Source organism: Balaenoptera acutorostrata, chromosome 17, assembly GCF_949987535.1.
Source record: "Balaenoptera acutorostrata chromosome 17, mBalAcu1.1, whole genome shotgun sequence".
Lineage (NCBI taxonomy): Eukaryota > Metazoa > Chordata > Mammalia > Artiodactyla > Balaenopteridae > Balaenoptera > Balaenoptera acutorostrata.
This window is the reverse complement of record NC_080080.1, coordinates 29,155,920-29,228,008: the sequence shown is the minus strand read 5'-3', so window position 1 is coordinate 29,228,008 and position 72,089 is coordinate 29,155,920. Positions and strand designations below refer to the sequence as shown.

The following is a 72,089-nucleotide window of genomic DNA, read 5'->3' as shown; positions in this document are numbered from 1 at the left end:
AACATTCATATTTATTATCTGTTTTGGGGACAAGCATTGATAAAATATGACCTTGCTTAAGTTTATTAACAAACAATCATCAATGATATAGTATGGCAGTTACCCAGTGAATTATCAAGGGGCATGTCTGAGTCAATGTCTTTGGCATTTTCTAGGACTTCATGGAGATCCTGAGTTGCAGAATTTTAGAAGTGCTGCCCATTTTGAGAGTTATACTGTTATTCTTGGAAAGATGTTTAAAAATTCTAAGTTACTTGGATATATTTGGAATCTGGGTGAAAAGAGAAAGAAATATGAAGTTCTAGGTAATTTATCAATGGTAGCAGCATTAGTTCCCAACCTGAGAAAAGAATGAATAATTCCCAATTTGTGTCTCATAAAAAACAAGCAAAATTTCAAGCCTCTGTGGGCTGGATATATTTTACCATGTCTTCTCTTCAACACAAGTCAACCATTGCTGAGCCATTAATCATATACTAGGAAAAGACATTCTGTGGAGTTGAAATATAATTTCCATATGAAATATAGCTATGTTTAATAGCTTCTGAGCTATGTATGTCAAATAGCTTCTGAGTCTAGCTATTCCTTCAGGAGAACACACAGCCCTACCTCTCATCAAAAATGGAAGCTCACACCCAGAATGAAAGAATAATAATAATGGCTACTGTGGCAGTTATGGTGGTGCAATTAGAATCTCTCTTCAAGAAAGAACTTGCTACTCAGCTGCAAGGGGGGCAGGGAGCTGACAGCCTCTAGCTGCTAAAGGCTTCAGGATTTATCTCCTGCTAGCTTCTGAGCTGAGGCAATGCACTTCAAGGCAGACCTCGTCAATGACTGAACATGTGGGAGTCCTAAAGCCTGGCTACTCCTGCCTACCGTAGTAAGACTGTTCTAATTGGTAATCTTTGCTCAGGAGCTTTTCTTATTGAGTTGGCTGACACTTGGTCAGATCTAAATCATGGTTTGAGACTTGTTCTGTTCAATCCTGCTTCTTACTCTCCTTTCACATGTATCAGATATGCATCATGGTCTGAAAGCATTCCCTACCCAATCTCGCTTTCTTCCCCTTATATATTTCACATGGAGTGTCCCCTAGCAAAACTCTTGCATTCCCATCTCAACATCTGCTTCTCAGAGGCCCAAAATGACACAGCTACTATTTACTAAGAACCTACTGTGTGAAGGAGTATATCAGTGTGTGTTTGGGGAAGTTATTTAACCTCTCCTAACTGTTCTCTCATCTATAAAGTGGGGTTGTTGTAAAAATTAAATGAAATAATCTACAAAGAGTAATTTGTACAGTGCCTGGGATACAGCAAGTACTCAATAACTGGTATGTAACACTAAGAGTATTACTATGCCATATGCTAGAGTCTGTGTGAGAAATTTTTTGTTTATTACTTGTAATCCTTGTTAAATATCAAATATTATTGTGCTCATTTAACATATGAGGTAACTAGTGTTCACTGAAGTTAAAATAACTTGTTCAAATTACTTTATATATTTCAACCTGGGATTCAAACTCAGCAAGTTCTGTAGAAGACAGCAATGCACACATATGCTAGCAAAGAATCCACTGCTGTTACCTAGAATGTAAAGGAGCTCCACACCCTCTATGGCATGGTATGTACAATCCGTAATTAATAAAAACTACTTTGGGGATTCATTCATAACTTTAAGTCTACTCTTAATTCCACCATGTACATGACATTAGAATCTATCAATGTGTGCTTAAGATCAAGAATTTGTCAAAAAGTTCAGAAGAGCAATATATAATGCCACTGCCATTGCCTGATGAATATTGGCCAGTTATTTTATTTTATTTTTTGCACTTAATTTTATTTTTTATTTACTCTCTCCCATTCTGAGGGTTGTGTTTTCATCTTGTTTATAGTTTCCTTTGCTGTGCAAAAGCTATTAAATTTCATTAGGTCCCATTTGTTTGTATTTCCATTACTCTATGAGGTGGATCAAAAAAGATCTTGCTGTGATTTATGTCAGTGTTCTTCCTATGTTTTCCTCTAAGAGTTTTATAGTGTCTGGCCTTACATTTAGGTCTATAATCCATTTTGAATTTATTTTTGATCATGGTGTTAGGGAGTGTTCTAATTTCATTTTTTTGCATGTGGCTGTCCAGTTTTCCCAGAACCACTTATTGAAGAGACTGTCATTTCTCCATTGTATATCCTTGCCTCCTTTGTTATAGATTAGTTGACCATAGGTGCGTGGGTTTACCTCTGGGCTTTCTATCCTGTTCCATTGATCTATATTTCTGTTTTCGTGTCAGTACCATATTGTCTTGAAGACTGTAGCTTTGAAATATACTCTGAAGTCAGGGAGTCTGATACCTCCAGCTCCATTTTATTCTCTCAAGATTGCTTTGGCTATTCAGGGTCTTTTGTGTCTCCCACAAATTTTTAGATTTTTTTGTTCTAGTTCTGTAAAAAATGCCATTGCGGAGTCAGCTTGACCACCACCAGTCCCTCCCATCAGGAAACTTGCACAAGCCTCATAGATAGCCTCATCTACAAGAGGGCAGACAGCAAAAACAAGAAAAACTACAATCCTGCAGCCTGTGGAACAAGAACCACATTCACAGAAAGATACACAAGATGAAAAGGCAGAGGGCTATGTACCAGATGAAGGAACAAGATAAAACCCCAGAAAAACAACTAAATGAAGTGGAGATAGGCAATCTTCCAGAAAAAGAATTCAGATTAATGGTAGTGAAGATGATCCAGGACCTCAGAAAAAGAATGGAGGCAAAGATCGAGAAAATGCAAGAAATGTTTAACAAAGACCTAGAAGAATTAAAGAACAAACAAACAGAGATGACAATATAATAACTGAAATGAAAAATACACTAGAAGGAATCAATAGAAGAATAACTGAGGCAGAAGAACGGATAAGTGACCTGGAAGACAGAATGGTGGAATTCACTGCTGCGGAACAGAATAAAGAAAAAAGAATGAAAAGAAATGAAGGCAGCCTAAGAGACTTCTGGGACAACATAAAACGCAACAACATTCGCATTATAGGGGCCCCAGAAGGAGAAGAGAGAGAGAAAGGACCAGAGAAAATATTTGAAGAGATTATAGTCGAAAACTTCCCTAACATGGGAAAGGAAATAGCCACCCAAGTCCAGGAAGCGCAGAGAGTCCCATACAGGATAAACCCAAGGAGAAACATGCCGAGACACATAGTAGTCAAATTGGCAAAAATTAAAGACAAAGAAAAATTATTGAAAGCAGCAAGGGAAAAACGACAAATAACATACAAGGGAACTCCCATAAGGTTAACAGCTGATTTCTCAGCAGAAACTCTACAAGCCAGAAGGGAGTGGCATGATATACTTAAAGTGATGAAAAGAAAGAATGTACAACCAAGATTGCTCTACCTGGCAAGGATCTCATTCAGATTTGATGGACAAGTCAAAAGATTTACAGACGAACAAAAGCTAAGAGAATTCAGCACCACCAAACCAGCTCTACAACAAATGTTAAAGGATCTTCTCTAAGTGGGAAACACAAGAGCAGAAAAGGACTTACAAAAACAAACCCAAAACCATTAAGAAAATGGTCATAGGAACATACATATCGATAATTACCTTAAATGTGAATGGATTAAATGCTCCAACCAAAAGACACAGGCCTGCTGCATGGATACAAAAACAAGAGCCATATATATGCTGTCTAAAAGAGACCCACTTCAGACCTAGGGACACATACAGACTGAAAGTGAGGGGATGGAAAAAGATATTCCATGCAAATGGAAATCAAAAGAAAGCTGGAGTAGCAATATTCATATCAGATAAAATAGACTTTAAAATAAAGAATGTTACAAGAGACAAGGAAGGACACTACATAATGATCAAGGGATCAATCCAAGAAGATGATATAACAATTATAAATATATATGCACCCAACATAGGAGCACCTCAATACATAAGGCAACAGCTAACAGCTTTAAAAGAGGAAATCGACAGTAACACAGTAATAGTGGGGGATTTTAACCCCTCACTTACACCAATGGACAGATCATCCAAAATGAAAATAAATGAGGAACAGAAGCTTTAAATGACACGATAGACCAGAGAGATTTAATTGATATTTATAGGACATTCCATCCAAAAACAGCAGATTACACTTTCTTCTCAAGTGTGCATGGAACATTCTCCAGGATAGATCACATCTTGAGTCACAAATCAAGCCTCAGGAAATTTAAGAAAATCGAAATCATATCAAGCATCTTTTCTGACCACAACGCTATGAGATTAGAAATGAATTACAGGGAAAAAAACGTAAAAAACACAAGCACATGGAGGCTAAACAATACGTTACTAAATAACCAAGAGATCACTGAAAAAATCAAAGAGGAAATCCAAAAATACCGAGACAAATGACAATGAAAACACGATGATCCAAAACCTATGGGATGCAGCAAAAGCACTTCTAAGCGGGAAGTTCATGGCTGTACCAGCCTACCTCAAGAAACAAGAAAAATCTCAAATAAACAATCTAACCTTACACATAAAGGAACTAGAGAAAGAAGAACAAACAAAACCCAAACTTAGCAGAAGGAAAGAAATCATAAAGATTAGAGCAGAAATAAATGAAATAGAAACAAAGAAAACAATAGCAAAGATTAATAAAACTAAAAGCTGGTTCTTTGAGAAGATAAACAAAACTGATAAAATTTGATGATAGCCAGACTCATCAAGAAAAAGAGGGAGAGGACTCAAATCAAAAAAATTAGAAATGAAAAAGGAGAAGTTACAACAGGCACTCCAGAAATACAAAGCATCCTAAGAGATCCAAGACTGAACCAGGAAGAAATAGAAAATATGAACAGACCAATCGCAAGTAATGAAATTGAAACTGTGATTAAAAATCTTCCAACAAACAAAAGTCCAGGACCAGATGGCTTCACAGGTGAATTCTATCAAACATTTAGAGAACAGCTAACACCCATCCTTCTCAAACTCTTCCAAAAAATTGCAGAGGAAGGAACACTCCCAAACTCATTCTATGAGGCCACCATCACCTTGATACTAAAACCAGACAAAGACACTACAAACAAAGAAAATTACAGACCAATATCACTGATGAATATAGATGCAAAAATCCTCAACAAAATACTAGCAAACAGAGTCCAACAACACATTAAAAGGATCATACACCATGATCAAGTGGGATTTATCCCAGGGATGCAAGGATTCTTCAATATATGCAAATCAAACAGTGTGACACACCATATTAACAAATTGAAGAATAAAAACCATATGATCATCTCAATAGATGCAGAAAAAGCTTTTGACAAAATTCAACACCCATTTATGATAAAAACTCTCCAGAAAGTGGGCATAGAGGGAACCTACCTCAACATAATAAAGGCCATATATGACAAACCCACAGCAAACATCATTCTCAATGGTGAAAAACTGAAAGCATTTCCTCTAAGATCAGGAACAAGACAAAGATGTCCACTCTCACCACTATTATTCAACATAGTTTTGGAAGTCCTAGCCACGGCAATCAGAGAAGAAAAAGAAATAAAAGGAATCCAAACTGGAAAAGAAGAAGTAAAACTGTCACTGTTTGCAGATGACATGATATTATACATCGAGAATCCTAAAGATGCGACCAGAAAACTGCTAGAGCTAATCAATGAATTTGGTAAAGTTGCAGGATACAAAATTAATGCACAGAAATCTCTTGCATTCCTATACACTAATAATGAAAAATCTGAAAGAGAAATTAAGGAAACACTCTCATTTACCATTGCAAGAAAAAGAATAAAATACCTAGGAATAAACCTACCTAGGGAGACAAAAGATCTGTATGCAGAAAACTATAAGACACTGATGAAAGAAATTAAAGATGGTACCAACAGATGGAGAGATACACCACGTTCTTGGATTGGAAGAATCAATACTGTGGAAATGACTATACTACCCCAAGCAATCTACAGATTCAATGAAATCCTTATCAAATTACCAATGGCATTTTTTACGGAATTAGAACAAAAAATCTTAAAATTTGTGTGGAGACACAAAAGATCCCGAATAGCCAAAGCAATCTTGAGGGAAAAAAACGGAGTGGGAGGACTCAGATTCCCTGACTTCAGAGTATACTACAAAACTACAGGAATCAAGACAATATGGTACTGGCACAAAAACAGAAACATAGATCAATGGAACAAGATAGAAAGCCCAGAGATAAACCCACGCACCTATGGTCAACTAATCTATGACAAAGGAGGCAAGGATATACAATGGAGAAAAGATAGTCTCTTCAATAAGTGGTGCTGGGAAAACTGGACATCCACACGTAGAAGAATGAAATTAGAACACTCCGTAACACCATACACAAAAATGAACTCAAAATGGATTCGAGACCTAAATGTAAGACCAGACACTATAAAACTCTTAGAAAACATAGGAAGAACACTCTTTGACATAAATCACAGCAAGATCTTTTTTGATCCACCTCCTTGAGCAATGGAAATAAAAACAAAAATAAACAAATGGGACCTAATGAAACTTCAAAGCTTTTGCACAGCAAAGGAAACCATAAACAACACGAAAAGAGAACCCTCGGAATGGGAGAAAGTATTGGCAAACGAATCAACGATCAACGGACAAAGGATTAATCTCCAAAATATATAAACAGCTCATGCAGCTCAATATTAAAAAAACAAACAGCCCAATCCAAGAATGGGCAGAAGACCTAAATAGAGATTTCTCCAAAGAAGACATACAGACAGCCACAAAGCACATGAAAAGTTGCTCAACGTCACTAATTATTAGAGAAATGCAAATCAAAACTACAATGAGGTATCACCTCACACCAGTTAGAATGGGCATCATCAGAAAATCTACAAACAACAAATACTGGAGAGGGTGTGGAGAAAAGGGAACCCTCTTGCACTGTTGGTGGGAATGTAAATTGATACAGCCACTATGGAGAACAGTATGGAGGTTCCTTAAAAAACTAAAAATAGAATTACCATATGATCCAGCAATTGCACTACTGGGCATATACCCAGAGAAAACCATAATTCAAAAAGACGCATGCACCCCAATGTTCATTGCAGCACTATTTACAATAGCCAGGTCATGGAAGCAACCTAAATGCACGATGACAGACGAATGGATAAAGAAGAGGTGGTACATATATACAACGGAATATTACTCAGCCATAAAAAGGAACGAAATTGCGTCATTTGTTGAGACGTGGATGGATCTAGAGACTGTCATACAGAGTGAAGTAATTCAGAAAGAGAAAAACAAATATCGTATATTAACGCATGTATGTGGAACCTAGAAAAATGGTACAGATGAACCAGTTTGCAGGGCAGAAGTTGGAAGTTGAGACACAGATGTAGAGAACAAACGTATGGACACCAAGAGGGGAAAGCCGCAGTGGGGTGGGGATAGTGGTGTGATGAATTGGGCGATTGGGATTGACATGTATACAATGATGTGTATAAAATGGATGACTAATAAGAACCTGCTGTTTAAAAAAAAAATTAAATTAAATTAAAGAAATTTTTTAAAATGCCATTGGTAATTTGATAGGGATTGCATTGAATATGTAGATTGCTTTGGGTAGTATAGTCATTTTCACAAAATTGATTCTTCTAATCCAAGAACATGGTGCATCTCTCCATCTGTTTGTGTCATCTTTGATTTCTTTCATCAGTGTCTTACAGTTTTCTGAGTACAGGTCTTTTACATCCTTAGGTAGGTTTATTCCTAGGCATTTTATTCTTTTTGTTGCAGTGGTGAATGGGATTGTTTCCTTAATTTCTCTTTCTGATCTTTCATTGTTAGTGTATAGGAATGCAAGAAATTTCTGTGCATTCATTTTGTATCCTGCTACTTTACCAAATTCATTGATAAGCTCTAGCAGTTTTCTGGTGGCATCTTTAGGATTATCTATGTATAGTATCTTGTATCTGCAAACAGTGACAGTTTTACTTCTTCTTTTCCAATTTGTATTCCTTTTATTTCTTTTTCTTCTCTGATTGCCATAGCTAGGACTTCAAAAACTATGTTGAAAAACAGTGGTGAGAATGGACATCCTTGTCTTGTTCCTGATCTTAGAGGAAATGCTTTCAGTTTTTCACCATTGAGAATGATGTTTGCTGTGGGTTTGTCATATATGGCCTTTATTATGTTGAAGTAGTTTCCCTCTATGCCCACTTTTTGGAGAGTTTTTATCATTAATGGGTGTTGAATTTTGTCAAAAGCTTTTTCTGCATCTATCGAGATGATTATATGGTTTTTATTCTTCACTTTTTTAATATGGTGTATCACATTGATTGATTTGCATATATTGAAGAATCCTTGCATCCCTGGGATAAATCCCACTTGATCATGGTGTATGATCCTTTTAATGTGCTGTTGGATTCTGTTTGCTAGTATTTTGTTGAGGATTTTTGCATCTATATTCATCAGATATATTGGTCCGTAATTTTCTACTTTTGTAGTATCTTTGTTTGGTTTTGGTATCAGGGTGATGGTGGCCTCGTAAAATGAGTTTGGGAGTTTTCCTTCCTCTGCAATTTTTTGGAAGAATTTGAGAAGGGTGGTGTTAGCTCTTCTCTAAATATTTGATAGAATTCACCTGTGAAGCCATCTGGCCTTGGACTTTTGTTGGTTGGAAGATTTTTAATTACAGTTTCAATGTCATTACTTGTGATCAGTCTGTTCATATTTTCTATTTTTTCCTGGTTCAGTCTTGGAAGGTTATACCTTTCTATGAATTTGTCCATTTCTTCCAGGTTGTCCATTTTATTGGCATAGAGTTGCTTGTAGTAGTCCTTTAGGATGTTTTCTATTTCTGCGGTGTCTGTTGTAACTTCTCCTTTTTCATTTCTAATTTTATTGATTTGAGTCCTCTCCCTATTTTTCTTGATGAGTCTGGCTAAAGGTTTATCAATTTTGTTTATGTTCTCAAAGAACCAGCTTTTAGTTTATTGTTCTTTGCTATTTTATTTCTATTTCATTTATTTCTGCTCTTATCTTTATGATTTATTTTCTTCTACTAACTTTGGGTTTTGTTTGTTCTTCTTTCTCTAGTTCCTTTAGGTGTAAGGTTAGATTGTTTATTTGAGATTTTTCTTGTTTCTTGAGGTAGGATTATATTGGTATAAACTTCCCTCTTAAAGTAGCTTTGCCTGCATCCCATAGGATTTGGATGGTTGTGTTTTCATTGTCATTTGTCTGTAGGTATTTTCTGATTTTCTCAGTGATCTCTTAGTTATTTAGTAATGTATTGTTTAGCCTCCATGTGTTTTCGTTGTTTACATTTTTCCCCTTGTAATTTATTTCTAATCTCATAGTGTTGTGGTTTGAAAAGATGCTTGATATGATTTCAATTTCTTAAATTTACCAAGGCTTGATTTATGACCCAAGATGTGATCTATCCTGGAGAATGTTCTGTGTGCAGTTAAGAAGAAAGTGAAATCTGCTGTTTTTGGATGGAATGTTCTATAAATATCAATTAAATCTATCTGGTCTATTGTGTCACTTAAAGCTTGTGTTTCCTTATTAATTTTCTCTCTGGATGATCTGTCCGTTGGTGTAAGCGAGGTGTAAAGTCCCCCACTATTATTGTGTTACTGTCAGTTTCCTCTTTTATAGCTGTTAGCATTTGCCTTATGTATTGAGGTGCTCCTGTGTTGGGTGCATATATATTTATAATTGTTGTATCTTCTTCTTGGATTGATCCCTTGATCATTATGTAGTGTCCTTCGTTGTCTCTTGTAACATTCTTTATTTTAAAGTCTATTTTATCTGAAATGAGTATTGCTACTCCAGCTTTCTTTTGATTTCCATTTGCATGGAATATCTTTTTCCATCCCCTCACTTTCAGTCTGTATGTGTCCCTAGGTCTGAAGTGGGTCTCTTGTAGACAGAATATATATGGATCTTGTTTTTGTATCCATTCAGCAAGCCTGTGTCTTTTGTTTGGGGCATTTAATCCATTCACGTTTAAGGTAATTATCGATATGTATGTTCCTATGACCATTTTCTTAATGGTTTTGGGTTTGTTTCTGTAGGTCCTTTTCTTCTCTTGTGTTTCCCACTTAGAGAAGTTCCTTTAGTATTTGTTGTAGAGCTAGTTTGGTGGTGCTGAATTCTCTTAGCTTTTGCTTGTCTGTAAAGCTTTTGATTTCTCTGTCGAATCTGAGTGAGATCCTTGCCGGGTAGAGTAATCTTGGTTGTAGGTTCTTCCTTTTCATCAGTTTAAATATATTGTGCCACTCCTTTCTGGCTTGTAGAGTTTCTGCTGAGAAATCAGCTGTTAACCTTATGGGAGTTCCCTTGTATGTTATTTGTCATTTTTCCCTTGTTGCTTTTAATAATTTTTCTTTGTCTTTAATTTTTGTCAGTTTGATTACTATGAGTCTTGGCGTGTTTCTCCTTGGTTTTATCCTGTCTGGGACTCTCTGTGCTTCCTGGACTTGGGTGGTTATATTCTTCCCCATATTAGTGAAGTTTCTGACTGTAATCTCTTCAAATATTTTCTTGGGTCCTTTCTCTCTCTCGTCTCCTTCTGGGACCCCTATAATGTGATTATTGGTGCATTTGATGTTGTCCCAGAGGTCTCTTAGGCTGTCTTCATTTCTTTTTTCTTTATTCTGTTCCACTGCAGTGAATTCCACCATTCTGTCTTCCAGGTCACTTATCCATTTCTCTGCCTCAGCTACTCTGCTATTGATTCCTTCTAGTGTATTTTTCATTTCAGTTATTGTATTGTTCATCTCTGTTTGTTCTTCAATTCTTCCAGGTGTTTGTTCTTTAATTTTTGTAGGTCTTTATTAAACATTTGTTACATCTTCTTGATCTTTGCCTCCATTCTTTTTCCGAGGTCCTGGATCATCTTCACTATCATTATTCTGAATTCTTTTTCTGGAAGGTTGCCTGTCTTCATTTTTCTGGGGTTTTTTCTTGTTCCTTCATCTGGTACATAGTCTTCTGCCTTTTCATTTTGTCTATCTTTCTGAGAATGTGGTTTTCGTTCCACAGGCTGCAGGATTGTAGTTCTTCTTGTATGCGCTGTCTGCCCTCTGGTGGATGAGGCTATCTAAGAGGCTTGTGCAAGCTTCCTGATGGGAGGGACTGGTGGTGGGTAAAGCTCGGTGTTGCTCTGGTGGGCAGAGCTCAGTAAAACTTTCATCCACTTGTCTGCTGAGTTCCCTCCCTGTTGGTTGTTTGGGCTGAGGTGACCCAGTACTGGAGGCTACAGGCTCTTTGGTGGGACTAGTGGCAGACTCTTGGAAGGCTCATGCCAAGGAGTACTTCCCAGAACTTCTGCTGCCAGTGTCCTTTTCCCCATGGTGAGCCACAGCACCCACCCCCCACGGCCTCTGCAGGAGACCCTCCAACACTAGCAGGTAGGTCTGGTTGAATCTCCTATGGGGTCCCTGCTCCTTCCCTCTGGGTCCTGTTGCGCACACTACTTTGTGTGTGCCCTCCAAGTTTGGAGTCTCTGTTTCCCCCAGTCCTGTAGAAGTACTGCAATAAATTCCTGCTATCCTTCAAAGTCTGATTCTCTGGGAATTCCTCCTCCCATTGCCGGACCCACAGGTTGGGAAGCCTGATGTGGGGCTCAGAACCTTCACACCAGTGGGTGGACTTCTGTGGTATAATTGTTCTCCAGTTTGTGAGTCACCCACCCAGCAGTTATGGGATTTGATTTTATTGTGATTGCGCCCCCTCGTACCGTCTCATTGTGGCTTCTCCGTTGTCTTTGGATGTGGGGTACCTTTTTTGGTGAGTTCCAGTGTCTTCCTGTTGATGACTGTTCAGCAGTTAGTTGTGATTCCGGTGTTCTCGCAAGAGGGAGTGAGTGCACATTCTGCTACTCTGCCATCTTGAATGAATCGCTATCAACTGCTGATGCCAACTCTTTTCCTCCCATCACTGGGAAGTTGACTGATTGCATTACTAAGTCCTCTTGTTACTGAACCAAACTTGGGTCTGCTCAGCCACGTGCAGTAAAGCCAGTCTAATGACAGTGAATTGTGGTGAAGGTAAGTGTAGTGTTTATTATAGGGAGCCAAGCGAGGAATTCAGGAGAGCTAGTGCTCAAAAAGCCTGAACTCTGGTCAGTTATTTTTGTAGAATGGCTCCCAGTTTGGGTTTGATTGATGTTTTCTGATGGTTAGATTGAGGTTATGTTTAATATTCCATAATCTTGCTATTGCTAGAAAAATTACATCAACTGAAATCACTCCCCCTCTGCCTGTCCCTGCTCCCACGCCACCCACATGACAAATGTTCAAGCCCTTTATCAAAAGATGCAAAAGAAATAATAATAGAAACATCATGAGCAGATGAAGCTAAAACATTATAATGCTGAAAGCATTTCTAGTGAGGTGGCAGCAATCTGAACCAAATGGCAGCTTTTGCAGCATACCTATATTATTCCTTACTTCATAGTTTTAAGATAAAAAATCCCCAGTACAATTTTAAATTATGGTACATAAAGTTTTCAAAAAGTTGATATTATGCTGTTTCTTCGTGGGGGTGCTGGATGTGGTTGGTGTAATGGATTTAGGGGGTGGGCAGTTTTCTTAGAGACATTCTGCCAGGAAACCAGTCTCTTTCCCAAATAAATCCATGAGGTTTGATTAAATAAGCCCTCCTATATGTAAAAAAGCACATGATTTATCATCTGAAGGATAATATGGCCACATTATGCCCAGTGTGGCCATATTATTGGTCTTTAAGGCAACTTTAGCCAAGAGCAGTTATTGGCTTTTAAGCCACCTTTAGCCAAGAGTGGTCAGCATGACCTTACAAAGAAAAAGATGACCAGTAAAGATGACCTTGTGGCCTGGTGGCAAGGGTAATATACCTCAGAACAACAGGTCTGAGCAAATCAAACCACCATAGAGAGGGATAGTTGAAGAATGAAAATTACATCTGCAACAGAATAATATGTAATAATAAATGCACAAGTTAACATTCAGTATATTTTTGTGTGAGTTTCGTTTATTGTGAATAAATACTCTTAAGAACGTTTTTCAAGTAAAGAATTCAGTTATAGTTCTATTGCAGAAAATGGAGTCTGGATGAGCTCCAGAGACCTTCAAGTCACAGTAATAGTACATAGAGACTCCCAGATGTTTGGTACCCAAAAGGGATGTTTACAAAAACACATTTTTGCAAAAGGACTGTTACATTTGCACAGATGTATGTGTGTATCTGAACAGAAAATGCACTTTGGGGAAATTAAATAAATATTGTTTGAAAAAGTGGACTTTTAAGTATGGTTATAAATCTTAAAAAGAAATAGCTTTAATTTATTGCCCATCTAGGAGAAATTCTGGGTGTACTCTTTCTGGATGTACTTTCCTCTTCATTCTTACAACTATGGCACAGGGGAGTAATTATCAGTTTGTGAATTCTACTGTGAAAGGACCTAAGTGATTTCACTGGAAATCTTTCCCAGAGACTTTCCTTTGCTTTTTACAATAATATAATTGGATGTGAGATGAATGGCTGGCACATTTTATAACATATATATTGCAAATGATGGCAGACTTGAAAGAACTAGAAGTGCCTAAATGCTATGGTTGTGCCAGTAACAGAGGCAGAGGCTCTTGGGTTTCGTGGGAATGTATTAAATTACAGAACCTTTTAAAAATGTAATAAAAAACAATGTTCATAAGGTTCCTAAAACAACTCTATATTAATCTGGCTTTTGGTAAATAAAACTCTAAGGAAAACTTCCTTCCAAATGTGAACGTGTCACAGTAAAAATATATTGACATGGAAGGAATGAAGATGAAATAAGTAATATTTTCCCTTAAACACAAAGGGATTATAGTTATGATTCACTAATTAGAAACAATAACATGATTTAAAAGCTATGATGAATTTTATATGAGAGTTGTAGTAGACCAATTTATTTTGATGGATAATTGTCAAAGTAGTAAATTGAGGTTATAAACTGTGCTATATAATGTAGGATATTTGAATTCACTATGATTAAGACAGAACAAAGCAGCCAGTAGATTCTAAATAAATGATTTGATGACTATATTGAATACTGCAAAAATCAATTAACATGGTATTATGCTTTGTCCTGTTAAATAATGTCCATTTTATAAAAGCCATAAGGCTTATTAAATTTAAGAAGTTGCTTTAGTCTTTCATAATGTCTGAAGACATTAATTAAGTAAACCATGACCATAAAAAAGAAGCATTCTAAAGCGCTTTGTGGGCCAATCTGGCTTGATAAATAATCAAAGCTTATCCCATCTCAAAGAAAATGTGGGATTACTCAAAGTTATTCATTTTTGACCCTAATTCATTCTGATGTATTGTTATTCTAACTATTCAAACATGATTTTGTAGGACAAAAAATGGAAATCATAAAATAGCTTCACATTTAAAAAAGCATATAATAGATCACATTCATGTGCCTTTTTCATTCTGCTGCTGAGATCATTAATGAAATAGTACTTCCCATGGTGTTGGACAGGGCATAATCTACTATTTGGCTGCTGGGATAGTTTCCTGATATTTGTCACCAATATTGGGCAGTTGTTCAATCAGATAAAGTGGATTAAATATTTTTAATGTGTGTGAATGAAAACTCTTCTTTTTCAAAAGAATGAGAAGGTGAGAGGTAAAACTTTGTGAACATTTGTAAAGGTGGATTTACAGAAAGTATGCTTGATGTTTATGTTGCCAAGGTTATGGTTTTATCTATAGAAGGTATTTTTAAATTTACTTTATAATTACATTAAAAAATGTTAAAGAAGAATACAGAAGTTTTGTCACTGACATGCCAGTTTTTTCCTGAGTGTCTGAGGAAAGCAAATTTTACTGGACATCTGAAATGTTGTAAAATATGAACAGTCACTGTCCTCGCTTCAGAGAGTACTACTGTTGACAAACATTTTTCCTGTAAATATTTCATCTTTCACCTATGAACTAAACATCTCATCTCCACCCTATGAATTTCCCATCTTTTTTACCTACTAGTAGCAAGAACTTGAGCAAATAATTTCATTTCAGGGCCTCATATTAGGAAATGCATACAATGTTCATTAGTGTTTTTCAAAATATGGGTCATTACCCCATTTGTGGGTCACAACTAATATTTTTATAAAATAAAATGGAATTGACTCAATTTGAATACAAAATATAAAGAACAAGACACAGTAAAAGTCTTATTTGCAAATTTTGTTTCAGTTTTAAATATCTGTATGCACAGTGAGATATAAAGTGTATTCCTTAATATAAGATGTAGGCAAAAAAGTTTGACAAATACTGTTCTAAAGAATCATAAGTTCCTTCTAAGTCTAAAATGAAATTATTCTAGTTTCCAGCTCAAGAACTCTGATATTGACCTCTTTTAACCTTATGTCATATGGTTTATTGCCTGACAGACAACAATAGCCAGCTATTGAGTTGGCCAAAAAGTGCCTTCGGTTTTTTAAGTAAAAATAAAAAACACATTTTTCATTTTCACCAAGACTTTTATTGAACAAAGTATTCACCCTTTTGTTCCACTACCTTCTGCCATTTTTCAGGCAACTTCATAATTTCATCTTCCCAATACTTTTTATCTTTTTGAACAAAGAACTGTTCCAGGTGCCTTTTATGGTCTTCCAGGGAATTGAAATTTTTTCCATTAAGAGAATTTTGTAAAGACCAAAATAAATGGAAATCTGAAGGTGCAATGTCTGGTGAATATGGCAGATGAATGAGAACTTCCCAGCCAAGCTAAGTTTTTGCCTGGTGATCAAAGAAACATGCAGTCTTGCGTTATCCTGATGGAAGGTTATGCATTTTCTGTTGACTAATTCCGAATGCTTTTTGTCTAGTGCTGATTTCAGTTGGTCTAACTGGGAGCAGTACTTCTTGGAATTAATCATTTGGTTTTCTGGAAGGAGCTCATAATAGAGGACTCCCTTCCAATCCCACCATACACACAACATCACCTTCATTGGATGAAGACCGGCCTTTGGTGTGATTGGTGGTGGTTCATTTCACTTGCCTCACAATCTCTTCTGTTCCACGCTCTTGTACAGTATCCACTTTTCATTGCCTGTCACAATTTGTTTTAAAACGGAACGTTTTCATTACGTTTAAGTAGAGAATCACATGCGGAAATATGGTCAAGAAGCTTTTTTTCACTTAACTTAGGTGGAACCCAACCATCAAAGTGATGAACATAACCAGGTGGGTGCAAATGATTTTCAACGCTTGGTTTGGATATTTGGAGTATGTTGGCTATCTCCCCCGTGGTACAACACTGATTGTTCTCAATTAATGTCTCAATTTGATCGCTATCAACTTCAACGGGTCTACCTGCCCGTGGAGCATCATCCAGTGAGAAATCTCCAGCACGAAACTTTGCAAACCACTTTTGACATGTTCAATCACTCACAGTACCTTCTCCGTACACTGCACAAATCTTTTTTTGCGTTTCAGTTGCGTTTTTACCTTCTTGAAATAATATGCCGAAAATGTTGCCTTTTTCCTTCCATCTTCAATGTTAAAATGGCTACAAAAAAATTCACCTATTTTGATGTCTTTTTTTAAATGCACGCTGATGTGACAGCTGTCATGTGCAATCTAACAAAATTTTTTCAATGAAATTAAAGACAACTAAGTGCTACTAGAGCCATCTTATGGAAAAAACTGAACGAACCTTTTGGCCAACCCAATACAAGGGCATTTAGTTAAAGTGAGTGAAAAATATTTACTCCCTCAATTAGTTGTACTCGTTATACCTATTGTAAGTCATTAAAAGACAACTTCTTGGGCTTTCACTCACTCTGGGTAAATGCCAGACCTAAGGCAGATAGGAGTTTGCCATGTTTGAGAAATAGAAATAGGTGAGAATGGTAGGTATCTAGTAAAAAGAGACAGAATGGTAGGAGATGAAGTAAATCATGGTAAAGTGTTTAGAGTATATTTTTATTGCCAGGGGAGCCATTTGAAAGCTGTAAGCAGAGGACTTCTGTGGCCTTTTTTTTTTTAAGACCAGTAGGATCGCTGTATAGAAAACAGATTTTTACACAGCAAGAATGAAACTAAGAAGGTTAAAAGACTATGACAGTCATTCAGGTGAGAGATGGTTGTGGCTTCTATTAACGTAGTAGCAGTGGAGATGAAAAAAAATAGATGGATTTGGGGAAAGTTTTGGAAGCATACAATACAGAATTTGCTAATAGACTGGATATAGGGGGCTTGGCAAAGAAGGGAATCAATGATACTTCCTAGAATTTTAGTTGCGATGGGGAAGAGCAAGTTGGGGGGCATGGTGATGGGGAAGAGCAAGTTGGGGGGCATAGTGGCAGGAATCCAGACTTCTGTTTGGGAGATGTTAACTTTGAGATACATTTTAGGCATCTAAATGAACACTTCAAGAAAGCAGAACTGGGTTTCAGGGGAGAAGTAAGGACTGCTGAATTTTATGCATTTGGGCATCATCAACATATAAACAGTATTTATAGCCACAGGATTGCTGCTTCCATAAGCGTGTCATGCAGTGTCTCTTTTATTCTTGATAACAATTCAAGGGATATATTTTCTTTTTATATCGATATGATTAGCTTCTTTCTATATCTGATCAACTCCTATGCTCAGAGATACATAGGCTAACTGTCAACCAGCTACTAAATGGTGGAGCCTGGATTCAGATCTGTCTGACAGAGTTCTTGTTTTTTCCATTATACCAGGTTGTTTTACTGAAGTATTAGAATATGTGAATTTCTGAGTGGAGGATTTTTAATTTTTTTGAATGAAGGTTTTTTTTTAAAAGGTCTGTCTAGTCTAGAGAGAACGAACTTCATTCAGAATCTAATCCAAGTTTATAAATTCAGTAGTCTTTTCTATCCCTATGCAACTTCCCTTGGGCAGGTGCCACTGATAGTTCCTTTTTTTTTTTCTTTTTAACTCTACTCCTTTGGCATGTGGGACATGACTCTCTGTTTTCCTTTTTTCTCATATGTTGATTTTCTCTTCTTCATTGACCCTTAACTATACGTGTTATGCAGAATTTTTAGCCTTCTTTATTCACTTTACATATTCCCCCTTTACATTTTTATGTTCTCATTGCTTCAAATACTAAATATACCCTTATGACCCTCAATTTTTTTGCTTCCACTCCAGACATTTTTTCCCTAGCTCTATCCAACCAGGTCCAAAGTTTTCTGAAAGCAATTAGCCTGGAGTCTCCCCCGTGCGAATAAAGAGGAGCGAAGTGTACGGGCTATGATTTAATTCATCTACTTATAACCATCTACATATCGGCTGCTTTCACGGAGTTTAAAAAATAGAGTGGCAAGCAGACAGTGATCCACGGGGAGCGTTAACTAAGGGTTTGGATTGGCACGAAGCCATTCATGTGAACATAAAGAAGTCCTCGGCCACAGGAACATAACTTGCAAAGCAGAATTCTGCTTAGTTCCTCAAAGAGATTTAACCAAAAAATTTTTTAAGTGTATCAGTTCAGCCGAATATTAAAAAGGAAATCGAAGGCGAATCCCATCACGGAAGAAGGAAAGTTGGAGACAGATAACGGGTTCGCGCAGAACGTTGCATTGCAGCAGGTCATGAAGAGAACAAGGTACCGATTAGGGGGTGGGAAGAGAATGAATACACCTATGTAGAAAAAAGTGAAAAGCCGGGAGTGGCACACATTAAAGACCCAGAATTTGTTAAGAATCCACGGTAAAACAGACATCTCACCCCAAACCGGCTCCAGCGGCTCCGGCTCCAGCGGCTCCGCCCCCGCGTCCTCACAGACCTTAAGCGCGGCGCGCCGCCCAGCTCTTCCCGCCCCCTTTCCCGACTGCCCCTCGGCAGAGCCGCGTGCACGTGTGCGGCGGATCCCGCCCCCTCCGCGCTCTTGGCCAATGAGAAATGGTGTCGTAATTCGCCACCGCCTGGTCTCGGGTCATGTGACCACGTCTCCCCGCCCTCTCGCCCGGTTGCCTCCAGGTTCTGAGAAGATGGCGAAGGTCTCAGAGCTTTACGATGTCACTTGGGAAGGTAACTGCTGCCGGGGCGGGCGCGGAAAGACCAAAAGCCGTGGGAAGCGGTTCGGGAGTACCTGCTGCCCTCGGAGAGCTGGGTTCTCCGGTCTCTCTTCGGCATTGGACCGGCAGAGCTGAGGTGGTGGCTGAGGTGGAGGTTGAGGCTGACCCCTTCCTTGGCCCGGCCACCGACTGGGGTCTGCGGTGTTCCCCACCTCTTGCGCCAATAGGCTGACCGACCATCCTACCTCCGCGCCAGTCCAACGGCCCAGGGTAGCTTCCATTGTAAGGCGGCCGGGATCTGGGGCTAGGGTTGTCATACGTTTCCTGCGGCTGCTGGGCGGCGCGGAGGAGGCGGGATAGTTGCCTGCAGAAGCGTCTTTGCAGCCGAGAAATACACGGCCTGTACAGGCCTTTGAAGTGCTCTGTAAGGGTTACAGTTCTGTGTAGTAAAGGTGTGTGGAAAACCCGTGAACATATCTGATTCTTTTACATGCCAGTTTACATTTCATTCTCTCTTCAAAACTGGGTTTCTGATTTCTCCCCTTGTTAATTATTCCCTGTCCCACTCCCCCTCAAAACGCATTTACACACACAACTTCCTTCTTATTCCCTACCAGTTAATTCCTTTTCTGAAGGGGAAGTACCTCTGGTTTAATCTGAGGTGGAGTTTGTCTTTAAATTTGGAAGCAGCCAAACTTTGGACGAATTCTGTAAGAGATTTTCCTTTCTTAAAAACTTTCGTGGGAGGCATGCATGCTTAAGAGAAGAGCGTTGAGTTTCTCTAAGGCATGAAATTTGTGTAATCGAAATTTATATTCCCAACATTTCACAGTAGACTTCAGTAGCTTATTTGTTCGGATATTTAAACAATGGCCTGATAACACGTGGACTGAAAATTATATTGATTGTTCAGTGGTGAGTACATCTTTCCAGTATTACAAAGTTGAAAACAATAATGGGAAAAGGTAAAATTCTTTTATACTGGAAGTGAATTCAGTGATTTATTATTGTTTTTGTGGTTTCTAGCACACTGTGAACCGCAGTGTTTCTGCCTGTACTGGGGAATCCATTATATTAAAAGTATTAAGTTCTTAGTGCTAGATCTTGGAGACGGCAAATTAAGTAACACAGTCCCTACCTTCAGGGAGTTCATAGTCAAATGGAGAAAGACAGACTTGTAAAATGGTTTTAAAAGGCTTGTGTCAGGGTATATTCCTTCAGTAGATACGCGGCTGTTATTTTTAATGCTTTTAAGAAATGTTTCAAATATTTCATGGTTTTTGGAAGGTGCTATTTGGAAGGTATGTTCAATATAAGTTTTTTAGATGATAGTGTTGTGTAGAATGGTAGGGAATGAGTAGGTGTGTAACTACCAGCAGACAAGGTAATTTAAGTAACTTGGACCTTACCCTGTGGACATTCTAAAGATGAATGACATAATTAGATTTAGATTAATCAATAATAACTATTTCACAAGATTGTTGAGGAACAAAAGGGAAAACATATGTTAAAGTGCTTTTAAGCTATTAAATACATATAAAAAGATGATCTGGCTCCTGCCTGTGTCTCCAGCTTTATCTTAAGCTACTCTTCCCCTTGCTCTATGAGCGGGCCACGCTGGCTTTTGTTGAATTCCCTAAATGTGCAATGCTCCTCTAGTCTTAAGACTGGATACAAGCTATTCCTTCTGATAGGAGTGTTCTTCCCTCCTGGTTCTACTCTTACACTCTGCTCTACCGACTATACTTTTATCCTTTCTCGGAATTCCCCTCAGAGGCCACATACTTCAGAGAGCCTTCCTTGACCACCCTACCCCCGCCCATTCTCCGTCCCTCCACCAAAATTTAAAAGAAAAAAGACAACAAAAACAAGCAACAGAACTTACCCCTGGTCCTTTAACTATGTGTCCTCATACTATTGAAGTACTTACCCAATTGTGTTAAGTTTAAAAATTTTGTCTCTCCTAGAATGAAGAGGGACCAGGCCTATCTTGTTCTAGTGCATGACATATTGGAGGAACTCAGTAATCTGTTGACTAAATGAATTGTTAGTAGGATTAAAAAATTTAAAAATCCTCACAAAAAAATACTGTAAGTAATTTTCTTAGTGTTGGAGTGATTTTTTTAGTATCTTAGACTTAGGCAACTCACTTAGCAAATAGAATATAGTTTGCTCATTTTAATTAATGTAATTAATGAGTAGAATTAAAATTCTATTTTAGGAGACTTTTAGGAAAAGAGTATTGTAGATTTTTCTTTCAGAGAGTTTTGGTAACAAGAGGGAGATGGGAGGACCCTCGGGGTAGTTTTTTTGTTTAGATTTTTGCGGGGGCGGGAGTGTCAGTTGACCTGTGTCCTTTAAGAATTCCATTGAATAGCATCATGAATTAAAGTACTGGAAATGGTTAGTTCAAAGAGTAGTGTGATTCTTGTGATAGGAAAATTTATCACATATTTATAAAATGTATATACTAAGTTTAACACTCTCTTAGTCTCTGTTGGGCTCTATAAAAAAGTAGGTATATGGTTTATTTATCAGCCAGTTGAAAGTTATTGATGTTTATTATATAGAGGAGTTTGGAGGTGGGAAAGAGTTGAAGGAGGGTATAGTCAAGTTTGTTGAGAATAGGGTATTTGGGCAGAATATGGATTGGTAGGATGCCTCACACAGTGCCTGGCCTATAATAGGCATTAAATGAGTATTTGTTGAAAAAATATTTATTAAAAATGTTTGAGGGGATTTTAGTTGTATATGCTCACTGTCTCTACTTCTCTTTTTATTCAGTCCTTTAAACAACCACAATTTGGTTTCCATGCTCTATGAGTCCAGTAAGATTTCTAGGGAGATCTAATGCTGGATCTAATGTATCTGTTTTCTACATCTATACTGCATTTGTCTTTGCAGGTCATTCCCTCTATGAAAAATTGTTTCGTTGGTTTCTTAATAGCATTAAGGCTCTCTTTTTACTTTTCAGAACTTTGCTGTGTTCTCTACATCCATTTGCGCCTTAATTTTTGATGTCCCCTGTGGTTGTTTCCTTAGCCCTCTTCTTAATCTGTTATTAGTGGTGATTAATCCTGAGTTCAATAGACTCCTAACTGATGCAGGCATAGGTGTTATGTGGTCTGTGACTTTCCTGAAATTATATGCAGAATTGAGTGTGTTTTTAAACATGTACATATTTCTGGGGGAAAGTTGGTTCAAAGGTCCCATCAGCTTTGAAGAGCTCTAAAAAGGTTGAATGTCTTCTGTGGGTAATCATCCACACCTAGCTTTAATTATTAGCCTATATGCTAAATGACATGTTAGTTAAACATATATTTGAGTACTTTGTGCCAGCCGCTGTTCCAGTTCTTGAGGATACAGTGCTGAAAAAGACAGGCAGGGTCCCAGGTCTCATGGCATGTACCCTGAGATTTCACTTCTGCACTAAAGGTTCATATTTATGGATATGTAAATATTTAGTGAAGGTCATTTTTGCAAGGTAAGAGCTGGAGAGGTAGGTTGGTGCCTTGAATACTAGCCTAAGGAGTTTGGACTTTATCTTGTAGATACTTGGGAGCCACTTTCCTATTTAAAAAAGAAAAAAAAGAAAAAAGATCAGTGACTCCTTTTGTTAAACTTAAAATTTTTAATGGACTTTTGATATAGGGCAGGGCTTTTTCTTTGATAGGGATCCCCTGATTGAAATTCCCTGTCATCTTTAATAAACCATTTTCAACTTTGCTTTCTGTAACATGGAACAAGAACATAAAGACCCTTGTATAGCAGCTTCAGTGCACAAGTCCTGTAGATTTTAATTATTTTCCTCTTATTTTTAATTGAGTCACCTTAATATAACAGCAGTTTTTGAAAGCTCTTTTACCTTTGTGGACTCTTTTTAAAGCATCCAGCTTTGTTTTATAGAAAAAGTCTATCTTTTGCACTCAAGTTTTCTCTGGCTTTTGTAATATTTAATTATAGTATATAATTACATTAAGTTTAACTGCCATGAACTGGTTTGCATGCAAACACAACTGACTTTTTAAAATGTAACAAATAGTGGAAACAATTAACCAAGAGCTAACTGATGAGGCCTGTTGGCCAAGGGCTTCTCAAATGCTAGGGGGGCATCATTAGTATTTTTTGCAGAAAGAAATTCTTTGAGTTGATTCTAACTGGAGGATAGTTAAGAGAGTTTTTAATGAACCTTATTAATGTCACCCATCATATTTTTTTATTGACGTATAGTTAATTTACAAACACCCCTCATATTTTAATTACTTGTTTACATTCTTTACACACACAAATCTTCTCAGTGCTTCCAATGACCAGCATAGTGGTGAGAGTCAAAAAATAGCTCTCAGTAAATTCTAATTAAAATTTTTGTAGCACTTTATATTTTATGAAGTGCTTTACATAAATTATCTGATATTAGGAGTTCTAAACTCAGATGCCAAGAAGATGAGGATAATGTGTGAAATTGCGTGAAAGATGATAGTGGTGCCTATAAAGAACTGGTGAGTGTATGCCTTATCTAAAGGTAATCAGAATCAGATTAAAAACAGATTACCCCCCACCCCAACCCCCAGCATTGTACTGGCTAAGAAAAATATTTGAGGGGTCTAGGTTTTGCTTTATGTAACGTTCATTGCAGATAGGCTTGTGATCGTCTATATTTTATAGCTGAGGTTAGAAATGTTATATAACACGTCCAAGATCACTATGCTAAGTAGCAGCATTGGGATTTAAACCAGAGTCCTCTGACTGTAGATTCTATGTCTTTATGCAACTTAATGCTCTAATTCTGGAATTGGCATTATTTTCTGTAAAGGGCCAGGTAGTAAATATTTTCAGCTTTGTGTGACATATGGTCTGTCTCAACTAGTCAGCTCTACCATTGTAGCACAGAAACAGTCAGACAGTACCGAAATGAATAAGGGCACCTGTGGGTTTTTTTTGTTTGTTTTGGGTTTTTTTTTGGGGGGGGAGGGTGCCTGTGTGCTGATAAAACTTTATCTATAAAACAGGTGGCTGCAAAATTTGGCCCTGGGACTTTAGTTTATTGACCCCTGCTTTCAATCTCCTGCTTTAAATGAAATATGAAGAACAAAGCCAGAGATGGAAGGATTAGGAAAAGATAAATAGCATTTGGTTTTAGAGGATGTACTGCTGGCTTGCAGAGAAGTTTCAAAGCCTTTTGGTTCAGAAACAAAAGAGAATTAAAAGTGGGTATGAGAACAGGGAAGGAAACAGAGAGTAGAACATTAATAGCTTAAATTTTTTTGAGCACATTTTGTACCATACGCTGTTCTAAACACATAAATTAATTCACAGTGCTTACCACAACAACTGTATGATACAGGTATTATTATTTTTCATCTCCACTTTTTAGATGAGAACATTAAAGTGAAAAGTGTTAACTCTCCAATATCACACAGCTAGAAAGTGGCAGAACTGGCATTTGAACTCCAGCAGTTTGAGTTTTGCATCTTCACTTTTGACCACTACACATTAGTGCCTTTAGATAGTAGAAGAGATAATCTGAAGAAAGAAGCTAAAAATATAAAGCTTATGGGAGTTTTGAAACACAGGAAAAACCTTTGGATAGTGAAAAGAATTGTGAGGCAAAATTGAAGTGTATGTAACGCTTTAAATATATCTTTGAGGGAGTCATAACAGTGCATAGATATTACTTTTATACCTTGCTTGAAAAATATCTTGAAGTACATGTTATACTCAATTTGGTTTTCTTTTAAAATTTAGAACTTGGGTAAATAGGGAAATATTTGCGTGAAAGGGCTCATTGTTTTTCCTAGTTAATCTTTAGAAAAAGTGCTTTTGTTACCAAGTCCAAGATCATTCTGCTCAACGCACAACAGGCTAATAAATCGAGACATGAGTTGTTGGGGCAAGGAATAGTGACTTTATTCAGAAAGCCAGCCAACTGAGAAGATGGTGGACTAGTGTCCCAAAGAACCATCTTACCCCAGTTAGAATTCAGGCTTCTTTTATAACTAAAAGAGGGGAGGGGGCATGGTTGGTTGTTGCAAACTTCTTGGTGTCAAAATCCTTTGTTCTTGCATCTGTTCATGTAGGTCAGGTCATGATGTTCCTGAAAACCTCCAACAAGACAAACTTTATGCTCTGTTTGCAACTTTTTATCTCTATATAAGTGGAAAAGTGTTATACCTTTAAAGGTTGGAGTTTTGAGAGCGGGCTGTCCTGTATATTTCAGGCCATTAGGCAACACTCTTAACTTGTAGCAAAAGCAATAGAATACAAAGGTTAAAGTAAAAGAAAAAGATCCCATATGGAATCAGATTTGTTCTTCCCATTATACTCTGCTCTCCTAATTTTCCCTCTTCTGATGAGTGATCCTTCAGGTTTTTTTTTTTTAAAGGGTCTCTGGGAGTAGTCTTTGACAGAGAAACATGTTCCTCACCCCTGCTTTGGGTTACATAAACAGAGAATTAACCTGAGCTCCATTTTGCAATGGCTGAAGGAACTGCTTTGCCTACCTTCTCTCTCTCCCCCAATAGGTGGGTTGGGCACTATCCCAGTCCCTTAGCACAGTGGTCCCCAACCTTTTTGGCACCAGGGACTGGTTTCATGGAAGAAAATTTTTCCACAGACTGGGGTGGGGGTGGATGGTTTTGGGATGATTCAAGCACATTACATTTGTTGTGCACTTTATTTCTATTGTTATTACATTGTAATATGTAGTGAAATAATTATAAAACTCATCGTAATGCTGACAGGAGGTGGAGCTCAGGCAGTAATGCGAACGATGCGGAGTGGCTGTAAATACAGATGAAGCTTTGTTCGCTTGCCCGCCGCTCAGCTCCTGCTATGCGGCCCGGTTCCTGACAGGCCATGGACCGCTATTGGTCCATGGCCTGGAGGTTGGAGACCCTTGCCTTACCAAATGAGATACTTTTATTCCTCTACCATGGTTTATGCTCTTTGTTGTAGAATTCATCTAACGAACTCCCTTTGATCCTTAGGGCTTAATTCACGTATCACAGATGTCTTCTTTAACCCATTCTCCCTGCCAGGTGGAATTAATCTTTCCCTCACCTTGCTTTCTTAGTGCTCTGAACATAACCACTATCTTACCTTTTATCCCATTATTTTGCTGTTGTTTACAGTTTTTCTGTTAACTTGTCAATTTCTTAGGCACACTGGATGATTCTTTTTCATTACGTTTCTAGCATGTTATAGAAAGTATGTATTAATATATTTTTGAATGACTAAATAGAAGTCATGGGGGGCATGACAGTGAGTGAAAGGGGATGTTTTAAAAGTCAGAGATTTTCCAGTAATATACTTTGATTATGAATAAGTAGGAGGAGACTGATGGAAAATTGAGTACTGTTGGTAAATGAGAAATTTGACAAAAAAGGAGATGGGACCAGTTTTTGTCTTTTAGTCTCTAGTTTATGGGAAGGAATTCTACAGTTTCTTAAAGGGCATTCTAAAGCAAGTTAAGAAATAATCTAATAGATGAAAAGATAATTCTTAAATTCAAACAGCATATTTTATTAATTCACCTGGGCTAGCATTTCTTAATTTGGGTGTCAGGGTACAGGCAAGGCGTGTAGTTTTGTGGAACAGATCTGTAAAACACTAAATAAATTTATATTTCTGAGACTCTTCTTCCTATTTTAAAATAGTCTTTCAGGTTGACAGAGAATGTCAACTTCAGTGTAACTATGGTATAGGGGATGTGGTTTGAATGAGTTCTGAGAACCCAAGTTGTGGACCTTGTGGATATATGTTATATGCATGTTATCTTGTGGATATATGTTATATTGTGATGTAATAAGGTATAATGTATATTTGGTCTTCATCCCCAGTTTCTGGCACAGAGCTCCTAAACCCTTGTAATTTCCTTAGTGATAGGGTTGATAGGAACATCTTCTGTTATAATATTAGGTCTTAGTCCTGGGTTCCACATACAACATCTTCTAAGACTTATAGTGATACATGTCTTTTTATATGCCACTGAATAACTGGTGGCTGGATAGCTTCAGGATGGGGGCTGGTTACTGGTAAGACCAAGACTTGAGTGAAGGGTTGGAACTTTCAACCCTACCCCTCAACCTGCTGGGAGGGGAGAGGATCTGGAGATTGACTTAATAACCAGTGTCTAAGGATCTAATCAATCATGCCTACAGACTGAAACCTTCATAAAAGCCCCTAAACTTCAGGGATTGTAGAACTTCTAGGTTGGTGGATACATCAAGATGCTGGGATGGTGACTTACTCAGAGAGGGTACTCCTATGTCCCTGAAAACCCCCTCCCACCCCCAACTCTTTGCTCTGTGTATCTCTTCCATTTGGTTGTTTCCTGAGTTGTATCCTTTATAAAAAACCAGTAATAGTAAGTGAAGCACTTTCCTGAGTTCTTTCAGCCACTCTAGCAAGTATCAAACTGGATGAGGGAGTTGTAGAAAAGAGCCCCTGATTTTGTAACGAGTTGCTCAGAAGTATGGGTATCCCTGACTTGTGTTGGTTTCTGAAGTAGGGGCAGTCTTGTGAGACTGAGCCCTTAACCTGTGGGGTATGAATAACCTACTTTTTTGTTTGCCTGCTCAATTCCTCTTCAACCTTTAAGATTCAGTTCAAGTTACTTCCTGTGCAGAGTGAGAGTCAAGGTGATTTCTAGGTTTCAGTAGGAGGAATTAATTATGTTAATTTGTAATGATTTTCTAAGACCGTTTTTGTAAATTCACTTAGGATCTATTTTCATCTTATGATGATTTTTGTTTTCGTTTGTAGACTTCGAGCTGTAGGGACTCAGATAATGCATATAAAGGTAGTGAAAATCCCATATGCTTCTCTTAGATTTATTCTATAGAAGCATAGCATATTGTTTATTTAACTCATGTGTTCAACAACAACTTAATTCAACTATTTAAATCTGTACAACATGTATGTCAATAGAAGGAAGAAGGTAGTACTTCAGATGAATATGTAAGATTTTCAATAGGTAAGAGTAAGCAAGCATGTATGTAATTGGTGAACTGGACAGTTAATTCTACCTTAGCCATATAAAAAAGGGATCTTTTTTTCTGGGTTAGGTATTCGCCCACCCCAGTTATTATTTCTGCTATTGTCAAAATGCTGTTCTTTGAAACTCCAGAGTTCCCTATTGTATTAATATGCCAAGTTGTTCTCTCAACTTTTGTTGTTTGCTAGTGCCTTAGACCTTATTTTACATTATTCATTTTTTTCTTTATATGTAATAAAAACATTTCCTTTGTCCTAATTTTATTTCCTGTTCACTTCCCTGTGTAATTGTGTATCTTTATATGTTACATGGACTGTTGTAGTAATGTTGTTATTAAGAGAGTTTTGTGGTGAATGTTTCTTCAGTGCTGATAGCCTAATATGATACCCTGATTATGAAAATTTTATATTCTTGAGTCAATGGGTAAACTTCAGGAGCACCTTGAATTTTTGATTTCAATGTATAATTTTATTTGTTTTTCTGAGAAGAGAATCCTTAGCTTTTACCAAATTCTGAACATTGTAACCTAAAAAAGCTATGATCCATAGTTGCTTAAAGGGATAGAGCATCTTTGTAGGAGACCCATGCCATACACTACTTTTAAAGATAGTTGTAATATCAGTTGTAATGCATTTTCAGTCTTCTAAAGCAGGGGTCCCCAACCCCCTGTCCTCGGCCTGTTAGGAACCAGGCCACACAGCAGGAGGTGAATGGTGGGTGAGTGAGTAAAGCTTCATCTGCTGCTCCCCATCACTCACATTACCGCCTGAACCATTGCTCGCATTACTGCCTGAAACATCCCCCTCCCCCGTCCGTGGAAAAGTTGTCTTCCACGAAACCGGTCCCTGATGCCAAAGAGGTTGGGGAGCGCTGTTCTAAAGGATCTGTTGCTCTTGCTAAATTGATTTTCTGTTTTATGAAATTTGAGATACCATAGACTTTTACATTAGTGTGAGTGTATTTTCTTAAAAAGTTGATTTCATCTTGTCAACTGTTTGACATTAATCAAATATATATATATGTAATTGCAAGCATTTTTTTTTCAGAAATGCGAGATAAAATGAGAAAATGGAGAGAAGAAAACTCACGAAATAGTGAGCAAATTGTGGAAGTTGGAGAGGAATTAATTAATGAATATGCTTCTAAGCTTGGAGATGATAGTAAGTTTTTAAATTTATTGTATTCATGCTCAGCACATGTTTCATTTACAGTTCTTAGTTTTTTAAAAAAAATATTATTATTATGTTTTTTCTGCTGTTCATATCAATCTCTCTATGATTTGTTACTTTCTAAAAAACTTCTTAGGAAGTCTTAATGACAACTTTGTTTTGAGAAGGACTTATAATTGTTGGTAGTAGTGAAGCTGTCAAATAGGCATTTTTGTTTTAAAGCTCACAAGGCTGTAGTCCTGGTCAGGTCAAAATGTATTTCATAATGATCTTTTGAAACAGTAAAAGTATTAAATAATTAGAGATTTTTTTTACCTTATATTAAAATAGTTTGCTTTGCTGGAAACATAAGGATGCTTTCTTTCCTTAATTCTAGATGTAATACAATAAATCAATTTTCAGTTATGAGTAATGTTCTTTAAAATATCAGAAACAGGAAGAATTCATTATCTAATTTCTGTTGTGAGATTTTTATATTCAGTTTTTTCCTCTGTGTACCTAGTTTGGATCATATATGAACAGGTGATGATTGCGGCCCTCGACTATGGTCGGGATGACCTGTCATTGGTAGGTATTTAAACTTGTTATATTTTATTTTATATTTAATTTGCTTCATAAATTATGTGTAAGCAGTTAGTATATGGCTGTATTGAATGCTTTCTGTAGCTGGTTTTCAGTGCTACTCTTGAGTACCTGGGACTAACTAGGTACTTTGGGACACAGTATGTTTTTATATCTTTTTAACAATCCTGAGAAGTAGATGTTTAGTATCCCAGTTTTACTGAAGAGGTTAAATTAGTTGGTGAAGGTTATCCACTTAATAGGTGAATTATGCCATATTATAGAGTTAAAAATAAGCGTATAGTTTAAAACATTTATTTTTGGGGTTGTTAAATGACTTATGTAATATATGATGTTAAGTACTGTTTTACAATGTTTTAAATGTATATGTTAAATTAGTAGAAAATCTTAACATGTACAGAACATGACTTAAAATATTAGTACTAGGTATTTAAGTGGGGCCTGACACATTATGGAAGTAATTTTAAATTTTAATTTAATTTTAAAATAAAAGAATGGTAGCTATATTTTTAAACACTCGTGCTAGGTGCTATGCTAAATGCTTTACATCATGGTTTATTTAATCTTTATAATTATTTCTTAATTTGATTTGTGTTTGATACTATCACTATATTCATTATATAAATCAGGAAGCAGTGGTTTCTGTTCTTTTGTTCTGTAATCCTGAGCTTTTAAGTGCTCCTTCATGCTGCTTCCTCATTTAAGCCCAAAAGAAATACAAAAAAACCAGAAAGTAGAAATACCCGGAGAACATATGCATGTCTAATTAGCTTTGTCCTTTTCAAGGTAATTATGTTATGTTGACTATACACATAATTCCAGTGGAGCTACCAGTGATAAAAAATATTCCACGAAACTGTTGTATTACATTTAGAACCTATGAGACATAGTCTTTTGAATACCAACAGAGGTGGCAGCTTATATCTTGAGGGAAATTTTGAAATTTTTTTTTTGTATAGCAAAATGCCATTTGGTAAAGTAGGAGATTAAGTGAATAGATAATGACTTCTTTTGTAACACAGTATTTTTTTTTTAATGGTTCAGAAGTTCAGCACAGTTATCTTGATTGAACAAGTACTATGAGTTTTACATGATGTCAGAGAAATAAATGAACATCATCTTCAGTTTTGACTAACTTGAATATTTTTCTTCTTACAGAATTTATAGCTGCAGACTTTGAAGCTATATTTCCAGATCATATTAAAATTTATTTTATTATTGGTTAATAGTTTCTTCATTAGTTAAAGGCATTTTTAATCACTTATGCTTTGGGGCACTAGAGTGGACCATTTTTATCATGCTTAATATTTCTAGCACTTCCAAGACTCTTATAATCCCTTATAGGTTGCTGAGAACATAGTAGGTGCTCAATAAATATTTGATTATTTGTGTAGTTGAGTTGATGGGTGAATTATGGATATCTGCCAAAAGGAGATTGGTACTCCATTGATATGGTGTCTGTATTTCATGACCCCAAATCAGGACATGTGTACTGACAAGGTGATTGATTAGAATATGACTTCAACAGGGCAAAATTAAACAAAGTGTTAACAGTATTTGCTAGGGACTTGAGGTTACTACCAAAAAACTTAATTTTTATCAAGACAATGCTTGTGCAATACTTAGGAAGAAAAGGCCAGGAAGCAGTTGTAGTTATTTAAGTGGTGCCTGACACATTATGGAAGCAGTTTTTAAGTGATATGGTAGTAGTATTCGAAGAGTTATTAGTGGACCTCATAATCTGCTCATTTTCTTAGTTAAGAGCTTGATCAGTTTCTGAGAACTGATTGTTGTCCTCACTGTAAGTTCAGGGTTCTTCTTTCACCCCATTATTCATTACTGATTAATTTCACTTATGTCATTAGATCTCAGTAATGAAATTATTTAAGAAGAAACAGTGAAGACTATGTAAGCTGTTCCTTGTAACCCATTTAGTATATGTAGTGTAATTACTACTCTTCAAGTCTTTTTTACCAATATTTTTTTTTAGTTTTGTCTTCAAGAGTTGAGAAGACAGTTCCCTGGCAGTCACAGAGTCAAGCGACTAACTGGCATGAGATTTGAAGCCATGGAGAGGTAACTGAATCTTGTAAATAGTGTGATCCTGTTTTAAAATGGCAAACATGGGGTCTTACGTTTAGGTCCTTCTATACCCATGGCAACATCATTAATTGTACAAGATCTTTTGCTGCTGAGCTTTAGAATAGTGTCAGAGTGCTTCTCAGCCTAAATCCTGCCAAGTTACTCTCCTTAAATAGGATTTGACATAAGAGTGTAATCCATTTACCATCTTTGGCCTAGTGGAATTGGGATCATGCTTTGGAGTAAGAACAGGCTTCCTATCCTGTTTCTAAGGATTTATTAGCTATTGACCTGGCAAATTATTTAAGATTTTCAGACTTACTCCTCTGTAAAACAAGAATATTACCAACTTGTCAGGGTTGTTTTGGGAATTAATAATGATGTATGTGTAGTGCCCTCTCAGGCACTCAAGGTATAGAAGCTATTATTATTTTTTTAATTGAGATATAATTGATATATAACATTGTATTAGTTTCAGGTGTATAACAATGATTTGTTAAATGTGTACATTGTGAAATGATTACCACAATAAGTTTAGTTAACATCCATCATCATAGTTATAAATTTCTTATGATAAGAACGTTTAAGATTTACTCTGTTAGCAACTTTCAAATGTACAACACAGTATTGTTAACTATAGTAAACCATGCTGTATTATATCCACAGGACTTAACTTATCTTATAACTGGATGTTTGTACCTTTTGACCACCTTCACCCACTTCTCCCACTCCCCATCCCCTCGTCTGGCAACCACTAATCTGTTCTTTGTGTCTGTGAGCTCAGGTTCTCTTTGATTCCACATGTAAGTGAGATCTTACAGTATTTATCTTTCTCTGTCTGACTTATTACACTTAGCATAATGCCCTTAAGGTCCATCCAGGTTGTCATAAATGGCAGAATTTCTTTCCTTTTTTATGGGTCAGTAAAATTACATTGTATATATAGTTGACCCTTGAGTAACATGGGTTTGAATTGTGTGGGTCCACTTAGTATGTGGGTTTTTTTCAGTAGTAAATACTACAGTGCTACACAGTCTGTAGTTGGTTGAATCTGTGGATATAGAACCTTGGATATGGAAGGGCCGATTTTAAGTTATATATGGATTTTCCTTTTTTTAATTTTAATTTTAATTTTTGGCTGTGCTGGGTCTTCGTCATGGCATGCAAGCTCTTCATTGTGGCACATGGGCTTCTCTAGTTGCAGCATGTGGGCTTCTTTAGTTGCAGCATGCAGGCTTCTCTAGTTGCGGTGCACGGGCTTAGTAGTTGTGGTGCGTGGGCTCTCTAGTTGTGGCATGCGGGCTCTAGAGCATGTGGGCTCAGTAGTTGTGGTGCGTGGGCTCTCTAGTTATGGCATGCGGGCTCTAGAGCATGTGGGCTCAGTAGTTGCGGTGCATGGGCTTAGTTGCCCTGTAGCATGTGGGATCTTAGTTCCCCAACTAGGAATTGAACCTGCGTCCCCTGCATTGGAAGGCGGATTCTTAACCACTGGACCACTAGGGAAGTCCCCTATGTATGGATTTTCCACTGTGCCATAGGTTTGGTGCTCCTGACCCCCACGTTGTTCAAGGGTCAACTGTACTTACACCAAACTGTTTTAGCCATTTATCTGTCGATGGACACTTAGGTTGTTTCCATGTCTTGGCTATTATAAATAATGCTGCAGTGAACATGGGGGTTCAAATATCTTTTCAAGTTAGTGATTTTATTTCCTTTGGATAAATACCCAGAAGTAGAATTGAGTAGATCAAATGGTAGTTCTGTGTTTAATTTTTTGAGGAACTTTTATACTGTTTTCCATAGTGACTGTGCCAATTTACATTCCCATCGACAGTGCACAAGGGTTCCCTTTTCTCCACATCCTTCCAACACTTCGTATGTTTCGTCTTTTTGATAATAGCCATTCTAATAATTATGAGGTGATACCACATTGTGGTTTTAATTTTCATTTCCCTGATGATTAGTGATGTTGAGCACCTTTTCATGGACTTGTTGGCTATTTGTGTGTCTTCTTTAGAAAAATATATATTCAGTTGGTCTGACCCTTTTTACTTGGATTGTTTGTTTTTTTGCTATTGAATTATGTAAGTTCTTATTATTATAATATTTTGGTTATTAGCCCCTTATCAGGTATGATTTGCAAATATTTTCTCTAATTCCGTAAGTTGCCTTTCCATTCTATTGATGTTTTTCTTTGCTGTGCAGAAGCTTTTTAGTTTGATGTAGTCCCACTTGTTTATTTTTGCTTTGGTTGACTTTGCTTTTTGTGTTGAATCCAAAAAATCATCACCAAGATTGATGTCAAGGAGCTTACCACCTACGTTTTCTTCTAGGGGTTTTATGGTCTCAGGTCTTATGTTTAGGTCTTTAATCCATTTGAGTTGTTTTTCTGTATGGTGTAAAGATAGAGGTCCAGTTTCATTCAGGCTGTCTAGTTTTCCCAACACTGTTTATTGAAGAGACTGTTTCTCCCCCATGGTGTATTCTTAGCTCCTTTGTCATAAATTAATTGGCCATATATGTGTGGGTTTATGTCTGGGCTCTCTGTTCTGTCCCATTGATCTATGTGTCTGTTTTTATGCCAGTACCATACTGTTTTGATTACTATAGATTTGTAATATAGTCTGAAATCAGGGCACCTGATCCCTCCAGCTTTGTTTTTCTTGCTCAAGGTTGCTTTGGCTACTCAAGATCTTCTGTGATTCCATACAGATTTTAGGATTATTCTATTTCTGTGGGAAATGGCATTGGAATTTTAAGAATTGCACTGAATCTGTAGATTGCTTTGGGTACTATGGACATTTGACCAGTCTTAATTTTTCCAGTCCTTGAGCATGAGATAATCATCTTATTTATTTGTGTCTTCAGTTTCTTTCATTAGTAACTTACAGTTTGTAGTATATAGGGCTTTCAGCTCTTTGATTAAATTTATTTCTAGGTATTTTATTCTTTTTGATGCAGTTATAAATGGGATTGTTTTCTTAATTTCTCTTTCTGATAGATTCTTATTAGTGTATTGAAACACAACAGATTTTTGTATATTAATTTTGTATATGCAACTTTACTGAATTTATTAGTTGTAACAGTTTTTGATGGAGTCCTTTGCACCAGTAAGCTGTGATTGTATTCACCTGTCTCAATTTTGGATGCAGTGGTTTGCCCTGTAACTTTAATTGTCTGATGGATCTAAGAAGAGTTGTTGGGTCAGCTTTTTTTCTTGCGAGGATGGGAGTGATGACTTCCAAGGTCTTTATGTTCCAGACCAGGAACCAGAAATCTTGAGTATCTTTTCATGCAATAATTGGCCATTTATATATGTTCTTTGGAGAAATGTTTGTTCACATTGTCTGTTTTTAAATTGGGTTACTTTATTTATTTACGTCTTTTTATTATTTAGTTGTAAGAGTTCTTTATGTATAGTGTAGATACAAGTTTTTTATCATATATGTGATTTGCAAAAATTTTCTTACATTATGTGGGTTGTCTTTCACTTGCTTAATGGTGTCTTTGATTACAAAGGATTTTGATTTTTTTATGAAGTTCAGTTCATTTTTTCTATTGTTGCTTGTCATTCTGGTGTTATTTCTAGAAACCATTGCCTAATTCAGGGTCACAAAGGTTACACCTCTTTTCTTCTAATAGTTTTATAGTTCCAGTTTTTGCATTTAGGTCGTTGACACTTTTTGAGTAAATATTTTTTATAGTATGAAGAAGGTGTCCAACTTTATTCTTTCTTTTGTGGATATCCTGTTGTTCCAGCACCATTTGTTGAAAAGACTGCTTTCCCCATTTAATTTTCTTGGGCAATTAAATCAGTTGAATGTAAATGCGATGTTTTATTTCTGGGCTTTCAGTTCTGTTCCATCGATATATTTGTTTATTATATACCACACTGTATCGATCCCAATATCGATATTGTAGCTTTGTAGTAAGTTCTAAAATTGGGAAGTGTGAGTCCTTCAACTTTGTTTTTTTTTTTTTTTCAAGATTATTTTGTCTGAGTCTCTTAAATTTTTATATTCATTTTAGAGTCAGCTTGTTGTTTCTTACCTTTTTAACCTGGTGTTTTAGGTGAGACAGGGCTAACTTGTACCTCAATTGTAGTAGCTTTTTTCACATAGGATCTATTGATATAGTTTTTCTTAACCCTTTTATTTCTTGGCTTTTGGCTTATGTATTTATGTATATGTATATGTTAATATCTTTGGATCTTCTCTGTTAGTTAGCAAAGGGCATGGATAAATAAAAATAAATAAAATAGTATTATTATAGGTTAGCAGAAAATAATTTTGAATCAGAGGACAGAATGGAAGAAATCTGCAAAGGATTGCTCCTGAATCAGTATTCCACTCTAATACCACTTTTTGTTTTACTTCAAGTAGTATGAGTTCCTAGCCCGTTCTTAAAATAAGTGAATAGCAAAGCACATCCCAGAGTCCAAGATGAATAATTTTTCAAATTATCTTTTTGACACATTTTAATAGTTATCATTCCTCTACCCTCTTTCCAGCCATACAAAAAATTGATACGGTAGCAATAATTTATTTTTAAGTATTAACTCAGGTTTCTAAGAAACCTAGTGAACTTTAATTTCTTTAAGCTTTTATTCTTTAACTGAAACTCATATCATCATTTTACCTAGTAAGGTTTTACTGTTTTTTTCTGAAAGAGTGGCTGTTATATGTTTTTGTTACATAGGACCTTTAACCATTGATTCTCATACATGATTGTGTGAATTAGAATTATCTGTGGCATTTAAAAAATATGTAGTTGCCTAGTCCTCACTACTGAGATCAATCTGTTAGGGGTGTAATGCAGGAGAATAGACAGGTAGATTTGAGAACGTTGCTGACTAAAGGTAAATTTTTATGGACCTTCAATGTATTAGTCAGGACTCTCTAGAGAAACAGAACCAATGGGATGTATGCATATTTATGTGTGTATATGTGTGTGTGTGTGTGTGTGTGTGTGTGTGTATACATATACATATATATATAATAGAGATTTATTATGAGGCAATTATGGAGGCTAAGAAGTCCCAGGATCTGCTCTCTGTGACCTGGAGACCCAGGAAAGCTGGTGCTGTAATTCAGTCTGAGACCAGGTCTGAAGGCCTGAGGACCAGGGGAGCCAATGGTGTAAATCTCAGTTTGAGGTCTGAAGGCAAGAGAAAGTGAGATGAGATGTCCCAGCTCCAGCAGTGTGAGGCAGTAAAAAGAGGTAAATTCTTCCTTCTGCCTTTGTTCTATTCAGGCCCTTGAGGGATTGGATGGTGTCCACCCATATTGGGGAAGGTAATCTGTTTTACTGAGTCCATGGATTCAAATGCTAATCTCATGTGAAACACCCTGAGACATACCCAGAAATAATATTTGATCTCGGCACCCTGTGGTTGACACATGAAATTAATCATCACACCCAGTTTTTACATAAATTACTTTTTATTATAATATAACTTAAATATGTTCAAATATAAAACCAGTATTAGTGCCTTACATGTATATTTTCATATAACTGTGAAAACAATGTATGGTTTCTAATAAAATACCAAAAAAACTAGAAAGTACTAAAATTCAAATTATTATTCTATTAATGAAGTGAATGAATAGTTTCCTCTGTCATTTCCAGTATATTTCCTAGAAGTTATATGATTGGGAAAAGATCCCCAAGCGATTCTCATGTACTATGTCTTGTGAGAACCCGTGCTCTATGGCATTAATTTTGCCCTTGTTTATATACTTTATTTTATAATTATTTAATGATATTATTTTCTCTTTCTCCATACAGTTGCAGGTTCTTATGAGGCTAGCACACCTATTATATAATCATGTATTTGATGTCCAAACTAATTTTCTTTTTTTGAGCTATTGCTAACTCTGATTAACTTAGTGTGCAGTGATGTTATTTGGCCTTTGCATGGTATGGACATACTTACAAATTAAGTCTGCTTTTATTTTTCTCAGTAGTCTGCTACAGTAGTTAAATATTCTTACCTACTGGCATGACCACAACCACAGATACAGGCTTGGTCACTAAAATTGTGGGCCGGTGTTTGATTAAAAGATGTGTCACCATGATGATATAGAATATTCATGTGTTGAATAACCTTATAAGAGAAAAACTTAAAATTAAAAAATTATCATAGGGAACTTAAGAATAGATCACAAGAGTATATCTGCTGTCCCTAGTTTTATAAATACTGCTGTAAAAGTGTTTAAACATCGTTTTTTGCTTTCTCTAAAGATCTATATCCGGAAGTGGAGAAATTGATTGGAAGGGAGTTGGGGGTTGTGGATATGGTTAGGAGGGAATTTCAGAATCACTCAACTATTTCCTTGTATCCCAAATAAGATCACCATATATAGGAGTATATTGTTAGGTAAAGTTCTTTATGTGATTTCTGATGTATCCCTCCCTTTGATTCACTATCATATAATGTTAATTTTGGCTTCTTAGTTATATCCTGCCATATTTGATTATTTTTTCATTTGATAAACTTGTTAACTATTTCCCATATGAGACTGTAACTCAGCAAAGTGTATTATGTGTGCATACTTAATAGGTACTTAATGAATTGAACTTCACCAGCTCAACTAAGAAAAGCTGTCATAAATATTTATTAAAGGAGAATTAATACTTAGATCATTTCCTTGTGAATATATTTGTTAAAATTAAACTCTTTTTCATGGTTTATTAGCTGTAATTCTGTGTATAACTAGGACCACAAAGGTGTCTCTTTGAGCTGCTAGTTTTTACCTTTGTATTTAGGCCAAATTGAATCAGTATGTTTTTGAAGTAAGTTTTTCTATAAATACGTTATAAGTGTTTTTTTCTTTTTTTTTGCTTGGAAAATGACATTGTAGCAAACTTGCCATCATGTGAAGATCAGAAGAGGCTTAGTAGCAATTGTAAATGCATATAAAGTCCTGCCAGTTTAATCTTTTTCTGTATTTACTATTTGTCACTAAATTTTAAGGTAGTGATTCTTGATATTTGTTTTTCTTTTTAAATAGATATGATGATGCTATACAGCTATATGATCGAATTTTACAAGAAGATCCAACTAACACTGTAAGTTAGCTGGTTGTGCTGAAGATCAATTCGTTTTAAGAAATGAAATTAATTTATTTTGGAAATAATAGAAAAAAACACATGGAACCATATTCTATTTTGTTATTTTAAATATTTCGTGATGGGCCATTTAAAAAAAAATAGGTTTAAAACTCTTCAGTAAAATTTGACTTATAATATCTCTTATTAGAAAGAAGCTAGTTGAAATTTAGAAAGAATGAATTTTATGCGCTTGCAAAAAAAAACACCTAGCAGAGCTTATTGTTTTTGTAATACTTTGAAGTTCATGGAATACTAACTTCTCTGGTTTGGGTAGTTATATTTTAGTTGTCTTCATGAAAAATGAAAGACGTCACCTCAGTAATTAGTATATGGAATTGATTAATGAAGACTTTTTTTTTTCAGTTTTGCTTTCTTCCTTATACCTGAATTAGGGATATATATATATGTATATGTTTTCCTTAAGATAACATCTTTAATTTATTCTGGTTTTGAACAAATATTTATCTCAGTTTATTGGGCAGAAGATTTGTTTCAAATATACTTATGTAGTTTATCTGTTTTAAAAACACCCTGGTGAAAAAATTTTTTTTAATATTGAGAACATTTTAGTTTACTATATTGGCATAATGGCTTCCCTCAGACTTACCTTTTACTAAATGAAAAGTTAGAGACGTTAGATAACGTATCAGGCGTTTCAATGTTTCATATTATTCTATCCATGCACACATTTGCCTGCTAAAGTAAAGTAAATATTTTTAGAGTTTTTAAATAATAATCAGTTTGAGTTTGTTTTTTCCTTTTATAGAAACAGAAATTGTTATTTTAACACATAATACAACTATGTGAAGGTTTTCTCTTATTTGGCAAGTAGTTTATTAAAAATATACATTTTAAAAAGTCATATAATATATGATATGACTGGATTAAAAGATGCAGAAATACTGATTGAACATTGATAACTTGATTCATTTTAAATTATTTATGCTAAGTTTGGAAATTAATATTGAAGTGTGCAATTTTTAGATAGCATTTATACCAGGCATTTATTGGTCATAAATCCCTGATCTCTCCTTGCCCCTTTTGTTACTCTATAGGAATACGTATTTTTTTTGCTTAAATAATATTTTTTCCCAGCTTTATTGAGATATAATTAACATTGTGTAAGTTACACAACTTGGTGATTTGATATGTGTATATATATATTGTGAAATGGTTTAGATTATTGCTTTTAATACAGTCTCACCCCAGGGAAATTTTCTCTGGAAACTTTCTAGGTGTTCTGTTTTGTAGATATTTGAATGGTAAGGATTCATCATTTTGTGAGGATTCTCAAAATACAGAAAGTTCAGGGAAAAGTTTTGACAGAGCTGCAAGCCTACCTGTTATTAAAAAAAGACAGTTAATTTAGATATCCCAAATAAAAAGAGAGTTAAAATTGAGAAGTTCTGAATAATCTTTAAATCTTATTTATACTAATAGCTTGCCATCTGTCTTAATAAAACAATCCCTTATAAAAAGCCCCATTTTTCTTTTCCTGGAGATTTTCTCATGTACTTATTTCAGCTCTAAGACTTTACCACAGTTTCAGAGGTATTCATTTTTTACATAGCGATATTTCTGTGTAATATGAAATATGACATCAGATTTCTGAAAAAAGTTTGTTTCATGTAGTTTTCTCATACTAGTTTAAAAGATTAATAGTTTGTAATTTATTTTTTTGAATTAGGAGTCATATTTTACTTCTGTGTCAGTTTAAGTTGGGCATATTTTAAATAAATTATTTCACTACTTCAGGGTCTCAGGTAATATGTAACTAAATATTACTCTATTCTTGTAGTACTTTCCATGTTTTATGGTTTGGTTCCCCTCATAGACTATGTATGAGGGGGTAATAACTAAATCATTTAGTTGTTAGGTAAACATTTTAGAACAAGGTGACTAAATTCAGCTTTGCTAGATGTATTATTCTTTCATCAAATATTATTTTTATCTAGTCTCCCCTCAGTCCCTTCTGTCCTTCTGTAAATGTTTATTGAGTACCTGTCAAGAGCCATGAAAATGTTGGTGTTACTAAGAATAAAGACACTATTTCTGTGACTGTATCCATAGAAAGCACTGTGGTAGACATTAAGGGAGAAAAACAAAGGCATATAAGACCTAGAACTAATAAAGTCTAGTAGGGGAAGACTTTTCTTATATTAAACAGTGAAGTTACTATGTAGAAGACACCATAGTTATAATTCAAGCTTTTATACTGTAGAGCTTTGCATTGTCTAAAACTGATCATGTGACTCTTTCATCTGCTTTTGTGTTCCTGTATAGCCAGTATAGAAATGAGGCTGTTCATTAAAGCTTTAAGGAGCTCTCTTTCCCTCTCACATGCATTCATTATTCTTTCAAAAAATGTTTGTTGAGTGCTTGCAACATGCTTGTTGTTGAGACTAGCAGGATGAATTAGACACCGTCCTTGACTTTGTTTTTAGAGAGATAGCATGATATAATGAACACATTATGGGCTTTGAAATAGACTTATTGAATCCTGACTCTTTGGTGATTTGCTGCATTACTTTTAAGCCTTGTAGGCCTTGGAGGATGAGTATGGCTTAAATGAGACAAAGATGGTAGGCTGGGGAAAGACATTGTATCCCATGAATGGCATGAGTAAGCCTTAGCATTATTAAAGTACAAGGCCTACCTAGGGAAAAAAGAATAAAGTGATTAAAATGGAAGTTTCCAAATTTTGGGAGGTTGCTAAAATGGGACAGCTCATCTATTTTTTTTTTTTTTTAATTAATTAATTTATTTATTTGGCTGTGTTGGGTCTTCGTTTCTGTGCGAGGGCTTTCTCTAGTTGCGGCAAGCGGGGGCCACTCTTCATCGCGGTGCGCAGGCCTCTCACTGTCGCGGCCTCTCTTGTTGCGGAGCACAGGCTCCAGACGCGCAGGCTCAGTAGTTGTGGCGCACGGGCCTAGTTGCTCCGCGGCATGTGGGATCTTCCCAGACCAGGGCTCGAACCCATGTCCCCTGCATTGGCAGGCAGATTCTAAACCACTGCGCCACCAGGGAAGCCCTCTCATCTATTTTTGAAAAGCTGTAAAATATTCTTTTGAAAAAAGTAACATGTACCCATGTTAAAAAATTACAAGCAGTACAGAGTGTATGTTGAAAAATAAGTCCTCCCACCCCTGATCTCAAGTCCTCCTTCACTTAGGCAAACGTTGTTAACAATTTCTTAAGAACTCTTCCAGAAATTTTTTCTCATGCACACACAAATAAGTGTGTGTGCATGTGTGTCCCTTTTGACAGGGAGAATGGTTGGAAGTGCAAATGGTGGCATACTCTGCCTAGCAGTATCTTTTAAAGTTCATGCGCTGTCAGCACATCCTTTACCTCATCCTTTAGGTAGCTGCATAGCATTGTAATACATGGATGTATAATCCCTGTCTTGATGGAAAACTTTCTTTAATTAAGTCCCCTTGGTATGTGATATATTCCTCCCAGAAGCAGTGTTGCAGTACATGTCATTTGTAGGATAGATTCCTAGGAGTGAAGTCTCTGAGTCAGGAGGTCCATGTATTTTAAAATTTGATAGTTGTTACCAAATTTACCTCCACAGAAGCTTTTTAGCTGTCTATACTCATTAATTTGGTATATGAGAGTGCTTCTTGCCCTGTATCCTCCTACGTGGTATATTATCAGCTTTTTTTGTGTTTAACCTTTGCCAGTCGTATTAGTTAAAAATGTTACCTTGTTTTAATTTGCATTATGAGTGATGTTTAATATCTTCTAATATGCTTAAAGGGCCAGGTATATTTCTCTTTTTGAACTGCCTCCTTTAACACGATTTTCACATGAAATTTCATTTCTATTCTTGTTGAAGAGAGGGCATGGCTCTGGTGCTCCGTGTAGTTTTAACCTCCCCCTTCTTCCCCACTGATTTACTGCTGAGGAAAACTAGGGCTCTAAGGAACAATATTTTATACCTTTTAGTTGGTTCATTGTTCAGAGTGACTAGCGATACAACAAGAAGGTCTACATTTGTGAACAACCTGGTATGTTTCACTTCAGAATTTTAATTTTTTTTCTGCATTATCAATACAGTTTTATTTCTTTTTTGTTTTCTTTTTAATTGAAGTATAGTTGATTTACAATATTCTGTTAGTTTCAGGTATACAGCATAGTGATTTTGGGTCTTTTTGCAGATTAGATTCCATTATAGGTTATTACAAGATATTGGGTGTAACAGAATTTTAATTTTTATTCTTAGAAAATGGAGAATGAAGTCAAATTTTGATTAGTAAAATTCCACCAGATTTTTTTTTTAGAGATAACTTTGTCAGTAATACGGGAGGTGGTTTGAAAGAGGTGAAAAGAGATGAAATAGTAATTTGGAGGCTCTTCTGTCTTAGGCTAGAGATTATGGGGATCTAAACCTAGGATAAGTAGAATTAAAGAGGATGGGGTTGGGTGAAAGTATATTTTGCAATAAAAGTACACAAATGATGAAAACTTAGATATGAATGTTATTTTAGAAGGATAACTCTGAAGTATGAAAATCTTCGTCACCAGCTCATCAAAATCAAGTATTGAATTAGGCTCAATGTGAGCTTTTTATCCCTTAGATTACCCCAACACCGGTCAGTTTTTTGTTTGCGTGCTTTTAAAGTAAAAGTAGGCTTTTCATCCTTTGAAAGCTCTTTGAGGGAAAAATTATGTCCATTGCATGCAACAATGCCTAGCATATATGCCTTCAGTAAATACTTGTTGAATGAATGAATGCCTTTCAGAAAGAAAGTATAATAATTCTTGTCTTTTTAGTTAAATTTCATATTTCAGAAAGATCAGATTTTGCCTCCAATTGTGAACTGCCTGTTATGATATATCAAATATTTGAAGTCTTATTTTGGAATTAGATGTAATTGCCTCTGTGCCAAGAGTGAAGATGGTTTATTTTTATTTTTATTTTTTTAAAATAAATTTATTTTATTTATTTATTTTTGGCTGTGTTGGGTCTTCGTTGCTGTGCACGGGCTTTCTCCAGTTGCGGCAAGCGGGGGCCACTCTTCGTTGCGGTGCGCGGACCTCTCATTGCAGTGGCTTCTCGTTGTGTGCAGAGCACAGGCTTTAGGCGTGCAGGCTTCAGCAGCCGTGGCATGCGGGCTCAGTAGTTGTGCCCCGCGGGCTGCAGAGCACAGGGTCAGTAGCTGTGATGCGTGGGCCCAGTTGCTCTGCGGCACGTGGGATCTTCCCGTGCTCGAACCCGTGTCCCCCACATTGGCAGGCGGATTCCCAACCACTGCGCCACCAGGGAAGCCCCTGAAAATGCTTTTAGAATGCCATATTTCCCAGGGTCATGGCATAAGCCTCGGAGGCAGAAGAACCTGGAACTCTGCTTTCCCTTTGTTGGCCAGTGGTCTGTTTCTGTGTCCCAACATCTGGGGTAGGGGGTGTTCTAGGTTGTATTTTGCTGGTAGACCTTAATCCTTTAATCATTTTCTAGGTTCTCTCCCTACGTGGCCTCATTTTTTTTTAAGATGTGATACGTCTTTCAGGAAAAATTGCTAGCTAGCTCCTTGTACATATACAGAGGCATGTACCAAATTTATGGTCATAAGAACGTTTTGAAGTTTCATATTTTATAATAGAAATTCTGACTCCATTATTAAAATCGCTTGTAAAATGTGGAACAGTTTTCATTTTTGACTTAAACTGACTTTTACAAAGGTTGATCTAAACAAGAAATTTAGAAAAATTCAGAACATTGGCATATTTTATAAGATAAAAAGTATAAGAAAGAAATATAAATGGAAATTGATAGTCAAGACTCTACTTAATGTCTAATTAGTGCTATTTTTAAAACTGTTTTGGCATATAATTGATGTAGAATAGACTGCACATATTTAAGGTGTATAATTTGATAAGTTTTGACATTTGTATACACTTGTGAAACCATCACCACACTCAAGATACTGAACAAAACCATCATGCTCTAAAGTTCTCTTTGCCCCTTTTGATTTTTGTATTCTTATATATATTCTTTGAGCTTTCTTGTGGGATATAATTAAGTTACTTGCAAACAGTTTCATCCTTTTGGGTCTTTGTTAGACAGGACCAGAACAGTGTTTATACTGGGACTAATTAATTCCCCATTATGTCCTTCTGGGTAGTCTGTCCACTGCCCCAGGAATCATGGCGTTTTCCAGTCTGGCTGGTAGGAAGGGACACTATTCCCAGCCCTGTGTGAGCTCTGGGCACATTTTCCCCTAAACGTTTCTGGTAGATCTTTCCTTGGCTGTGGTAGTTTCCACATACACATGCACTGATCAGTACGAACCTGAGTACTCGAGGGAAACCCTTGAGATTCAAGGGGAATCTCTTTAGAGTCTTTATTCTGTATTTTTCTCTCTTCTCCTGTGCTCTGTCCCATGAACTGTAGCCTCTTTGATCTTCTTGGACTCTGAGCTCCGTATGAACTCACAGCTCAACCTGGTTTTCTTTTCTTGCACAGCACCCTTGAAACTCTCTCAAAGCAGTGAGTCAGGGCAATAAAAATAGGGCCCACCTCATTTGTTTCTGCCTGTCAGGGATCAACTCTCCTTTTTTGCTTGTCGTCCTGTGCCTTAAAAGTGGTCGTTTTATATATATAGTACAGTTCTTTCGTGGTCTCAGGCAAGAGGGTAAAACCGCTCCCTGTTACTACATCTTGGCCGGAAATGAAATCCCTGCTTAATGCTCATTTAAAATGATCATGGTTTTTGTGCCAGAATGTGGTAGTATTTTTCTGTAGAGGGCTGTTGTATGTGACTTAATGATACATTGTTGCCTGTATGATAGTGATTGCCATATAGGTTTTTCTTTAAGCTGTCATGTATAGTTTCATTAGGAAGACTGGCTTTGCATAGTTGAATAGTTACCTCTTAAAAGTGTGTTTTAAACCTTATAATATTAGGAGATAAGTTACTATTATCTTAGGTCTTACATGGTTAAGCAAAGTATTGCTTATTATAGTAGAGATTTTGGGGCATGTTTCACAAGTTGATTAGTAAAACCTTATGTTTAAAATCTTTGCTTATACTTCACTGAAGTGTTTGTTAGGTGGAAAACTCTTAGTTTTTAAAATAGGCTATTACAAAGTTAATACTGAATTTGTTTTACATTATTATAAAATTATGGCATTCCACCTACTACAAATATACATAATTCAAAATAATAGTAACAAATTAATTTGTGATATTTCAGTTTCAGGAACTTTTATCAATGAATCTAGAATGGGAATCAGAAATTTGAGATCCTGCTTCTCATCCTACCTCTTTTGATGCATTTAGGTTGTTTAAACCTCTGTTTTTCATTATTTACAAAAGGATTATTTTTTAAAAAGGCATTTTTAAAGATTAATTATCTTTGAAACACTAGCAGTGCTTTATAAACTGTATTCTGCAAAATGCTGCTGACCTAAAAATTTTGGTGTTTGCTCAACAGTAGAGACATGATTCTCTTGTCAAATCAATGAGAAAATGAGTTAATATTAGACAGGTGTTTTTTAAAAAACGAAACTCATTTTGTGAATAATGGTGTCCATTACAGTGTTCGTACCACATTCTTACTATGACTGTAGAGGTATTAGTTGCTATTCATGTTTGTACTTTGACTTTTTGTCTCTTATTTGTGGCATTTGAATGCAGTATTTTCAACAAGTTTCACTGCAATATCTCATTTCAGCTGATACAAATCCTGTAAGGATTGGGGCAATATATCAATATTAAACTAAGCAAGCCTGTTCCAGTTCTTTAAAGATCTCATAGGTAGAGCTTTTGGCAAGGTTTAACGCATATACATTAAGCATAGACCAAAGGTAAAAAAGAAGGAAGATAACATTTATTCAATACTGTTATATGCTATGTACTGTGTTAGATACTTCACTTTGCTACTTGGAGATTGGTGGTATTACTGAAGTTTGGGCCGGTCAGATGATTTGCTCTTGGTTAGAAAGCTCATAAGTGACAAGAGTTGGGATTCAGTTCCTTGTCTTTTTTATTTCAAAACCTAGACTCTCCGCTCTAACATACTGCCTGTGGAAGAAGTAGTGTCATCAAAAATGAAATGAATAAACAAAAATGTTTCAAATTCTGTTGGACTGGTGAAATTAGATAATATATGCCCCAAAGAAATTAGTTTCTTAATTATGTTAATTTAATCCTCACCTATTTTCAGAAGGACTTGGAATAAGGCGTACATTTGAAGTCTAATATTCTTCCTAAAGGCTTTAGGATTGAGTTACTTTTAGAGCTTTACTTTTACTTTCCTTCTGAATTCTTGAGATTTAAACTTTACATTTATTTTGGCGCTTTCATTGTTGTGCATAGTGAAGTTATTCCAAAAATATTTGAGTTCCTGCTGTGTGGCAGGTGTTCTGGTCGGTATTCAGCATGAGCCATGTAATCAGGGGTATACATTTTTAACAGATGTGTCATTCTTTCATTACCGAAATACTGTTATCACTATTTTTATAAATATTGCTTTTGGTCATATTTATTGGGAGTCTCTTGATTCGCTCTGATTTTTTGACTTTCAGTTTTTCAGAGCAAAACCCACCTTTTCCACCCCAGGACAGATAGCTCCTTTGGTCTAAAGAGGCCCCATTCATTTTACAGTACTTCCCTTGTCTGTATCTTGTGGAGTGTGTTTTACTTAAAACAATGACAATCATGTTCATAATTAATAAGCCTAACCTAGCCCTGATTATAGTGTGTTTTATTGTTTAGTCTTCTGCATTTAATTAAACAGAGATGGAGGGGATGTAAATTTAATAATTCACACAGAGCCCTCCGGTCACTTCAGCCCCAAACATATAGTCTTGATTATACACAATGCTGCTGTCTCCTATGCCTTTGCTCCTTTGTTCTCCTACTATGCAGTATCGTCCCTCCACACAGCTTTCTTTTCTGCTTTCTTAATGTCTCCTTGCACGTTCTCTTTCAGCACAGGTATCACATCTGGGACGCTCTTTGCTTCCTGTCCTTCCACTTCCTCCCATCTGCCACAGCCTTGTTAGGATCACCTCCGTGTTGCCACAACATCTTAGATATCTCTATTATTGTCTTTTTATTTGATGTCTCTTTCTCTTATCAGACTGAGCTCCTGCAAGGAATTATCTGTTCCTTTTTTTTATCCTTATATTTTCATTGTCCAGCACAGTACCTGGCAAACAACAGATGTTTGTTACATATTTGATGAATGTATAAATAAATGGCATTGATTTTTATATTTATATTTAAAAAGCTTTAAGTTGCAGGTTTTAAATGTTTTGTCTATTATAAAATATTTCTTTCAGGACCTATATTATTCTTTTGAAAGACTCTTAGGTAGATTTTTCTCTTGAAATTGTGAAAAAAGTTATTTGAAGCCATATTTGTATAATGACATTCAAGTGGCCACAGTAAGATTATTTTCTGATCTCCGCTATCCCTCTATCTCTTAAGATACAGATCTTATGAATGAGACAGAGTAAAGGACTTTAGGCTGGATAAAGATTAGGATTCCCTGCTGGCTTGTAATTATCAGAATCTGGATGGTTATTTATTTGAATGAAATGATGCATACATTGTGTACATCAAAAGTAAAGCACATGTGATTGTTAGAGGAATGTTTGAACTCCCCAGTGGGATGTCATGGGGTATGTTTATAAACTCCCACTAAGCAGTAGTTCTACAATGGAATTTCACTGGCATTGAGATAATAATTTGCACAGTCAAATTACCTCTTTACAAAAACCCAGGGAATCATGAGGGTCTAATCCTTTATTAATGTCAACCCACAGGCTGCAAGAAAGCGTAAGATTGCCATTCGAAAAGCCCAGGGGAAAAATGTGGAGGCCATTCGGGAACTGAATGAGTATCTGGAACAGTGAGTGTCTTACAAGAGGATTGTGTTTTGTTATTCTGATAAATCTTTTTTAATTAAAATGGAATTTGCATTTGATTTTCCTTTTTGCTTCCATGCTGTTCATTTATAGAATATCTACACACTTACTTTTTTTCCCTTTCCTCTCACCAGATTTGTTGGAGACCAAGAAGCCTGGCATGAACTTGCAGAACTTTATATCAATGAACATGAGTAAGTCGTTAACACATAAAATTTCGTTAAGGAGTGCAATTTTCATCACTATGTAAGTTCAGAAGGCATAGTAGTTTCTAAAGGGTTGGTGAGAGGTATGAATCACGTCATTTTAAATTAGCAAAATAAATAAATGAAGGAAAACAAATCAACAGTTTGTTGGTTATAATCTGTGAATTGCTTTAAGTACGTCATTTGTGTTTTGCTAAATTATTTTTGTTTGGGAAATGAGTTTTCTTTCAAATACAGATGGCATTCTTTGGAGTTAGAAAGGCATGTATGTGCTGAGCTAAGGTTATTTTTAGTGAATCAAAATTGTGAATTTTTAGAATTTAAATTGTTCTTACATACAAAGAGTATTATACTCCCTGCTGTTTAAAAATTCTGTCAATTGTATGCATTTATTAGCCTTAGTGCTAAGAGAATCAACTCTTCCAAAGTAGAAGCATTCTGTTGCCTGGGTAAAAAACCAAGAATAATCAAGAATGTTGAATGCTGTAGGAACTTGCTTATTGGATATTTAATGTTTTTGTTAGCTTTTTTTTATTGCAGTGACAGGAGGAAATCCCAGTGTGAGAGGATTAGCCCAGTCTTAGTGCAAGTTTTCTAATATCACAGCATTAACGCTAACCTCTATCTAGAGGCAGGCTTTTTTTCCCCTTTTTTCTTAGTGAGGAGTCTGAAGTATATCACATTGTTTCTTTCCTTCCTTTTGAGAGAACAGAATCAGATTCTCATGCACATATTCTTACTGTGCACGAATACTTAGAATACTTAACCTCATTCTCATAGGACAAATAGCTGACATAGGAAATAGTATCGAATGAAAATACTTGTCTCTTGCCTTTGCTCAGGGGTATATATGTATGTGAAATAGAGTTAATGTATTATCTGTGTAATTCTAATAAAAGTGGGGGCGAAAATAAAATGTCAACTTAATGAATGTGTACTGTATTCTGGGAAGCATTTTTCATTTCTCTATTATATATGCTGGCTATCAGATTCTCTGTTTTTTGTTAGGAAGTTATTTCCTGAATCATGTTTGGATGCTTGTATGATCATATATGTAAATATACTTAGCTTTCTCTTATGTATGTAAGAGTGGTAGTGTATTTGGTTAAATGGTAATGTTTCTATTTTTCATTGTTTTAAAGTCAACATTTATAAAGTTTTTTAAATGTAAATTATTTGTATGCTGGAAACTATAAAATATTAATTAAAGAAATTAAAGAACACCTAAATAATACCAAATTCATAGATTGGAGGCTCAGTATTGTTTTGTTTGTTTGTTTTTTGGGTTTTGTTTTTGTTTTTATTGAAGTATAGTTAATTTACAGTGTTGTGTTAGTTTCAGGTATACAGCAAAGTGATTCAGTTACACATACATATAATGATTATTTTTATTTAAATTTTTCCTTGGGCTAAATTCTTAGAAATAGAATTACTTGATTAAATGATATGCACATTTTCAGTGGTTTTGATAAATCATTCCTAGATGTGCACTAGAAAGGTAGTGTCAGTTTACTCTCACATCAGCAATTATTAGAATGTCCACTTAACACTGGGTGCTACTGTTCTTTCTAATCTTTGCAAATTGTGATAAGTGAAAATTGGTTACACTTTTTTTAAGAGCTCTTTATATAAATGATATGAGCCTTTGTCTTGTCTAGAATATATCCTTGTTTATTATGTCTTTTTAATATTGATTTTTTTAACTTATAGAAACTTTATATTTTCAGATGGTCAGTATATCAATTTATATTACTTTCAGGTTTTCTGTCCTCTAAGAACTATATAAATATATCACCTCTGTGTTTTTCTTCTACTTCTTTATCAGTTTTACTTTTTTGCATGTATTTGTAATATTTCTATATTTAGCTCTCCAATAGGTTATACTTTATTTTTAACCTATCATTAAATTTATTATTATTTACCTCACCTTGTAATAGCCACATTCAGTTTTGCTTTGTTTTGGGTCTCTGAAGAGTTTATTGAGATAGAGTTGGAAGTACATTTAAGAGAAATGAACTGAAGAATCCCAAGAAATCAAGAGATACAAAGACAGAAAAGCACCTGAAAAATAGTTTCTTTTCATGGGAAATGATACTTACATTCTGCCTACCCTTTTATCTTGCATTACAAAACTCTTTTTGGTCTCGAAGCTAGTTACTTACACAATGTCCGTTTATTTTTTCTAATTGAACACAGAATGAATATTCAGATTTACGGTGAATGGAAATAAATGTCTTCAGATTTTTTGAAACTGTGTGAAAATCAGAATGTTCACTTAATTCATTTAACTTGTTTGAGCAAGTCATTGTCTTCGGTAGGGTATTGTTGGTACAAGTAGTAAGTTACTGTGGAATGTCAGTTTACCACAGTTTTGTGGACCCAGTGGCAAAAATGTACCAATTTAGGAATTACTTGATATATTTAATATTTTGACATTCTTTTCTTCATATTAATAGTTATAGTAAGTCACAGGCAGCATTGCTAATCTAGATGTAGACTTTTTTACTCCAAATAAATTTCCACAGTAGACTGTTCATATAAGTCTATTCAGTGATTTTATAGAGAGAAAAGGGGATATAGAATTCTGCCACATACTTTTTTTATGTCTTTAAGTTATTTTTATTTAAATTTGCTTCTGATTTATAAATTCTAGATACAGTTATTCTAATGGTATATGTCACACCAGTTGATCACATTGAGACACTTGCTCTAAGTATAAAAAATTAGTCATGATTTATACCTTAATCCCAACAGTATATATTATAAACAAAAATATGTATTTTAAACAAAGATACTGAATTTTTTACTTGATTTATAGTTAAAACTAGATGTTATATCAGCAAGGAGCAGTTAGTAAAGATTGATTATGATTGTGATTATTGTAGGTACAGCCTTACTATATAAAATTCTATAACAAAGGGAATTATCAGAATCCTGTAAGGAAAAATCATAATGTTGATAAAGCAATCAAGGAACAAATACTGTAACCTATACATATGCTTTTGTGAGGAAGAGAAGAACTTCAAAAACTAGTTACTGACTCTAATGTAGTAATAATAGTGGTTATTCTATTTTAAATGGATTCCAATTATTTTTACTTCTCTAAATCTTAGTCTCATGAGTTGTATATAATGAATTAATTTCTTTATATATCTGCAGTGGTATTGGCTATGTACCATCTTGGGAGAACTGAGAAAATAATCATCACTCAAATCACTTTTGTATGGCTTAATACTCTTGTGTACCCCGGGCTGAGAAAAACTGGATTAGACCATTTCTCGCTCCTTCCAGCTCTAAGTTTATTTGATTCTATACTTTATCCACAAAGTTAATTTGATTTTATATTTTGTAAAATTGGGGGAAGGTATCCCCTCCTTGTATGTGATACTCAATAATTTTTGAGAAAAATATCTTGGCATTCATTTTTCATGAGAAACTCCTTTCTGCCCATTTTATCTTACATTATGCTATATAAGAATCAGAGTCACTATTTTGCTCAACCCATTTAAATCTCTAAGAACACTTATTCTTAGCATTAATATGAATTTTTGGCGTTACCGTAAAGGAACACATTTAGAAGGGAACTATCTTTCTGATGAAGCTGGGTGTTTAAAGTATAGACGACTTCCCCTTCTACACAATGATGAATAAATATCAGATAGGTAGTCACAATACTTTTGTTCTAGACATTTATTCAGTCATTTGTTCAGTCATTCATTATATAGCTATCATATGTCAAGAACCAATACTAGGTTTTGGGCATAAATATGAAAAGGGCTAAATAGCAGCATGATCTTTGATGAGAATTATATATAAGGTCCTTCATATATTTAAAATGCTGTGATTTTGGGCTAATCTGCAGGGTGTTTTTGGTTCCTCTGGCCCTTTGGGTTTGATTGCTGTACCTGTTTTTATGTTACCGTTGACATATTCATCACTACCATCACCACCTCCATTTTTCATCCTGATGTGTAGTGTATATAGGTAGTATGCATGGTGGTTAAGAGTGTAGGCTGTCTGCCTACTTCCTAGGGTTTTGGTGGGATTAAATGAATTAATATTTGTAACACACCTAGAGAGGTGCATGATACATAATGAGCACCTAATAAAAGTTAGCTATTATTAGTCAGTATTTAACATGTTTGAAACTGCAATGTATATATTTTGAAAACTAAGTATGTCAGACATTAGTGTAAAATAGATACCTTTGTATATTGGTGACAAATGTCAAAAATAACTGTAGGTAGCCTTTTTCTGTTGTAATGTCATAACCTCCTCACTGGGACTAAATCTTACAACACCTGTGTTCTTTACGATTTCCTGTAAATAGGAAGGATATTCACATGGCTTGAACATATAAAATACATTAAGGGGAATTATAGTCATGTGGTATAAAACTATTTTTCCAGAGCCCTTTGCAGCAGTTTTCTCCTTAGGTTTTCAGTAAAGATTTTGTTCTCTACCACATGATTAAATAGTAGTAGAGTGCATATCAAAACCACTAACTTGATCTGTTTTTCATGGGTTTAGAAATTCGTAACTTCATCATAATTTTGTATTTGACAGTAACCTTAAATAATGAAAAGTCTTTGTAATAGAATATGTGGGATATGTCTGTAAAGGATTTTTAGTGAACAGAGAATATTTAATGTTTATTTCCTCATTACACTTTAGCTATTTGAATATTTTATTAAATGATCAGTGGACTTGCAGAACTTATTTTATATGTAACCTGATCCAAGATCTTGAAGCCTGTGTTGTTAATTATGTTTGGATGTCGTCCTAGTGACCCAGTTTTAAAAATTTAATATCTTGGGACTTCCCTGGTGGAACAGTGGTTAAGAATCCGCCTGCCAATGCAGGGGACACGGGTTCGAGCCCTGGACTGGGAAGATCCCACATGCCATGGGGCAACTAAGCCTGTGCGCCACAACTACTGAGCCTGTGCTCTAGAGCCCGTAAGCCACAACTGCTGAGGCCACGTGGCACAACTGCCTAGAGCCCATGCTCCGCAACAAGAGAAGCCACCGCAATGAGAAGCCCGCGCACCACGTAACCCCTGCTTGGTGCAAATAGAGAAAGCCCGCGCACTTCGATGAAGACCCAGCGCAGCCATACATACATACATACATACATAAATAAGAAAAAAAGAAAAATGTAATATCTTGATAGTTCACAGGCTGCTTTTAGGATTTAAGCTTCTGTTTATTCATTTCATTAAAGAATATGATATTCGTATTTATGAATTCAAGATAAGTACTTTATTAATAAAGGTATTTAAAGTATTTTGGGAGTAAAATGTGTAATGTCACTAAAATTGTTTTTAAATTATTTTAAGGTGTAACTGACATAAAGTTTATGACTTTTAAAATTAACTCCTTGATGTTTTTCAGCTATGCTAAAGCAGCCTTTTGTTTAGAGGAGCTTATGATGACTAATCCACACAACCACTTATACTGTCAGCAGTATGCTGAAGTAAGTGTTTTCAAAAACAACAATTGTATGTGATTTTATTTTTGTTGGTTTTGGGTATTATGGAACTAAGAATATGTCCTTAATGTTAGGCAAGTATATAAATATGTAAGATGTGATGAAAATTGATTTGTGGGAGTAAAATTTTTAAATTTTTAATACTATAATGGAAATACTGACTTTTCAATTAAATGCACTTATTTAAAATAGTGACGTTCTTTATATTTTTTTAATTGCATACTGTATTCTTTCCTAATTATGAATTATGTCACAGTTATCACCATTTAATGGCCTTTAAGGCATTTACAGTGATTAAAATTTTTACATCCATATTCTAGGAAATTCATATTAAGGTCAGTATTTTGGAAAGTAGGAAGTTTTTTTCTTATTTGATTAACTGTTAAGAATAGCAATACAGTTGAATCCTATAAGGTTAAAAGGACTTCATTATTAAGGAATGTCAGTGCAACTAGGAAAGGACAATTCAGTATGAAGTCTAGATTTATAATGCTAGTAATAGAAAATAAAGTTGTGAAGCATTTGGAAGGCAGTTGAAATAGAAATTATACTGGCTTTCTTATATTGGCAGCATTTTTTTATTTTAAAAACTCAGTGATCTTAATGTTCATAGAATATAATGATTCTGGAGGGTATGTTATGCTTTAAAGTTTAGATTAGCTTTAACAGCTTTAAGATGAATTCTTTTAACATCTTGCCTTTGTTTACAGAATATCTGTTTCAATTACTAATGCCTATGGTATGATGAAACATGCTATATTTCAAAGTAGTAAAATAAACAGGTTTCAGCACTCCGTAATTTTTAACAGGTTAAATATACCCAAGGTGGACTTGAAAATCTTGAACTTTCAAGAAAGTATTTTGCACAGGCATTGAAACTGAACAACAGAAATATGAGAGCTTTGTTTGGACTTTACATGGTGAGTTGAGGTGCATGTTTAATGTTATTTTATGAAATGTCATTTAAAGTCCATTAACCGTCCCAGTTAATCACTTCCCTCTTTTTTTTTTTTTTTGTATTTCATTGATAAGCATATGATTTTTTTCCTCTAGTTAATTATGAGCAATAGGTTGTAAGGCGGTTATATTTTTGAATGTTAATATATCCCAGCTATTTGACATTTCATTGTCAACTATGTTTTACTCTATCAGAATTTAAATCTGCCTTTATGAAATTAAATAGTAACAGATACAAAGCTATATTATGTATTTCTTAATTGTTTTGTTATTCTTGGGTTCATGCCCAACATTTTATTTCTTACCTTAAATTATAATTGTATGAGATATTTTTAAACTATGTTTATAAAAGACGTATTAGAAATAAAATCTCTAATGCCAAATTAAAACTTTTTTATGGTATAGAAAAACAGTTTGTGGTACGCATGTAATTAAATATTTCTTTTGTTTATGTATGCTAAATGATGAGCTTAGAAAAAGTCAGTTAACGAGCTATGGGAAATAGAGGAAGAATTTAATGAACTTCAAATTTATATAAAATGAGCTCCTTTCTACAGTCAGAATGACTAGAAAAATAAACTTCTTTAATACGCCAGTTCTTTGAAATTTTATTTTATCCTAGTCTTTTCATGGACTTTTGGATGACTATTTTGTTGGAGCTCAGTGAAAAGAATTGATTGCAGAAATGGAGGCAGGAAGAAACGTAAATGAAATAATTTTCAGCAAAGAAATGGCAAAATATAATTAGAAAACAGATTAAAGGGATTTCAAAAAATTTTTTCTGGATTCTACCAGTGCCAATTGTAGCAGCTTGTAGGTACAGTATGGTAGCAGTGTCTCTTTTACCAAATAAATACTATTTTAAAAAATAAATTATTAATAATAGTAAAAATACTACATAGCACTTTATGTGTCAGGTGTTGTTATGACCTCTCTTTTTTATTTTAAATCATTACATCTTTACATCAGCTATTTGAGAAGGTACTATTACTGCTACCATTTCACAGAAAATGAAACTAAGACACAGAGGGTTCTGATTAATTTGCCCAAGGATGGACACAGAGCTACTAAATGATTGAGCTGGGATTCCAGCTCAGGCAGTTGACTCCAGAGTCATTCTCTTAACTACTGCAATCAGATTTTGGCATATAAATTCCTTAGTGGCAGAGGAGGAGACAGAAGGAAAAAGCATATAACACAGGCTAGGCATAAAAGAAACCACATGGACAGAGATTCTTAAGAATAAGATATATTTAAGCATAAGATAAAATTTGTATCTTTCTCTCCTCAGAAATACATACAATTAAAAATAAGAATATGATTTTGAGGGTCTACAGTTTCTTGCATGGATCCCAGTTTAACAATCCCTTGTTTAAACACATCTTTAAAAAGGAGATGATGGCTCTAATTGGTTCTATGGAACATAGTTGGGAAACTCTTGGTGTAGTGAAAAGAGAAATAGGTTGGAAGTGATGATCTCTTTCTACTTCTAAGACTTTCGTTAACTTACTTTGGTTAAGTCAGTTCACTCCTATTGGACTTAATTTTTTTTTCACCTGTTAATGTAGGAAGTTAGACTAAATTATTTTTGAGGTTCCTTATATTAATATTCAGTAATTCTATAATTCTGACAGAGAAAAGTTGAAGTAATTCAGTAATAAGAAATAGCACCAGTAATATCCTACAGTATTTAAGTGATGATGGAATTTTACCTTCAAGGGCTGTGGTAGATAACTAATAAAATAATTTTAGATGTTATTTAAGATATCCTTTCTCTTCCTACTACCTTGGATTATTCTCCATTTTAAAATATATTTTCATTTGTAAACACTAATTTCATTCAGCTTTATTTTATTTTAAAAATTGTGTTGGTACAGTTTTTAAAAACTCTTTATTATCAGCCCGTTGCAATTATGACCCTTACATGTTTTTGATTGTCTTGGCTACATCAAAGGAGTATTGTTTTTGATGTTTCTTTTTTGTTCTTAGTCTGCAAGTCATATTGCTTCTAATCCAAAAGCAAGTGCAAAAACAAAAAAGGACAACATGAAGTATGCTAGTTGGGCAGCTAGTCAAATAAACAGAGCTTATCAGGTTAGTATTGATAATTTTATATTATGACATAGGTCAGTTAATGTATTTCTTAGTTGTTGTTTATGTTTCTACAAACTACAAAGCTAGGTGTCTATCATTGAACTTTTGTGCTTTTGGGTCTTTATCAAATGTTTTAACTGTGTAGAATTAACTTGTAGGATCCTTTTTTTTTTTTCCTCAAAAGGAGTCTGGTACTATTATCCCATAATGAGCCTTATCATCTCAGTAGTTCTACATTTGGCAAATAAAAAAAAGTAATTGTAAAAATCCAGAAAGGATAAATTTCATGATGCATTTCAGAGGCAGATTGGGTATGTGAGTGTATTATTAATCAGAGATATCTCAAATAATAAAAAAAAAGAGGAAGAAAATCCTAAAAGTAAACTAACAAGACTATATAACAAAGTTTATGTACTCTGTTTACAGTCAGACCTTATCTGAAACATCTCCCCTCATTTTTTAGTTTACTGAAGCTCATCCCTAGGAGATTCTTCAGAAAAGACTCATGGAGAAACTCATCTTCTTACATCTTTCATGTTTGTAACTTATCCGTCTATAGTCTTTACATTTGAAGGACAATTTGACTTTTTATACATCCTTTGCTATTAAATACATTTACCTAAGTATTAAACATATTGTTCCTTTTTTTGTTTTTTTTCTTTTTTAGGATAAAATATTGCTGTCAACAAGTTTCATGCCATCCTGATTTTCTTTCTCTAATAAGTGACTTGCACTTTTTGTCTGGTTGCCCAAAGGAATTTTTTCTTTATCTTTAAAATCCAATAGTTTCACTATGATAATGTTTTGTTGATATTCTTGGGTCAGTCTTCCCAGATACACTGTAGACCTTTTTAATATTTGGATTCAGTCCTCTTTTAATTTGAGAAAAGTTGCTTTTAGAATTATGATTTTGAATTTTTTTTGCTTGATTCCTTAAGTTTTCTTTTTCAGGTCTCCAACTATAAGTTTATTGGCTCTCCTTTCACACTTCTTTTATCATTCATTTTTTTTTTCAAATCCTTCTGTCATTTTCTGTATTTTATTCTCTTCTTTTTTTTCTGATAATAATTTTTTTATGGAGTTAATTCTTTTTTTTCTGTTCTCTTCATTTAAATAAGATAGTTTTTCTGGGCTGTTAGGAGGTGGTTTTTACCATCTTAGGGGAGTCAGAGATCGAACAGCATAACTTTCCCAGCTTGACCTCTTCTTTGTTACAGAGAACTCAAATATGACCTCTCTCTATATATCCAGTCTTTCTTAGAACTAGGTCAGGTTCAGAATGATTTTTCTGGCTGCAGGCCTCTCTGTGTTCTACCCCTATGGGTCTACAGATCTTGAATTTTGAGGTGGTGTTCTTAGTTTTAAATGTTACATTTTGTTGTTGTTGTTTTTTCTTCTGGGATTTTCTGCCTCTGGGCATCACTACCTCCCACCCTCCCCTTCTCCCCTTATCTGAACCATCTCTCTCTCTTAACCCCAGTGTTTCTGCCCTGTTAAATTTGGTTTCAGTTTCTGTAGTTTTCTTTCAGTGTGAGGTTTTTTTCCTTTTGGAAGAGGGTGTTTGCTGGATAATTCAGAGATTTTGAGGTCTTAGATTATTAGATTTGTTTAATGTCACGTTTGCATACAGTTTTTTATACTTTGATTTGGAGCCTATGAGACTGTCCTAGTTTTGCAAGCCATTTGCAGATGCATCAGTTCATACTTTTTTTTACTTTTGTGGCCTATAGAGTAGTAGGTTGCCCTCTTTTACATCCTGTAGTGCCTACCACATAGCTGTTGAGCTTTTGTAGGTCCTGCTACTGCTGGTGTTATAACAACCTAGGATTTTGAAGGATTGCCTGCAATATAGTTTTTTTTGAAAGATGTCTTTGTTGGGTTTGTTTCCTCTTATTTTGGTCTTGGTTTTGGTGCTATTTGTTTCTTTGTTTTTGTACTCCTGGTTGGGGAGATTAAAACAATTCAGTGCCCTGTGATCACACCATTTAGTCACTTTTCTGTAGTTTTATTATATATAATAGAGAATGTTAGTTGTGTTGGCATATTGCAAGTCAGAATATTTATAAATATTAGCTAGGCTGTGCTTCTTGGAGTTTGAGATGGCTCGAGGGGTTCCACACAGAGTAGGCTTGGGGGTTGGGGGTTGCGAGGGAGGGAGGGGTAGTTTGTGATTTAAAAATAAGACTTGGATAATATGAAAATAATAGTATGCAAACTACATCATTGTTTTTAAGATATTTTTGAGAAACAACCAGCTGCTCAGAGAGTGCTTTTTTTGACATGGCATGACTATATTTCTAAAATCAATTTTTATTAAATTATACATAGAAAAATGAACCCAAGTCACAAAGATACATTCCAATGAATTATACAAGTAAATGTAACCAGGTCAATAAATAGAAACATTATAGCACCCCAAAACCTTCCTGGTACCTTCTTTCAAATTCTACTCCTTGTATTCCCCTCAAAAGTACAAATTTATAATCCCATAGTTTTGGCTTTTTTTTTTTGAACTTTACAGAATCATACAGTATGTATTTATTTTTGTCTGGCCTGTTTCATGATTTATGAGTTTTATCTTTGTTTAAGTCTGTAGTTCATTCATTTTCATTGTACTCTAGTCTATTATATGAACATACTATAATTTATTCAGTTTTTTAAAAAATTTATTTTATTTATTATATTTGGCTGTGTTGCGTCTTCATCACTGCTCACGGGCTTTCTCTAATTGTGGCGAGCGGGGGCTACTCTTCTTTGCAGTGCGCGGGCTTCTCATTGTGGTGGCTTTTCTTGTTGCGGAGCACGGACTCCAGGCACACGGGCTTCAGTAGTTGCAGCACGCAGGCTCAGTAGTTGTGGCTCGTGGGCTCTAGAGCACAGGCTCAGTAATTGTGGCGCATGGGCTTAGTTGCTCCGTGGCATGTGGGATCTTCCCGGACCAGGGCTCGAACCCGTGTCCCCTGCATTGACAGGCGGATTCTCAACCACTGTGCCACCAGGGAAACCCCTTTTTCACTTGTTGATAGACGTTGGATTATTTCCTGTTTGGGGCTATTATGAATAATACTACACTGATATTGCTGTACAAGTCTCTTGGTGTATATGTACATGTACTTCTTAGGGGTGTATACCTTTGAGTGGAAATACTGGGTCATAGGATGTACATATATCTAACTGAAGTAGATAAAGCTGGTTTTCCAGATTACTTGTTTATAGTCCCACCAGCAGTGTTTGAGAGTTCTCATAGTTCCACATTTTCACCAACACGTCCTTCTGTCAGTTTTTGTTATTATAGTCATTCTGGGTATGTGTAGTGGTATCTTCATGGTTTTATTTTGTATCTCCCTGATGACCAGTGAGGTTGAACACTTTTTTATATGTTTATTGGCTGTTTGGATATCTTCTTTCATGAAGTCTATGTTTTTCATTGGTTTATGACTTTTTATTTTGTTTTTTAGTTTTTTGATTATGGGCCCTTTGTTCATTATATGTGTAGCAGATCTTTTTAACTCCTTAGTTGCAATCACTCTCAAATGATTTTGGTGAAGAAAGTTTTGAAGATTATCTTCACCCTAATCGTTCATTTCCTTTATGGTTTGTGCTTTGATGTTCTGTTTAAGAAATCATTTGCTGCTGATGGTCATAAAGATAATCTCCTGTGTCTTTGAAGGTTTTTTTCTTCTACTTTTCACATTTAGATCCACAATCCATTTGGGACTGATTTTTATGTATGATGTGAAAATAGAGGTCTGTTTCCCCCCTACGTAGCTTTCCAGTGTTTCTATCTCTGTATTCTGTCATGAGTCCCATTTTGTGGAAGCTGCTACCTTATAATAGTTGAGAGAGAACACAGATGCTCGAGCTGTATTGTCTGGCTTCCAAGTTTGGCTCTGACATGTGGCCATGGACAAATTACATACCATCTCTGGGCCTAGCTTTTCATTTGCAAGATGGACGTAATAAAAGTTTTCTGAGTATTAAAGGAGTTGATACATACTTTTTACCATATCACAGTAATACACATTATATTGTGTTTACTAATTGCATGCTGTAAGTTCACTTTATTATGTCTATTTTTATTGCAATTACAATAACAGTAACAACAATAACAGTTATAATAGCAAACAGAAAATTTTTTATAAGGTAGGTACTTTTCCTGTTTACAAATGAGGAAATTAAGGCATGAAAGATTAAGTAACTTTCTCCAAGGTGATATAACTAGTTAATGACAGAGCGGTTCTCAAACCTAGGCAGCCTGACTCCAAGTTTGATGCTCTTAATGGCCACAATATACTGCCTTTATACAGAGATGTCAGGTATAAATGTTTCTAAAACTGTAATTATAGTTTCCAACTCCCTTCTTAGTTATTTTCTCATGTGAACGAGTGATATCCTACCCTCACTTGTTTCCCTTTTCATTTCAGACCCAAAGCTCTCCATAGTAACTAAATTTAGAGTTTCATTTTGTTTGTTTGTTTGTTTTTCCTCTTTTTCACTGTCTCTTCAGTAATGCAAGACCAGGCAAGCATGCCCTTCCCTGCCATATGAGATGCACTTTACCATTAGACATGAATCCATCATTTCGATATTTTAAGCCATTGTTCATATATCCAAACCCTATTCGTTAGTAATATTTTCCCTCCCTGCCATTCTCTTTAAACAAATTTTTAAAAATTGTCTTATTAGATCCATTCTCTTTTCATAGACTTATTTTGTAAAGTCTCAGTGTTTTTTTGGAAAGAGCTCTGATAATATCATCTGTGCTCTTCAGTCTTTGACTTTGGCACCATAAACTCCATAGTACCCAGTGATGTTTTACACATCTTTCCTGAAGGTATGATTTGCCTTTTCTTGACTCTAAGGGAAAGGATAGTATAAGGAATTTTTGTAAGTTTCTGTCATCTTGGACACCACTCCAAAAAGATAACATCTCTCAGTTGATAATGTCAGGTTTCTGTATAGCAGCCTAAAATACCTCTCAATTAGGAATCACCCATCATGCAAAATTTATTTTTGCCTCTAGACACTAGTAACACTTTTTTTGTTTGTTTTTGTTTTTGTTTGGCTGCGCCGCACAGCATGCAGGATCTTAGTTTCCTAACCAGGGATCAAACCCGTGCCGCCTGCAATAGAAGCACAGAGTCTTAACCACTGGACCACCAGGGAAGTCCCAGTAACGGGTTTTAAATAAAATCTTTTGGTGCATTTGAAATTTTCATCTCTGTGCTTTTTCTACAGAAGTTGGTGGTTTTCTTCATGTGAATCAGATTTCATAAATACTTGTATCTATTGCCTTTTGCTAACATAGTGGTTTAAAATAACGACTTATTTGCTTATGAATCTGTAGGTATCATGTAGGCTTGCACTCAGTTGAGTAATTCTACAGGTCTATAGTGGACTTTTTTTTTTTCTGCTCTATGCTAGTGGTTGATGGCCTCACTTAAATGTCTGATGGTTGGCTCTCTGTCAGCTGGGGGTGCTGGGCCTTGTATTTCTCATTTGGCAAGCTAACTTGGACTTATTCACATGATGGTTTCAGGGTTCCAGGAGCAACAAACAGGCAAACTCCAGTGCCCAAGGGTGTTCTGAGCCTCTGGTTGTGTCACATATTGCTAATGTTCCATTGAGCAAAACAAGTCGCATGGTGAACCCAGATACAGGGGATATAATATTTCACCTCTCAATCGGAAGAGAAATATGTGGTCATTTGGCAATTTATTACACTTTTGTGTAACTCCATAGTTCCATCCTTCTGTTTTTGTTTATTTTGCCTTTTTCTTTTTATCTACTTTATTGAGGTATAGTTTACATACAATAACATGCACACATTTTAAGTGTACAGTTGAGTTTTGACAAATGTATACTCCTCTCTCACCACTACCCCATTCAAGACATACAGTTTCCATCACCCCAGAAAGTTCCCCTCTGCCACTTAGTAGTCAGCCCCATTCCACACTGCAGACTAGCACTGATTTGATTTTCATCACTATAAATTAGTTTTGCCTGTACTAGAACCTTATATATAAATGAGATCGTAGATTATGTACTCTTTTCTGCATTGCTTCTTTCACTCAGCATGTTTCTGAGATTCATCCATCCACTTCTCCATTTTATTTATCTTATTACTTTGTCCACCCATATTATTTTCCACAAACTGTGTAAATTTGTGAATTTTAGCCCAACTTACTCCAGTTATCACAATGGGTAAATCATTGACCTTTGAATTTGATAAGCATTTTTTTATTATTTGAGTGGTTTTCTCGTTAGTTTTCTTTAAGATCCATCAGGAAATTATGAAAAAAGTTTACTTAAGCAAAATCTATATGAAAAATAATGCAGAATTTGTGATTAATGTGGAAAAGTATAATTTTCAGAGATTGACATTTTAGTAATAAATCTCTGGGATCTCATTGAGAACTTTATGATATGTCTAGGCATATAAACAAGTATAAAGTGTATAATAAGTATTCCTTATTGTAATGTTTTTCTAGGCATTTAAAAATTAGAGAAAATGAGATTTTAAGAACTGCTTTCTGTCTTTGTTTCTACTTAATAATGAAACAAAATATGGCTACTACTTGCTCTTCAATTAGGTAATTGGTTTAGCATGTTCAGTAGAGGCAGGCAAGTTTGATTAATGCTCATGAAAAACTTTAATGTGAACCTACTCACAGTAATTTTCCAGATAAATGCTTCTTTGGTACTCTGTTAAATTCGTCTGTGCTAGTGATCCATATGTTATTTGTGATTGCAGAGGTGATTTTGTTACTATCCTTTTGGGAAATAGAAAATTAAATCATGATTTGAGGGAAAAATAGGATTCCGGCTTAATCAGTTAAATTGCCATATAATTCTAGAATAGACAGAATAATTGCATGTCAGGTAAAATTTGAAGTGATAGATTTATATTTCCAACTTTCTTTTTATTTGTTCTGACACAGGTTAGTTTGGTTTATTCTAAATTGCACTGGTTGTCAGTAGTGTTGACACACAATCTTAGGTGGTTTTCTAAAATTAGCTAATTTTGAAAATCACAAATTTGTATTTATTATTATTTTTATTACATTTAAACACAAATCAAGAAAAATGCTGTATTTTAAAATACTATGACTTCAACGCTACACAAATTTTTCATTTTTATTTTCCATTAAAAAAATTAGGTGTCCTATTTTGTACCCCTTCCCCCAACCCATCAAAAGCTTTTTCTTAGAATTAGACCTTTAAGTATCTGATTAGGACGATTCCTGTTTACTTTGGGTAGGCAGTGGTAAAAGAAAAGGCTTTCTGTTCTTGGTAAGTTCTTGTGAAAGTGACTCTCTCAACTGGGTAATAGGAGTAATAAGCACACTCCACATCCTTTACTCACCAAGGGAAATTATGAAAGGGCAGAGTTTTAAATGTGGTGTTGCTATTGCCATATTTTTAAATTATGGCCTGTATATTCAGCATTTGAATTCCTTAAATTAATGATGTCTTATGAAAGGCAAAGTGATCTTGATTCTTACAAGAAGCTTTTCTCTTTCCCTGGCATTTCCTCTAGAAATCCCCTTTAGTTACTCTATTAAATCAGGATTCAACCACAGAAGCTAATGGTTTAGGAAATAGGAGAATCATAATGTTAAGCTGCAGCCAGAGGGGTCAGAGGCAGGTTACCAATTCCTGAAGCCTATTGCTTCTACGATGTTACCTGTGCTTGATCACTTAATCTTTCTCAACAGGTCACAAGAAGTTTGCCAAATTAAGTTAATTACAAAAGAGAAGGAACACATCATAAATCAAGTACTAAGTCCCTAAGACAGCATTGGTATTTGAAGGAAAGATCAGTCACTTGAAAGTATACTGAGTGCTTAGATGTTAACTTGAAAATACTGTATTTTGCTAATAGAAAATGTTAATACTTTAACCAGGGGAAAAACAGGTAATATAGTTATAATAAACCTTCCCCTGCCTTTACAAGGAACACATACTTATCTAGTAAATCTGTAGTGTTAAGTCAAACTGATAAATGATGGGAATTGTCAGTCTAGTTAGAAAACTCATTTTGAAATCAGCATGGGGTATTCAACAGTGTTTTCCCCACTTATCATGCACTATATTGAATTTAATACACATGAATTTGCTTTTAAATGTACAAAGATAGTATTTAATGCACTATGTTTTGTTTTTATTGTAAAATCCAATCCCAATTTGGTATTATAAAATAAATTATGACTTAATAAACTAGAAATGCATGTTTTAAAATGTTTAATATGTAGCATAGAGTTTTATTTGATAGGTTTTTGCTGCAGAAACATGATATTATCTAGTCAACTAATAAATCTGGGAAATTTTTAAAAATTACAGCCCACTATAAGTAGTTTTAGAGAAATCTTGCAACTCTAAAATGTTTGATAAAACTTCTTTACATTTGTATTTTACCTTTGTTTGAAATGGTAAAAAGTTGATTAGAGGCCACACAGGTAGTCCACATTCCTACATAAATATAAGCTAAATTTCATTTCTAAATTATGCTTTTTATTTCATAAAACTTTTCTGGTCTGAAGAGGGAGTACAGTTTGAAAATCATATTAATGTTTTTATAGGTTATCATACTACTTAAACATTTAAACTGGCCAATTTCACACGGAAATTTTTTTATACGTCAGTTGAAGATGAAACCTTAATGAAAATGTCCTTAAAACCCAAATTTTGTTTTTTATTGAAGAAAAAGAACATATCTGATTTCATGCTAGTGATAAAATAGATAATGTTAACTCTCTAACAATTTGAAAGTAAGACTGTGATTTTGAACCTGCCACTGAAATTGAGCCTAATTGCATTTTCTAAAAATTAGTTTGCAGGTCGAAGTAAGAAGGAAACCAAATACTCTCTCAAGGCAGTCGAAGACATGCTGGAAACACTGCAGATCACCCAGTCTTAAGGTTTCAAAAACTCTTTCACATTACATTTCACAACTGTAAAATTGAGCTCACTCGTTTGTGACTTATTTACTAGATGCCCAGTGCTATTTATATACTGATTTTCTGCTAAGAAGGCAGTTGTAAAGAATGTGTTTATATAAACCTAAAAATGCCATTTACTGCTAAGCAGGAAGATGGGGAAAACCCATGGAAGAGAGATTTGACAAGATTCTTACTGATTATACATCATTCTTTCCATATCATACATATATAACTGCTTTTAAACCACAATCTGATATAGAAATAACCTTGTTAAATAAACTGATGATTTATTAAACTTGCATATGAAAATTCTAGATTCTTTTTGTTATACTCAAATAGTGAGTGACTATATTGTTTTAGAACTCAATTTCTAGTTAACTCCTTTTTATTTGTGATAGGAAATACATAGCATATATAGATGACAGAAGCAAAATGCTGGCAAATTATTTTCATTCTTTTTATAGCGTCAGGTTGGGTTTCGCTCTGTATTCCAGTGGGCTATTATTTTATATGCTGTAATGTTATTCTGATAAATCTTGATTAAAATACATCATTCTCCAAAGTTCAGCACTATCTTTTTTATAAAATTTTATTTTGCTATGGGACATAACTGAGATTTTTTTTACCTATAAAATGGTTTAAGGTTCATGTATGTTATGATATTCAAATTTAACCCTTATGAAAGTTATATTTATCCAACTTTCAACTCTATGTAAAAGGCATAATTTTTAGAGAACATAGATAATAGGGATGAAAGGGGTTTCAGTGGCTTAGTTATTTTTACTTTAAGGAAAAATAAGAAAATCTGAACTATCTTTAGAAGCAAAATTTTTACAATTCTCATATCTCATTACTCCTCAGTAATAATAATTAGAATTTCTTCTTCCTTTTTTTCTCTTTTCATAGTGAACAACCATTACACTACCTTTAGCAGTATTTTGCATGTTTCACAATAGACTAGAAAGAACTTTGAGAGTTAACCACTTTATTCAGACACAAATCAGTTTTTAAAATAGGCAGTTGTTCATTCAGGGCAAATATTGTTAGTATTAGTCTGTAATTTATATACATAACTTCTATATTACATATAGAAATACATATATAAATTTTAATTAATTAATTACCAACATAATAGAGAGACTCCGACATGCTTGTTATTGCTTTATTTGTGCAAATTGGAGATCATGGAAGAATTGACAACCTGGAAGTCTTAAGGAAGAAAACTACTGTCAGTATCAGCTTTTTAACCTTTTGAGTTATTCTGTTAGTAAATGATTCTCCACATCTAGTCTAATTCTTTCATTTTACAGTTTTTTTCATTTTATTTTGCCCTGAATAATGGGCAGATGTGAAATAACTCTTCCCATATGAAGATAATTCTTATAAATTAATAATTGTTGTCACAAGATACACTGTTTTTGCCCATGAATTTAGTAACCATTTTCAACATAATCAGACATTTCAGATTTGTTTGTTATAAAGAAAATAGTGCCCGCATATTATTCCACTACCTTTCTTCCCTTTAATCTCCTCCCATGAGTCACTAGAGTAGTGTTTACTTTAGCAATATTTGTGTAATAAGTAATTTAGTGTCCCTTATAACTGTCAGCCTTTAGTTTCACTTTATTTTTTCTAATTTTAATACCTCCTTGCCAGGAATTTTTTATTTATTAAGTACATTGTTAATGTGTAATAATTTATAAACTTCAATTATATATAGTGATAATCTCATTGTGGCAGACAATTGCCCACCCAACTGCTTTTACCTCCTTCTTCCTTGTTAACAGTATCCTACATTGTTCAGGTAGGAGCACAGATCCCTGTTTGGGAGGTTTGGACCTTACCCTCAGCCCCAAGGGAAGTATCATGATTGATCTAAAACAGAAGTGGTTTCATTCCATATGGTCCGTGATATGCCAAGGCAGAACTTTTTGCATTGAAGGAAATATTCCATATTTGTGCTACCTAATGTGGTAGCCACTAGCTTTATGTGGGTATTAAGCACTTGAAATGTAGCCAGGACAACCGAGAAATTGAATTTTTTATTTAATTTTAATTTTAATAGCTGCATGTGACTCATGGCCACCATATTTGAAAGTGCAAATATCCAAAACCTGGGCATGTGGCCTAATTAGGGCTAATGAAATGAACAGAAGCTGTGGGGAAGGACCTGTCTTTCAAATTAAAAAGTCAAAGTTTTGTGAGCTGAGGCTTTTTGCCTCTTCTGGCCATGAATGCCAACAACAAGCCTGGAGGTATAATAGCCATCTTACAAGCATGAAATAGCAAATATGAGAATTAAAGCTGCATTTCAGAGATGGTTCTGTAGAAAGATTACTGGGAGCCTGGGTCCCTGATTGGTTGAACACCTGAACCAACAAGAGCAATTGCCAGCTTCTGCACTAACTACATGAGAAAAATAAACTCTTGATTGTTAAGCCATTGTTATTTTTTGTTACTTTAGCCATATATGTTTCTGACTAATATATCCATCATTCAACTTTTTTTTTTAAGATGCAAAACTCTTATTTTAGACATGCTAGGGATGCTATTTTAGAATGTAATGATTTAAAATTAAGTACATAATTACATGTAACAAAAGAAGTAATATCTTGTTCCAACTCAGCACCTAGTATTTAAGCCAACAGAGGTGAGAAAAAGGCATATTTAGAATGTCTTTAATCATGAGGATAATATTGACTTGGGAATAGAGGAGGATGTAGAAAAAATTGAAATGGAAAATTAATGTTTCAATATGCTGGAAGCATACAATTTTTATTATCAAATATTTAGAAGAATTTTTTTTCTTTAATGCTATAATCCCTTTATTCTCAAAGTAACTTATTTAAATTCAAAGAACTATATAGTAGGAGTGTAGGAGGGGCTTTAGAGAGATTTAGTTGTTCTCCCTTTTAGGATGAGGAAGTGAGGTTCTGAGAAATTAAGCTCTTCTGTGACAGAGCAGGTGATTGGACCAGGATGTCAGGTGTTCCCAAGTCAGTGCTCCTTCTAGCATATTCCAAGGCATATGTCTAGTCTCTGATAGGTTGTTCCTTGACAAAAATGAGAGCCAGATATACCTAAGGGACATTGCTTGTTAGCAGAGCAAGGACTAGAATTCAGATTTTCTGGCTTGTAAAAGAATTTTTTAATGGAATAATGAAGTCAGAATTTCATTTTTAATTAAATTGAATTTAAACAGAATTACCCATTAAAGATGTTACTTCATTTATAGTTAATGTGAGAAGTATTTCAAACTATTTAGAACTATTTCAAACCTCTTTCACTTGGAACCTCTAATTTATCCTATCTCTCTTCTCATTCTTGGCAAGTAACCTCTTTTATAGGCTGAATTATGTCTTGCCCAAAATTTCATATTTGAAGTTCTAACCCCTGGTGCCTTTGAATGTGACTTTATTTGGAGATTGAGTCTTTAAAGTGGTCATTAAGTAAAATTAGGTCATATTGGTGAGCCCTAATCCAATATGATTGATATCTTTATAAGGAGAGATTAAGACACAGACATACAGCGGAAGGACCATGAGAAGACGAAGAGAAGATGTCCATCTACAAGACAAGGAGCATTTCCTCAGGAGAAACCAACCCTGCTGACACCTTGATCTTGGACTTCTGGCCTTTAGAACTGTGATGAAATAAATTTCTGTTGTTTTAAGACACCCAGTCCTCTGTGTACTTTATTAAGGCAGCCCTAGTTAACTAACATAGCTCTCTTACTATTTCACAGAGAAAAAGAGAAGTCATGAGATAAAACCATACCCAGTATGACATTCTTGTGCCCAAATTCACCTCTTTTCCTCTTAGAGTGAAAGAAATTGGCCCTACCCTTTTCTGAGCTATTTCCCACCACTGTCTTTCTCATTTTTTATGCTTTAGCCATACTTTAGCTTAATGAATTTGCCACACTCCCTTCCTGACTTCCCAAAACTTCATCTTTCCTTCACATTTGTCCTAAAACTATTTTTTTCTTCATTATCTCTTCTCTTTTTTATTTCAACTAGATTCTTCCTATTAACACTAAAATATGCTCAGTTTGCTACCACTTTTTAAAACATCTTCCTTCATTTCCACAGTCCCACTCCAGCCACTACCCATTTTTCTCTTTTTTTACAGCCAAATTTCCTCGTTTGTCTAAACTCATGTCTGTTTTCCCATTCTTTAAATTGCTCCAGTCTGGCATTCCCTTCACCCCCTGCATTGTTCCTTTGAAATAGTTTAGTTCAGTGTCACCAGTCTAATGGACATGTTCAGTCTTTTAAGTCATGACCATGTTCCATCTATTTTATGCTCTATGATACACCTCAAATCTATCCACTCTTCTCCATTTCTATTGCCACCACCACCCTAGACCAAGCTACCATTACATGACTCCTGGACTACAACAGTGGCTAGAGAGCATCTTCACTTCCCCTACTCCATTCTTCGCTACAATTAGAATGTGACAAAACATCACTAATAATGCCTTTTTACCCTCCCCCCTCTTTAAAACTCTTCAGTTGTTTCCCATTTGTTGCCTTAAACATGACCTTTGAGGTTCTGTATGGTGTCAGAACCAGGAAGGAAGATTCAGATTTTCTTAATTGTAAACTGTCATCCTCTACTCTTCCCCTTTGTTTCTGAATTTAGCTACACTTAAATTCAATGGCCTTGTTATGCTTCCTTCTACAAACTTGGTACTTGTTGTTCCCTCTCTGTAAAACAAAGCCTTCCTTGACTCATCTTTCAGAGGTCACACCCCTCTTTTTTTTTTCCTACTGTATTTTAAAGACAATGTCTTATTTTAAAATACTTTAAGACTCACAAGAAGTTGCAAAAGCAATGCAGAGAACTCCCATGTACTGGTAAGCTTCTCTGTATTATCTTATGTAACCTTAGTACATTGTTAAACCAGGAAATTGACATTGCAGCAATACTATTAACTCAGGTACAGACTGTATTCAGATTTCACAATTTTTACATGCCTTTTTTTTTTTTCTTTTCTGTTTATGAAGTGTTACATATGTAGATTCATTTTACCATCACCACAATCAGGATATAGAATGTATATGACAAAGGAACTTCTTGCTGCTTCTTAATAGGGTACATGTTACATCCTCATCTAACTCTAATGCCTGCTGTCCACTGATTTGTTTCTCTATTGCTATAATTTTCTCACTGTAAAAATGTTATATCAGTGGAGTCATACAATTTGTAACCTTTTGAGACTGACTTCTTTAACTCAACATGTTTCCCTTTAGCTCTATTAGTGTTGTTGTATGTGTCAATAATTTGTTCCTTTGTATTGCTAAATAATATTCCATTGTATAGAGGTATCACAGTCTGGTGATGCATTCACCATGGAAAGACATTTGAGTTGTTTACACAACGAAGTGGGCTTTTATTCCAGATATGCAAGACTCTTGCTTTAATATTTGAAAATTGGTCAATGTAATTCATCATATTAAGAAGAAAATAAGAAAAAGCACATGATCATATCAACTGATATGAAAAAAGCATTTGACAGAATTCAATACCCATTTATGATGAAAAAAACAACTCAGC

General features: G+C 35.2%; 1 protein-coding gene across 1 annotated transcript; it reads left to right on the top strand.

Moving 5' to 3' along the window:
- The first annotated feature begins 18,952 nt into the window (after positions 1-18,952).
- On the top strand, positions 18,953-70,207 carry EMC2 (ER membrane protein complex subunit 2). The gene is made up of 12 exons (XM_007188776.2): positions 18,953-19,033; positions 29,062-29,175; positions 29,687-29,751; positions 31,757-31,842; positions 38,862-38,919; positions 48,740-48,825; positions 48,976-49,035; positions 54,441-54,522; positions 55,347-55,457; positions 57,484-57,588; positions 66,422-66,509; positions 70,036-70,207. Exons 1-11 carry the CDS (start codon positions 18,994-18,996, stop codon positions 66,506-66,508), a joined length of 894 nt encoding a protein of 297 aa, XP_007188838.1. The 5' UTR covers positions 18,953-18,993; the 3' UTR covers position 66,509; positions 70,036-70,207.
- Positions 70,208-72,089: the final 1,882 nt, after the last annotated feature.

Excerpts from the sequence above, each read along its gene's own strand:
- EMC2 (XM_007188776.2), top strand. The coding sequence starts at position 18,994 with ATGGCGAAGGTCTCAGAGCTTTACGATGTCACTTGGGAAG. Across the intron at positions 38,920-48,739 it reads AAGAAGATCCAACTAACACT|GCTGCAAGAAAGCGTAAGAT; the intron begins GTAAGTTAGCTG and ends GTCAACCCACAG. Across the intron at positions 55,458-57,483 it reads CTTTGTTTGGACTTTACATG|TCTGCAAGTCATATTGCTTC; the intron begins GTGAGTTGAGGT and ends TTTTGTTCTTAG.